Below are 63,124 nucleotides of genomic sequence, written 5' to 3'. Positions count from 1 at the left end.
TCACAGCCTCTCAGCTATGATCTTGCTAAATCAGACTGTTTCCTTGCCATTCCTTCTGGTCATTTTAGAGGACAACCCTTCTATTATGCTGTTTTATGCCAGTACATTTCATATTTCTCTTTTTCTTAGCTTTCAGCCTAATGGACACTACATATTATTGCAATATCATGTGAGTACTCAGTAGATCTGATTCACCATGCTGCTCTTCCTTTGGGAGAGCACTGGTCTCCACAGTCTTCTCACTGTTGAAGCACCCTGCAACACTTCCCACACCCGTGCCTGTCTCATCTTTGCCCACAATGGCATTCTGATGGATATGCCAAGGGACCCAATGACCTGCACAGAAACCAAGGATGGGACTGAGGAGATGAGGATGGCACATGAAGGAGACACTTTTTTTGGTGGGTGCACAGCCAAATGTGGAAACAGGGAAGTGATGTAGGGGCCAGTAAGACAGATGTGGCCGTGCCAGCCCTCAGACAGCCTTCTAAGATGTCTGTTATTTAGCCCTCATATTGAATATATCATGGACTAAAACAGCTTAAAAAGCAAATAAAATGGCATGGGCAATTTAACAGGGAATAAAAATGTAATAGGAACTTTCTCTGTTGGTTTTTTTTTTCCTGCAAGAACCTAAAAACTCTATTTTAGTTTGCTTCTCGGTCACTTCAGTGCCAAGAAACATGCTTCAGCCTGCCCTTCAAACGCTTTAATCTCCCAGCTACCACTTGCATGAATGTGATATTCCTGAAGAAATCTGCTTATCAAGTGGGGTGAGGTGAGGAAACAGGAATCTTGGCAGAAAAGTGAGTGTACAGCCAGCATATCAAAATCAGTGGCTCCTGGAGAAATGATGGCAGAAAGGTGTAGAGAAGAACTTGCTTCCTTTACTAAAGGCAGTGTTGCTAGTAAAAGGACAAAATATGCACAGTATATACAATGCAGTTTTTTTTATCTGGGTACAGTACTACGTTATTACAGACAGCTACCAATAAATCACAGGTCCTAAAATGTGAAATTCATATGGTTTCTAAAATGTAATATTAAACTGGGTCAGTGGGGTATGATGGGTGTTTTGGTATTTGCGAAACAGAATTATTTTTTTTTTTCAGTGGCCTTCTTGAAAAAAAACTCATAGTTCCTTAAAAACTGCTAAATGATGACCTTTTTTGACTAGATTGATGAGAAGTAACAAGATCTTTCTTTGGGACCCATTTTGTAAAAATGCTTTTGCTCACCTTTGATTCTGTTCTTTGACATTTGGGTTTCCTGTGCTGCAAAGAAATGTCGTGGTGCACTGCACCTGTGATATATCCACACTAAGAACAGATGAAGAGAGAAGGAACATTCATGACTTTGCAGTAATGAGACTGCTGATCCACAGCCTGCTGGTAATTCCTGCACAGTGGAAATAAAGGCAAAGAGAATTGCCAAGGATCTCATCTGCATGCTGACAACTACATGTCTCCTCAGATGCATCCATCCTTAGGTCACTTTTTTTGTTTTTTAACCTTGCTATGGTATGGCTAACAGAGTGGCAAGCAGTCTCTGCTCTTCGAGCAACGAGCTGTCTACAGACTCCAGAATTCCATTTATTTTGTCTGGTTTTATTCATTGCCAATTTATTCATTGCCAAGAGTCAATCAGATAGGAAATTCAAACTGATATAGCACCAGTTATATGAGAAGTTTTCCCCTGTTTACCTTGTTTTCTAAATGATACACATAACTATGTGGATGCTGCTTTATACCAGATTAGTCTCCAAAGATTAGAATCAGTTTATATTGAAGCTAATCTGCAACTGTCAAATTAAAATAGTGTTTATACAGTGCCTCACTGCAGTATATATTGGTTTAAAATTCAATTTAAGATAAAATGATGCATTTTCCTTAAGCAGATACAGCTTTATTTTAACAACACTTCAGAGGGTACACCTGATGTGCAAAACCAAGCACTGGCAGAGTGTTTGCATAGATGGCCAGTGGCTCACTGATTTTTGCTTGAGGTATCAAGGGTTAATCAAGGAATCACGAAGGAGAGTGAATCATGCAGGGACCAGAATGCCTTGTCAGCTGTGACCTGTTCAGCCCCTGAGACAGAGAAGAAATAAAGAAGTGATTTATAGGTTATAGCAGTTCAGGAGTTGCTGGAGTACAGTGTACACTGCTCATCTGTGTCCCGATATGCTCCTCATATGGGGGCTTTCTGCCAACAAACTCTTTCCCACTACCAGGGTACAAGTTTCCTACTACTTACTGAAAACAAAAACTTACATGTGTCCACACCAATTTCTGTAAATTAGACTGCTGCTAAGAACAGAAACATTTAACCCTAACAATTTGTAAGCATAGAGAGCTATTAAAACATCATTTATAGGCTGAGAAGGCCTGTCTGCTACTTTACACAAGTTTACCTTCCTCCCAACTTTAGTATTTAGCTCAAAGTAGGCAGGCTAAAGCAAAGCAGACACCAGTAAGTCATAAGTACTGTGCTTGATATGGAGGTCTGTGGCTCTGGGAAATGTTGTGATGGATGGTCACTTCTTTTATCTGTATTTTTTTAATGTTGTAACTGTCAGGTTTTCTTTTAAACATGTCTACCTTTCTTCAAGCACTACCAGGTACAGAGAATATCATTCAGTCACCTCACCCAAAGCTAGCATAATGTAAACTGAACTCTCTTTGCAAACAATGAAGGCTGTATATACCAGGCACTCTAGCAACCACCAAGAAACAGTATTTTAACTGCAAAAGCTAGTGACAGCCATCTAAGTTCTTATAAAGATAAATGCATACCATTTTCTTTAGGTCTAGCTAAGTTTGCAATACAAATAGGAAAGGCTAATTACAATATTCTCATTATATTATACCTAGCATTGCATTCTTCTTCCAATCCACCCTCCTACTCTTAACAACTTTTAAGAGTTTTTAAAATAAAATTTTAATGTTGATTACATGCTTTAAAAACATTAAACAGCCATTTTTTTGAAAAGACAAGCATTAGAGCTATTGCATTGTATCATGCCACTTTGCATAAAACTGCAGCTATGTTCACATGCTGTGTACCAAAAAAACCAAGACCTTTCCCAACTATCTGTCTGCCAGGCACACAACTATACAGGGAACCAGCTTCAGGCAATTACAAAAGAGATTGAATGGGCAGGTACAGCTGCACCAGGTAGAATATACTACTGATGTATTATGTTTACACACATCACGTAAAGATGAAGACCCTACACAGAGAAATGATAGGCATGTAAGAGAACATACTGGTGTACCACTCTAAACTGAAACCACCATTGTGTTTTACTAATGACATGAGCATCCAGGAGCTGAATAAGTTCCCTTAGCTTCAAGACCAACAGTAACAACTGTTGCAGAGCATCAATACAAAACCACTACGAGTCTTAGCACTTTCCTGCAACGATTAAGAATATTCAGCAGTCTACCCTCTTGAAATTCAAAAAGCAATTAGTAGGTAGCAGTATTACTAGTGCTTACTGCACAAATAAGGAAGGGGAAAAAATCTGAACCTCACAGTTAATCTTCTATTTAGCTTGCTTTATCTATTTGTTCTTTAATGATTTTAACATTCTGCATAAAGTGATTTCATTAGGAAGGTATCTGTATGATGAAACCTGTGTTTCCTTCTCAGGAAAAGAGCCCCAAAACTCTACTTACTTTTATGCTATCAAGAACTCTTATAAGGTCTATAAATATCTTTAGAAAACTACTTTTTTTCCATGTTAATGCTCTTCTGTGCAGTCAGGAGAGTGTTAGCCTTACCAGACAACAGGACAAGTCAATAGCATTGTATGTACTTCTACTCTTTACATTTATGTGTGTCTCTTTGTATTTATGTATGTGTAGTTACAAGTTTGCAGCTGTGAATGCTGCTAATAGGTAGCACCTGAAAATGATTAATTTTCACAGATAAAAAAGGAGAGGGAAAGAAAGTTGGGGGGTTGTACTTAATAGTATAGAGAATAGCTATTCTATGAGGTAAGTTAATGATTAGATTTTGTGTGTATCTCTAGGTTAAATTAGTTGGCTTCTTTTGAGTATATGGTCTGGATTGAGGTAGTTTAAAAGGCTTTTTCTGGCATTTGATAATGAGGAGGCTCATTAATTGTGAAGTGAATAATTTCCTTTGCTCTTTAAAGGCTTTTTTGTTGTTGTTGTTTTCATTTTTTCTGCGTTTGTTCTGTTGTTACTGGTTTCTGCTGAAGTGAACTGAGGTGGTTCTATGTATACGAGTGCACAGGGTTGCATAGTTTAGGTAAGTAATGAGTTAAGTGATGGCAAGCTTTCTAGCTGTATCCTTTTGCTGTTGGATTACACAAGAAGAGAGAAGTAAGGTGATCTGGTCATGATTTCTGTGGTATGAGTTGTGCCCCTCTTCTATAGCAGCTTCTAGGAATAAAAAGTAGTAAGTGCTATAGAGCATTTCAGTTTCTTTTGGTTCTTTTTTAAAAAAATCTTAGTCTGGCTTTTACTGGGTAGGGGGTGTCCTTTGCATTTGAGCATGCTATATTAATCACTTTCTGATAAGAAAACTAAAGTTTTAAACTTTTGCCTATAGAAAACGTCTCACTCGCTGTTCACGTAAGTATTCACTGAGCTCTCACATTAGATGTGCTTTAGGAGACATACATAAGATATAGTAATACTTCCTGCTGTAATGTTGAAGCTGGAAGTTATTCTTCTCTTTAAAAGATCCTTATTACTACTTTTTTAATGTCACTTACTAAATAAACACTCTCTAAGGTACAACAAAAGTGCTGTGTGAAAGAACAAGCTAATGCTAGTACAACGATGCAGAGAACGGGTGAAATAAAGTTAAGTGTCATCTGGTTACAGCACAAGCAATTACAGGAAGATATATCTCCATTATGTTGTAAAACTGTCTCTGTATGTACCTACATATTAAAATAGAATAGTCATCTTTCCTACTAGTGCTTTATTTATATATTCTTTTCTGTCTCAGAACAGCTAATGTTTGTGTGAGCTTACTGCTTTAGAGTTTTGTCTGTGGTTAGCTTTTGTGTAGCATGGCTGCCATACTGTTTCCTTAACAAGCAGGTTTGAATGCATCTGCAGAACTTGCATTTCTAGAAGCGAAACTAGGCTAAGTAATAACCCTTGTATACACACCTTTTGAAACTTGATGTTTAAGCTTTACTGACCTGTTAAATTTAAGTGTTCTTGCTGTAATACTGAATTATTGCAAATTAATTCTTATCTCTCAGGCTAAAGGGTAACTACTTATACCTGTTTGCACTTGCTTGATTCAGGAATGAGTTACTACTCTAGGAGCTTCTTTAAATGACAACTATACTTGCATAAATTCAGGTGTTAAAAGAACATGTATAGTCATTTTTGTCTTCAACTGGTCACTTCAGTTTCATTGAAACCAAATTAAGCTATTTTTATGTGAGGCTGAATACCCATCTCAAACTAATTGTATAACTTAATATATTTTTTTCTTTAGATAAAGTCCCTAAGAACTCTGACAAAACATCACTACTTGTATTGAGTTCCCTTCACAATACAAATAAGTGTGTTCCTCATATTGAGTTGGCTGACTTGTGCTACCATATTTTTTTGATACGCATGTTTATGGGGCAACTACAAAACATCGAGTGACTTCTCAAACACATTGAATTTCAATAGTCAAAGAAGTGTAAAATAAGCTATTTTGTATTAGGGCAGCATTAGGCAGGCTGCAACTGAAAGGAAGTTAGTAGTAAGTGAATAACACCATGTTTATTATAGCTTATATCATATAGGTATTTTGCAGCAACTTGCAGCAAGAAGCACTGTATGATAAGCTGTAGAAATCAACTTTCTATCTTATTTCTAAGAAAACCTTTCCAATGGAATATGGCAAATATCTTTTAAGTATGCTACACCACCTGGCTATGTGACAAAGTAGTGTCCTTTTGTTACAACATCAAGAGGTGGGGAAAAAATCCAGAACCCAGTTTTATTTCAGTGGGTCCTAGGTTTGTCCTCTGGGTGTTGTGTGTGTACATGTGGTAAACTCATTTTACATTGGTTCTCTCTAACAATATAAAGAATTCCTTATCACCTAGAAGGACCTGGCTTCCTGTTGGGTATCTCTGAGTGAAAATAACCTAATTCTGGGAACAAAGCGCTAACCTGTGTTTGGGCATGTACTAGTTTTGATGAGTGACACTGATAACAAGTAGGCCTTTATATAATCTAAAGGTGTACGTGGAAATGACCAGGGTGGGTTTCCAGGTACTTCTAGAGACTCCAACAAATTGAGGAACTGTGGCCAAGACTCCCACAATGACTGCAAGTCCCTAAATACTGGATTTTCATGTCAGCTGAACAAACAGTAATCTTTTGTGTAGCCGATACACATCCCCAGACTTAGATATACCAGACCTCAAGTTCTAACAAGTGTGAAACCCTGTATTTCTTCCTGTTTGTAGCTGAGCTGCGGCCAGCAGAGAAAACTGCTGGTAGATCTCGAACTGAAAGTTTATTTGGATGTTGAGCCCTTGATATAAAACCACAACTACCTTCACCTTCTGTAGCATGCCTTAATTTTGGAAGAAGTAATTCCTATGCACACTGTTAAGGATGCTTTGAACCCCTTCTATGATACAGATACTGAGCAGGAACTGCCAGCCCTGCATCTGCCTAAAGCCTGCTTCCAGCCACCTGTTGCCTCTGGTACCTGGTGGATGGGTGAGCAGCCGAGCTCCCCTCAGACAAGGGCAAAATGGCACCTCTACTGTAACTTTTCAAGATACTCGTTAATAAACAAACAAAAAAGTGTATGTACACCCAATACTCGGGGAAAAAAAACCCAACCAAACATCAAATGCGAAACACCCGCCAACAGAAACCGGTTTCGTGCTGGAAAACAGCTGATGCGTGACCTGTCGCTCAACGGCGGGGGCACACGCTACCGAGGCCGCGACACCGCGGCGTGCTCAGCCCCCGCGCCCCTCCCGGGAGGCGGCCCGAGGGGAAGTGCCGGCCCAGCCGCGGCGGGAAGCGGCCCCGGCCGGTCGCGGGGGGCGGCTGAGGGGAGTCGCCGCGACCCTCAGCGCGGAGCAGGGGAAGGGCCCGCTGGGTCCGGGCACGGCGGCCGGCCGGTGCTGAAGGGTTTCCCGCCCCCTGCCTGGGCCGCCATGCGGTGCCCTGCCGGCACGGCGCCGGACGGCCCCTCCGCGCATGCGCCACCACGGCTCCGCTTGAGGGGCGGGGAGAAAGCCGGACGCCCGCTGCCGGGCCGTACCACTGCCCGGCGAGCGGGTTGGCGATGGAGGCGCTTCCTCCCAGAATTCGCTTATGGGGACTCGTCGCTGGCTCCTTCCCTGACTTTATATGTGCTTAAGCAACAAGGGCGGGGACAATCAGGCGAGACCCCGCGCTCGCCCGCGCACGTCCTCTCCGGCACATTCTCTGCCTTGCCTCCCCCGGCGGCAGCGGATTGGGCGCGCCCCGGTTGCTCCCCCCTCCCACTGCCGATGGTTGGGCCCGCTCGCGCTGCCCGCGGCCCGGCGTCGCGAGTTCCCGCTCTCCCGCGTCCGCCTTCTCCCGCCCCCTCCCTCCCTCCGTGCCGGCTCGGCGCTCGCCTCGGCCTCCCGCTCCCTCCCCTCGGCCCCGGCGCGGCGGCCCTATGGCGTACAGTCAGGGCGGCGGCAAGAAGAAAGTCTGCTACTATTATGACGGTGAGCGCGGCCGGCGCGGGAGCGCGCGTGTGTGTGTGTGTGAGTGGGGGGAGCCCCTGGAACGGGCGCCTGGGGCGGCCTGACCCCGTCCCCCGCCATTGTGGGCGCCCCCTCCCCCGCGGAACGAGCCCCGCTCCCGGCTCCGTGATGGCCCCGACCGGGCGTCCCCGCCGCCTCCACCTGCGCCGCCGCGCCCCGCTCCCGCCATCGGCCCTGCGCAGTCGCCCCCCGCCGTGGGGCTGAGCCCCGCGGGCCGCCGGGCGAGCGGGAAGGGGCGGCGGGAGTTCGGGAGCCGGGGGCTGGAGCCGGGCGAGGTGCGTGAACTGCCTGGCCTGCCGCGGAGCGGCTGCCGGGCCTGGCGGTGAACGCTGGTCTATTGTTTCCCCCCTCTCAAAAAAAAAAAAAAAAAAAAAAAGAAAAAAGTTGAGACACTCCCCTTTATCCGCTAAGCGTAGAGGCGTTGGAGTCGCTGCCGTGTCTAGCTCCTCCCCTGCAAAAAAAGTCTAGGCCATGTGTAGCTTCGGCACCTGGTGATTCTTGCTCTGAGGCCTTCCCCTGCCTTTCCTGCGGAGACTGGGTGTGCGAAGGGGGCAGGGGACTCTGCCCCCCCCCAAGGGAACATGCATCAGGGCGGGGGTTTGGCTTCCGCGAGCCTCTCTTCTAGCAAAACACGAAAGTTGCCTGCGTGGGTGTTTAATAATAGTGAAATTCGAGTTGCTTGCAGGCCTTCTAAGTTTGCAGACTTCTCTGATGAGGACACGGTGACTTGTGATCTACATTGTCAGTCATGTCGAAAAAGTACATGAAGCTTGTGCTGGTTTCTGCTATTTGCAGTAACTTGTTTGTGGTTCTCTCTGGCCACAGCAGTGAGAACTTTTAATTTTCTTCTTGAGTTTGCATTTGTTTTTCCTTTCTTGTACTGAGAGGGTAAACTCGTTGGTCAGGTTAGTTAAGAGATTTTAATTTTTTTTATTTATTCCTTTTTAAAAATTGTCTCCTGTTACAACAATCCTTTAATTTGGTATCTGAGACTGGTATTGGTAGTAGCCAGGAGATGGAGGTTGAGGCTGTTCGGCCGTAGCGCTATGGTGTTTTCACCATTTTGAAAATGAAGACGAATGGCTAAACCCACTAAGATATCAAAGCTGTCTCTTGCTGTAACAAATCTACCATTCTTTAGAAATGGCAGATCTTGTGGGGCCTGTCTTGGTTTCTTTACCACACTAGAGGAGGCAGAGTGGTGGTTGCCGCCCCCTTCTCTTTGTTGCTAGCTCTGGTTCTTTGTTCAGCCTAAAGGGGAAAGGAGGCCCCTGTTAGGGATAATTTTGGTGAGGCTGGGATTTTACTCCTCCTAGGGAAGAGGAATCATTTTTCACCTTGTTGAAAGGAAGACTGCAGTGATAGTTTAGAAGCTTTTTCTCTGCAAACGTTTTCATGGTTTTGTTTCTTTTAATCAGTATGTTGGGTTTTTTGGTTTTTTTTTTAATAAAATCAAGTGGCTGTAGTTTACTAAACATAGATATCTTCAGTTTTTCTGTTATCCCTGCATTTTGGTACTTTTTGGTGCTAGTATCAGACTCCCTTGACAGCCAAAAAACTGCTAGTGAAGAGAGGGGAGAAGCTGGAGAAGGAGGAAGTTTGGAGGTGTCAGGATAATGGCGACTTAAAGCAGTTGTAGCTCATATCTTGCTTGAATATGTAGACTAGGATAAATGCAGTTAACAATAATGTAGAGAAAAAGAGTATCTGTGGTAAAAGTGTGTTTAGAAGAGTGCTTTCCATGTAACAAATTATTGGAATGTTTTTGATGTCTTATTTATTCTTTATTGCCAAAGCCAACAGTTGTTTTACACTTCTTTTGTAAATAGAGGAGTTAGAAGAAATTTTAGAGTTAATACCCCCAGTGAATATTTCTAATGCTAATGTGTGGTTCATCTGATAATTCTGAGTATTTTGTAACTATGTTGTACCAGCAAAGTCTTGAATCAAAGCAAAGGGAGTGTTCAAAGCCTTAAACAATCCAAAAACAACAAGTAGAGATACCTCAGGCACACAGCTGAGATAGCAGTATATCTCCAAGGATGTCATAACTGAAATAAATGACCATCTTTTAAAAAAGTATACATTAAAAATTGTGGAAAAGTACTAGAAGCATATATACACATCTTCTGAGACACAATAAATTCCCACATGCCTTTTGTGAAACTTGGTGTGATTGTGATCTAAAGTTGCCTTTTTAAATTAGCTTGTCACCCAGATTTCTCAGTATATGTTGTTGTTGTTTTCTGACAATTAACAGTTTTAATAGCCTTCACACTGTACCTGGAACCAATAAACATTGGGTAGATTTCTTTTTTTGTTTGTAATAGGCTGTCAGCTACATACAGTTTGCAGAATTTGCATTGCTTTTGAGCGTGCTCAGGTCAGGAATTTTGTTTAAATTTGAGCCAGTGTGACAAGGGAAAAATATAAAATGTACAAATTAAAATACTTTAGTTGTCCTATCTGAAATATATAAAGACTAGAAGCATTTATAAAAAATATGTATGGCCACAGCTTAGCGAAGTCTGTTCCTCACTGCTTAGAACCATGTATGGAAGGATATTGTAGCTTTTACTTTTAGCCTCTTGCCATGCATCTTCAGGTTGTTGCTACAGTCTTGCAGCATGTGGCTCAGGTAGTTCAGTGGCCTCTTTGATGTGTTGTAGTTACCCATAGTATGGAGGACAGCACCCATATAGTCTTTCCAGTTCTGTGTTCCTGTACAGCAAAGTACAGTTCTGGAGAATTACACGGCTAGCATGGTTACAATTCATAAGTGTATTTATTCCATGCCAGTGCACTAGCAGTATTGTTTAGATTGCTGCTTGTGCATAATTTAATGTGGGTGTTCAAAAGGCTCTACCTTCATCAAAAATTTGAGAGATCTGCATCAGAATGTGGTTGGTTACACCCGTAAAGATGAGACTAAACTTGTTTTGACGGACCAGTATGCTACTATATTCAAACATGGTTTAAGTACATGAGCACTTCTAGTTAAGGCTTACATCTGCAGGTAGAATGGACTTAAACTGTTTCACGGAAACGCCTCTATGCTTTGTGCAGTGGCTTCCAAACACAGTAGTGGTGTCCAACCTATGCTCAGGGCTCAAAAGTCAGACCTTTGCTAGTCTTCTGCTGCCTAATTTTAAAAACTAGACCAAAACCCCCAAGCCTTGAGATGCTAGTGCAGTAATTTTTGGCCTGTTTGAATAACTATTGGACTGTTCAGGCATTGTTCTTTTTTACGTTCACCTTTTACGTGAGTTGACTTGTTAGTATTGCAGAAGTCAATCCAAATGTAACTACTGCCCTTAAGATTTATTTATTTTAAAAAATGTGGTTTCCATTGTAGCGGTTAAGTTTCTGCACTTAGTGCAGTTCTGAAACACCTCATGATTTCATGATAACTGTACTTAAAGTAAGCGGAGATATTTAGTCAATTAACATAATTTATCTGTATCAAAATTACAAAGTAATGTAACTTACAAATTACGAAGTATCAAAAAAGGTAAGTGTCATATCTTGCTTCTTTGTTCAGGCTTTTAAGACTGTTTTGTAATGGGTTAATTTAAAGGTGTTATTTTTCTATGTATCTTAGTAACTAAAGAGATGCACTTTTTTGGAGACATAGCAGCTTTTGTTAGTTGGGTATGTTTGTTAGATGTAATTGAAGTTCCTTTAGGTCCTGTAGCCTCTTGTAATTTTCTGTATATTAGAATATTTAACATCTGTAGACCTTGCTGAAGTCTCAGATAGAGAAGTGTCTAAAACTTATATTCATCAAAGGAATCCTGTGGATTTATTTTTATTTGGTAGCTCTCTTCAGAATGTAGGTGAGTAACTTGTATGAATTAAGAAGTAATATTGTTCTTGTGTGAACCCAGAACATGACAGTGTAACAGCTTAATTTTCATGTAGGTCTTCTGGTCGTTTGTTGGTATTACCACATTTTGCATCACATGCTGAACAGTGCAGGACAGTAAACTAATGCTAGTATTAAATTGGCACTTGGTTCATCCCTTGTTATGTAAGGACTCAATTTTTTGGAGATTATGTTGTTACCTCTCAATGTGAGCTATAAAACACTAAATTTCAGTCTTTGAAGCCTTGCTGTGAACAATTCATAGATTTGCCAACTTTCTGCATATGCTACTTTGCATTTTTTTCCCTCTGCTTCATCTTTCAGTTATGTTTTTTTCTTTTGCACTTTCCATGTGCACCCACACTGGTAAGGGATACCAGATATGCTCGTAACACTTCTGTATGATTTTTGCATTTGTATTTAAAAGTTTAGCATGAAGTATTCATACTATCTGCAATACTAGTCTTGTACACTTGGCCTCGCTGTACCCACTCTGTATATACATGTGCTCTAGTCAGAGTTAGCCTGGCATTACATGCAGAGCTTTTTAGCTCCATCAGTGAGGGAGGTGTCCCATCCCTGCACACACTAGCTCTTGGTACACCTTGCTTTTCTCCCCAAAGTACTCCAGTAAGGCTGTGATATATGAAGGAGTGACACAGGTTTCAGGATCAGTGGTTGAAGTGTTTGTACCAAGAAGGGCACGTTTTCCTTCAGTGAATAAAGGAGGAGAGACAGAATTCTGACACTTTTGCCTTCACCACAGGATGATGTCTCCAAGGTGAGTCCCTTTTGTGATGTGATGTTGGCGGCAAATCAAGGTACTAATGAAGAAAGAGGAACCTCTTGTGTACCGTTTCCTTCCCTACCTCTGCCAACATACATATCACGACAGTCTCTTGAAACTTAATGGGCTTTTTGTCCCTTCATTTGAATTTTTTTTTTTGAGGCTAATGCCAAAACCCTTTTTTGTTGGTGATGCTAAGACCTGAAAGATGTAAATGGTATTGCCTGTTACTAAAGTATATTATATTGCTATCTATTGTTAGTCATTACTACTGACCTGTAATATGAAAGAATCAATATTCTTCTGCCAGATAGTCACCCACAGATCTTTTGTTGGATTAAATAAGCTTCCATCAAATTTACCAACTTGCCAATTCTTTTAAAAGTTCTCCTTTTTGGTAAAAACTAAAACGAAAGTTAAAAGTTATGTTTAATTTATTGATTGATTTATATTTTTAGTTTAAGTGTACACTGCAGTCTATGATATGTAGAATATGCTTCATTTTGAATGTTTAATTGATTAATTGCAGTATATCAAAGGATATGTTGCAAATATATTTTGAAAGCTTGTTAATGGTTGGTTTTTTTACATAAGGGAAAATAACAAATCTTACATTATACGTGCGATAGAAAATCATTCTTAATTGTCTGTTTCCTTGTTCATCAGTATTCTGAGTAAAGTGTCAGTGATGACTATACAAGCTGAGTAGTTTAACATTGAAATGACCTGTTTAAAAAGAAAGCATGAAATACATATTCTTTAAGCCACAAATGCATTTGAAATGAAGTTTCCTTAAAAGCATCACATTACTGAAAGTCACTGTTGTCTTAAAAATTGTAAAATGTTAAACTCTTACTAGCTTGAAGCTTTGTAAATCTGGGACTTAACAGTAACTTCATAAAGCAAATTAGGGCTAATAGATGGTTGGTTTCCATCTTCTGGTCATTATTTGTAAGGCACCATTCTGTAAAACACTTGGAAATGTTTTTGCTGGCAGAAAGGAGTGTGGTCATACTCTTAATAACTTTTGCTCTTGACCTGCATGTGACCAAAACTGCGGGCTTGCAGTAAGTATCTGTAAGTACTCCATAATGACTCCAAGTCTTAGTAACTGAAGGAAATGCTAATCTTCCACTTCAGTACCTAGGGTAGGAGTAGGTCCAAGTTCTTAACACTAAAACTTGGTATTTCAGTTGTTGTGGGACGGCTAAGAGCTAGGTGTTAAGCAATTTTTTTTTTCTTTTCCTAGATAACTCCCATCTTAAATTACATTATATCTGTTTTCCTAAGTGTCCTTACTCTCCTTGTCACTTTGAAAGCTGGATTTTAGAATGCTTTGAGACTTAGAATCTTAATGTAATGCTTGCTTTTCTTGGTGGTTTGCAATGCTACTGCAAGCTGACGTTTTCCCTTTCTCCTGAGCTGAAGCTCATATTAAAGAGATGAAACTAAAGCTGTTTTGTAGTGGTGCTCCTTGCCTCTGACTAACAACATTTGTAAAATAGTATGACATTGTGAAAATAGCATTTCTTTCATTCCCAGTGAACAAGGCAAAGCATGTTGGAGGATGTGAAAGAAAAGTAAAAAATTCAATAAGGTAAAGTTCACTAATCCTACCAGGAAATTTGGTCAAAAAGAAAAGAGGTGCTACTGCAGATAGTTGTTGTGGAGTTCTCCAGCTGAAAGCCATTGACAACTGGACATACATTATAGGCTTGTCTGTGTTTCCAGAAACACATGGACTGCTAGTTCCGTTTAAAATGGTTTGTGTCTCGGGAATGTCAGTGTTCAAAGTGGAGGCATGTATGTTCTAACAATACCTGAGCTGGGGACAAAGCTTATTAGCCCATGATAGCAGCCATTCTTTTTATGGAAATGACTGTCAAATTTGTTATCTTAGTTGTGTATCTAGTTGCTCTCCAATTTGACAGAGACGGGCTAGTCTGGATTACAGGGTTCTGTTAAGGTACTGTGGACCTCTAGCAGCAAGTGTCTGGGGAATTTTTATGACTGTTTGCAGCAATGGATTTGAAGCTAACTTCTGGAATGTTAACTGCTAGGGTTAGTAGTTAAGGGCAGGCTGAGGGCAGTATCTTAAAATCAGTTTCTGCAAAGCGTTAGGCTTTACTACAGTCTCTGTTGTGGTATAATGTGGCTGTGTCATCAGTAGTTTCTACTCCCTTCTTAATTCTGGTTCTGTTTCCCATTACTTTATTCTTCAGTTCTGGCCCACTGTTTTCTTCACTCTTGATTTGAAACCATGTCTTGTAGGCATCTTTGCTCCCCCACTACTGTCTGCTTGTAGTAAAGTTGTTAGATTCGGCCTCGGTTTTGTCCTTTGCTTTGACATACGTTTTATGGACAATTTGTTTTCCTCATGGCCTTTTTGAAATAAGACAGTAGTCCCTTTATCTGTTGGGGGTTTTTTGTTTTTTTGTTGTTTTGGTTTTTTTTTCTGGAATCATACCTGCTTGCTTACCTTCTCAGAATGATTCTTTTTAAGTAGCAATGAAAAGTTTTGCAATATGAATAGCTATTCATTTGTGCAACATTGACAGGTGATATCGGAAACTATTACTATGGACAAGGGCATCCAATGAAACCTCATAGGATCCGAATGACCCACAACTTGCTGCTAAATTATGGCTTATACAGAAAAATGGAAATTTATGTGAGTATAAGCAATGGAATGTCCACTGCAGTTATTTTTAAAGGGCTTCAAGTGTTGTCGCACAAATAAATGAGTAGAAGTGGAAATAGAAAATACTTAAACAGTGTATTCAGACCTCTCTTAGAAGTGAAGTAGTATTTTATGAGTGGTAAGGACTTCAAATTGCTGTCCATCTCTGGAACAAGTGAGGTAGAGCCCCAGCAGAGAATTTTCATCAGTATTGTTATGACTGGGAGGGTGGGGGTGTTGAGGGACCATCGGGGTGACACTGGAGTAACTGCACAAAAAATTAATCAAGTTGTAGACTAACAATAGAGTAGCTCTTACATTATGTAAAACACCTCTACTATCAGTTTAACTGTTCTCCCTTCGAAGTAGATGAGATTTCTTTAGTTGTCTGTTTTAGCAAATTGTTAGCTAACTTTGCAGAGCACTCTGATTATTTCTATAACTTGTTCTTGTTATCAGAGACCCCACAAAGCTACTGCTGAGGAAATGACCAAGTACCATAGTGATGAATACATCAAATTTCTCCGATCAATAAGGCCTGACAATATGTCTGAGTACAGCAAGCAAATGCAGAGATGTAAGTGTCAACATCAGGCTAAATCTATGTGTACATGCTTTGATGGTTATTAGCATTGTTTAAAGCTAAGTAATCACTAGTACAGAGGTATGAACATGGCTTAATGGTGTGAGTGCGTTAGAGACAGACTATAAAAGAGTAACACGCACCTGCCTTTAGCTACACTAATTTTGGGACTTTTCTATTAAAAGCAGCCATTTTGGCAATACTGTTCTTTAAGCTTATGGAAGGATTTTTGCCTTCCTTATCACAGGTTGTGTTCTAGGTGTGAAATAATACTTTCCGTAGACTTAGTGTATAGAATAAACTTTAGTTGTGAGCTGTTTGCAAAAGTATCTTAAAATCTCTCCTAGTGCAAAATCTTTCTGAAAAAGAGTGGCTTTTAGAAGAGTAGAGAAGTAAAAATCAATGTGTGAAAATGTGTTTAAGTCAAGAAAAGGAGTTACTCATGCCTCTTGGAGGGAGATAGTAAAAACTGTACATTATGCACTGTTTATCCTTTCTGTTAACTCATTTATTTAATTATAGGAATAGGCTCAAAGTACTGTTAGGAATGCAATTTGATAGCTATTATATCGATTGAAAAGGCAGTATTGTAACTTCCTTATTCTCAGCAAATTATTTTTTCAAGTAATTGTGCATTTCTTAACATGGCCTATGTTAATCAGCACTTCTTCAAAAATCTAAAAATGATCTAACTTCTTGTTAATGGGGAGACAAACTTCCCATGGAAACTTAAAAAAAAAATAAGTAGTTCAGAGTCATCTTAGATTATAAAGACTATTTTGTTTTTAGTATTTAAAACGTAGCCTGACAAAAATGAGGTGAGGGGTGAGGTGGGTAGTGGTTAAAATGCTGAATGAACTATGTATTGCATCTGTAAGTATTATCTGTTCATATAGCAATGCTGTTGGAATGGTGTTTTTGAAAAGTAATGCATTTCTCACACAGTTAATGTTGGAGAAGATTGTCCTGTATTTGATGGCCTGTTTGAGTTTTGTCAGCTGTCAACAGGAGGCTCTGTTGGTAAGTATAGGTTGTTTGCCAGCTATTGTGTAGTTTTATTATGTTTATGTCAGCAACTTAAAACTTAGATAGTATATGTAAAACTGAAGCAAATATAAGTTGTTTTTATTAAGAAATAAGAATCATATATCAGTTACAAGCTTGTCAAATATGAGATACATTTAGTATCTCAGTACTGGTAAGAGGTGAGATCCAGAATCAACTTATTTAAAAGTTAAGATACTATTTCACGGAACAGATTTAAAGGCTTATCTGACTGTATTTCCTTTCATTTTTGTCTGTGTCTTTTTACAGCTGGGGCAGTAAAATTGAACAGACAACAGACAGACATGGCTGTTAATTGGGCTGGAGGACTTCACCATGCTAAGAAATCGGAAGCATCTGGTTTCTGTTATGTCAATGATATTGTGCTTGCCATCCTTGAATTACTGAAGTAAGTTTATGATGGGAACAAGATAAAATTGTAGAAAGTGTCAAATTCACGTATTTAAATGTTTGGAGATATGGATTGTAATTATTATTTCAGTGAGTTTTCATAACCCTTGTTGAACTCGTACAGTTTCAATCAAGAAAGCACCAAGCTCTGCCCGGTTTGGCTTCAGCAAAAAGTTTAAACTAAAATGCAGGCAAGCTGAAAAGGTAACTAATAGCAGATCGGTTTAAAACAGTATTTAGAAGTACATCTTTGCACAGAGGATAGTGAACTTCTGGAACTTGCTACTACAGGAGGCTGAAGGAAGCAGATAGCAACAACAGATTCAGAAAAGAAATTAGACATAATCATGAACAAGAGGTCTGTAAATGGATGTTAAGGATCCAAGCAATGATGGCCCCTGTAAAAAGCCATATGCTGTAATTCTAGGTGGTGGGAAAGTGCTTGGGTAGCAAACTTCAGAAAATGTACAGGTTCACATGCTTTCTGTAAACGTTAATCTCCTCTCATGGGAATAGTGGGCTAGATGGAGCACTGCCCTGACCCTTGGGGCAGTCGTCATGCTCACAATAATAGTACACCAGTTTGGTTTCTCAGTATACCTGTTTGTTTCCTATCATTACTAAACCAAACAGGAATATTCAGGGAAGATCATGCACCAAGCTTCCTTGGATTGTTACATGAATAAATGTCACTGTTATGAATAAATAATGAAATAACAGCTGTGCTGCTGTGACTGCAAAATAAAAAATGAGAGGAGTAATGAAAAAGTGATAATATAATTAACTTCAAGCAGTAATGCTTCACTAAAATTTCAAATCCTGGCTGTTACTTGCACTGCTTCAGGGGAGTGTATCCCTTGTAATAACACATAAATCTCATTTATTACAAAAGTATTCTAGGTGTTTGACTCTTGTGAATGGAATAGCTGAGTCTGCTGGTGAGGGATGGGTGAAGCAGCTGTAATCTGGAAGTGTTTTTTAAAGATGGAAAAAGTTTCTAAAGACACTGACAAGTAGTTAATATTAACATATTGAGACATTCATTTTAATGTACACCATATATTCAGGATCTGACTCTGCAGTCTAAGAAAAGTAGTGTGGTTTACTGTGGTCTTGTCTTGAATTTTTTAGCTTAATGTGTGTGTGAAAGAAGGAGACTTTCAAATAGTTATAGAATATGTAACCATAAAAACATCCTATTCAGTGTCTTACTCAGTGAAAAATCCAAGTCCACCTGAAATTATGGCTGCTCAGACTCACATTCTGTAGCACTATGCAAAGCATGATGAAAATGTGTCTTCTGATGTTGATAAGACTTCGTTTCTTACTGAAGAACATAAGGGATACTTACTGTTGTTTCCAACACTCTTGATTCTTCAAACAACTAATTTCTTTATCCATCTCAAACTGAGCTGAAATTTGCAGTGTTTAAGGAAATGCTGAGCAGTAGTGTAATAATTTCTTGTTAATAGTGTGATACGCTTGGAGATAAGTGCCCATCTTGACAGGCTGCAGAAGTGAAGAAGAAAAGTCGATAGAAAAGAAGTGTGGGTTTTTTGCGGGCTTATGGAACGTGGGTTATTGCTGCTCCTGTGCACACTTCAAACAGCATAGTGCCTAAGAGATGTTTCAGTGCAGACTGTGTGGGGCAACTATTGAGAAGGCAGAAAGAAAAGCCCTGTTAAAGGGGCAAGTTCAACAGATGTGGAGAGCAGAAAGTGGTGTCAACAGAAACACAAGGTACAGCTTCTGTGAAGTGAGATAACTTGGAACAATTACTAAATAAATTACATACTTAAATGATGAAGATAAACATTTTCATTATTATCTAGACTGCTGAGAATTGTAAGAGCATATGATCACTTCGACCAAAATCATAAAAATTATCATAATCCTGGATTTTGGTGTTTGCTTGGGGTTTTTTCATTAGGTTTTTCCTTGTTAGGAGTCAGTATATTATGAACATAACAGATAATGGTTTCTCATATTTTTTTCCTAGGTACCACCAAAGAGTGTTGTATATTGATATTGATATCCATCATGGTGATGGTGTTGAAGAAGCATTTTATACCACAGACCGTGTCATGACAGTATCATTCCATAAGTATGGTGAATATTTTCCAGGCACAGGGGATCTTAGGGTAAGGTTGACCATGAAATTTCTTTAGGTGATAAATTGTCTCTTAATCTCTTCCTTGTAGGTAGTTAGTACTAGGTGACAATAACTATGTCCAGTAATAATATACAGCAGTAAGTTTTCAGGAAATACGTAGTCTAAAGTGATAGATTCATTGAAGAACCTTAGGGAAAAAATATAGGATGGTGAGGAAGTAGATTATTCACTTCTACATGAAATCAACGCCTTTACTTTTGGATATATTTTCCAAAATTTTAGTTTAAATGTGTAGTCATCTTAGTTCACTGAGATTTTTGGAAATGTCTCTAGGAAGACAGAGTGGTGTATTTATCAATTATCTGTACGTTTCAGTTCTGCGAATGTACGAGAAGTAGCTGTTTGGAGATCACATGGCTTCAAAACTTACTTCAGATCTTAGAGTAACTTTGTGCCAGTGTGTTAATAGTCACAAAGCCTCGGTTGCAACTTGAATTTACAGTTCTGTTCGCTAGTAATACAGTTGGATTGGTTTTGTAATATTTCTTATGTCATAAAGTGTGTTTTGAATTCTCATAATGCCTACTGCTGAAGAACTTTAGCATGCCCCACAGACAGTTGTGCACTGAGTCTTATAGCTAGCTTGAGGGAGGGAGCATTAGCCTGTGAAGAATTATCATTTAAGTTGTTGTAAGGTCTCTAGCAAAGCTGAGAATAGAAACCAATTTTCCTGGCCCTTCATACTGATTTTAAGTAAGTTAGCTGTTCCTTGTGTAATACTCTTGTCCATTAGAACAGGAGATTGTTCCATTTCACAATTTGAAAGAGTATTTCAAGTATTAAGTATTATATTCCTAGTTTCAAACTCTTGCATGAAACCTTTTTATCAGAGGCACTTCCAGGATAAGTCACTTCTCTGGTATTAGCAAGTTTGTACATTAGTACAGTTAGTAATTTTTTAAAAAATTGTAAACACTTCTAAAAAGTTGACCTACAAAAATGCTGCATTGGGGAAGAATACACACTTTTACTACTATCTTTAAATTGATTCAAGAGATGTGGATATTTGTGTTTCTACTAATGTTCCTGAAATGTGTGCTCCCCAGTGTGCTGATGATACCCAGAGGGCACAGGAGTAAATGAAAGTTGAGCTTTAAATCAGTGGAGTGCTAAGCATTCATTTCAGTTTAGTTGTTGGAGCTGAATGTTATTATGGTTATTAGATTCTGTTAGATTGCGTTCTAAATTGATTGAGGTAGAAATCGGATGAGGCAGTTTTTATCCATGTGATTTAACTTGAGTGGCCACAAGGTGGTAGTGCTGTTTCAAACAAAAAGCAGCTCAGATCAGGATGTTTATAATGACAAGCTGTTGTTACTGAATTTAGCTAGAAATTTTTTTTTGAAGGGTTAGATATCTTGGGGTTTTAGAAACGGCACGTCCCGTTGACAGGGAACTTTATGGACTCTTCACCTCACCACACCCAGGACAAAGAATTTAAAGATAACGCAGTTGAAATAAATAGAAGAATATTGTATGTTATTGCGATGTTTTTAACACAGTGTCAGTGACAAACAGTACCTCAGGCATGGTAACTTTTATTCTGTGCTGCTAGCTAGTATTTTGAAATGAGCATTGTCTGCATACAGCAGGCTTTATTGCAATTATGCCCCCATAGGAAAAAAAAATTAGCTTTTTCCTATCTCCAGAGCTTGCAAAGCTAATTGAACTAAAGGGAGAACTAATTCTCTGAAAAGTCAACATTCCTTCTGGAGACTGGTATTGTACTGCTGGCTTCTGTTCAACTTGATCTGCCTGCCATTACTGGTTACTTACATCAACTTTAACAGCCAAATCTTGTCTTTGTTTTTGTCAGTGGGCTCCATTCAAGCTTGTTTCTGTAATTCTTTAGTTAGCTGATCTAGTTTACTGATCAGGTTACCACTTATTTGATGCAGGAACAAATCATGCATCAGCTGATGATTTTGTGATTGCAGCTCCATCAGTGTAGTTGTGTCTGGTGGAGGTTGTCTAGTTCAGCTGCAGTCATCCATTTTCTACTGAAGGTATTGTGCAGTTTGAACTTTCAGTGTCCTTGGTAAGTTGACTTTCTACGCATCTTACGTGATAGCACTAATCTTGTCTTACATATGCGTAGATAGGTCAGTTGAGAGTAGTGCTACCTAGAGGCCCAGGTTCTGTGAGGAAATTTGATCTGTTGATGAATGGGCAGCTAGCAGAATGTTATATTGTTTCTTTAGTGTTTATAACCAGTGCAATTACCCAGTTTAGTTGGAAATTGTGTGAACGTTTGGCTTTACTGTGTTCTGAGATTGATTTAATGATTTTTTAAATTGTTTTTCAAAAAAAAATCTGGAAAACAAGGCTTTATCACCTGAGAAAAATCAGCATCTAAAAGTCTAGGGAGGGGAGATTTTGGGGATTTCTGGGTAATTGTCATCCCTCCAGTCAGCCAGAGCTGAGTTCAGCAGGGGTCTTCAGTGTCACTCATCTTGCAATACTATGACATTTTAATAATGTGCTGTAACAAAAAAAAAAAAAAGTCAGCTGTTAGCATGGTGTTTATGCTGCATTGGGCCATTTGTCCCATCTCCATGCCCATCTGTGTCTTTCCCCCACCCCACAATAAAAGTTTGTTACTGGAAGTGACACATTACTGTTGCATTCACTGCTAAGGAGGTTTTGTTCAGGAAGAGGAAAAAGTCTGCTCTTTCCAATAGGTAGTGTTGAGGAGTTCAGTCTTTGTATTCCTGGGCCATCCTACTGGTGACTTGCAGTTTTTCAACTACATTGGACCTGAAGTGTGCTCTTTCTGCAGAGCTGATGTTTGATAATAGTTTATAGTCAAACCCAAACAGGTTAAATCTTACTGTCTTCCCCACTGCACTTTTACTAGTGGCAGAGAACTGCTCTGTAAACTGGATCAGTTTCTGCCTGTCTTGGTGATGAGCTAAAGGGAAGAGATGGGAATGTGTGGCAGGCAGGGATCTTTAGGTTTTAAGCTGATCATCAGAACAGAAGTGGATGGATTCAGGGTTTATTAATTTGATTTCTTTGCAGAGTTTTTTCTTTTAATACATATGTTGTCTAGGAAAGCTGGTAAGATTGACTACTGTGCTTCCTGCCTTGTCACCTGATGGAACTGAGAATAATCTGCAAGTTACAGGGCTTTTTTTGTTTAAGTGTCTTGGGTTTTTTCAAGAGTGCCTGTAAGTGGCCTGTAGTTGATTTTCTTTTCCTTTTGCTGCAGCTAGTTCATCCTATGTTTGGAGTAAAGAAAAAGTTTTTAAAAACCTTCTTAAGTTCAAGTCTTCTGTACAGCACCAAAAAAAATGCCTATCACCTTGCTGCTCTTGGTTTTCTTGCTTGTTTTTGCTTAACTGCTTTTACCAGGTTAAACTGATCAGTTAGGTTTTGTCTTTTTGTCTTAAGTCTTTTAATTAAGAAAAAATCAAGTGTATTTACTGCGAATTTAGTCTTGGTACAGCTCCTACACTCAAATGATGTTTATGGGAGAGTGGGAATCAAATAAGGTAGTTCACCTCTTTTCCCTTGCAGACATGAATACTGGTACAAAATAGCTTAGCAGACTTGTGCGGGTTTTTTCCATGATACCATCATGTCTTCTGTATTGGTAATGAAGCATTTGTCATCTTTGCTTACAGGACATTGGTGCTGGAAAAGGCAAATACTATGCCGTCAACTTTCCAATGAGGGATGGTATAGATGATGAATCATATGGACAGATATTCAAACCAGTGAGTACTTTTTTTTTATTTTTTTTAAGCTCTCTGGAAAGATACTAGCTTCATTTTGTGGATTTCTTTTCATAATGTGAATTAACAACTTACTGTTTGATTATAGATTATATCCAAAGTAATGGAGATGTACCAGCCCAGTGCTGTGGTATTACAGTGTGGAGCAGATTCACTGTCTGGTGACAGGCTGGGGTGCTTTAATCTTACTGTTAAAGGTAAGCAGAAAAGTGTTTGTTTGTTGTCTAACTTTTTATTTAATAGAAACCTCTACCCTTCATACTATTTTTCAAGACACTTGCATGATGCGGACTGGAGGAACAAAGATTTTGTTCGTTACTATGATTAATCACCTCTTTGCTATGTCGGGGTGGCCAAAAGAAACCCAGAAGTTGCCTCTTTCTTTCTGTCCATCTAAAAAAGTTAAGCTTGGGTTTCCTAGCCCTAGGAAAGCCCTAGGTTCTTCCTAGCCACTCAAGTGATTCCCTTCCTTCTATGCACAGGCTTTCTGTAGCTTTAAAGCAATGTTTTGGAATGACAGGATGACAACAGTCATCCTACTGCAACACTTACTGTAATGGGCAAATAACAAAACCAGTGGTTCACGTGGTATGACTACAGATGCTAAACATCAAACTCCTTGTTGGGTGTAAAATAGGTATTACTGAAATGAAAATACTCACTGCATTGTTAAATTTTTAGTGGTGCTTGTTACTCTGAGCCTCATGGTAACATTCATTTTTATTTAACTTTTAAATAATTAATTTATTTTAGTATTGCTTACATTTCTACCCAAAAGTGTGATTCTTAAAATTGGGCTAATTCAGCAAGCAACATAAATATTGCTGCTATTAATTTTTAATTATTATTATTTATTTTTATTAAGTGTTATTATTATTAAGTGATGAAATGTGTGTTGACATTTTGCTAAGCCTTGAATTCAGCCTGTTTGAATCATTCATGTTCTGGGTTTTGTGTTTTCTTAATGAGGCAATTAGTTTTGTAGGTGACAAAATGCAGTATAGTATATGTTGGGTCTGCAGTGTTTCAGGGTTCTTTTCTTGATTTGCACCAGGTGGCAAAGCTACTTCAGTTGCCCATACAGCTCAGATTTTTTTCCATCTTACATATCTTGGAAACCAAGAGAGCTGCTACCTCCTACAGATGCCTTTCAGTATGCTGTATCTCCCTGGAGTGTGTACTGTCTTGGCACCAGTTCACTCTGTAAGCAAGACTTAGCAACCTTAAATACAGGTTCAAATTTAGAAATAGAAAGGACCGAGTACTGACTTGCTATTTTCCCTCCTTCCCCTGTTGTATTTGACTGAGAAATTGTCCCTGGATTTGTCACTATGTATTGACATCTGTTATGAAAAGACAAAACACTAAACATACCAAGATCGTTTCAGAACAGCAGCCATAGACCATCATGCAAAGCCTCTGAATACTGGGGTGGATAAGTTCAGTGTGTTTTGTACATTTCTAATCTGTAGGTCTTGACTTCTTGTGAGGTTGTGCTTAGCTCTAGGGGGAGGCAGTTCTGGTTTACGTGAAACAATTCAGTTTTACTTGATAAGTGTGACTGCGTATATCTGAATAAATAGTTCATTATATATTTTTCTGTTTTATAGATACTTTGCATATACTGTCAACTCTTTTTGTGTTTGACAGGTCATGCGAAATGTGTGGAAGTTGTAAAGACTTTTAACTTGCCATTGCTGATGTTAGGAGGAGGAGGATATACGATTCGTAATGTTGCTCGATGCTGGACATACGAAACTGCTGTTGCCTTAGACTGTGAAATTCCTAATGGTAAATGTTAATACCCAAATTAATATTCTTTTAAGAAGTAATCATGGGAGAGCTTAAGTGAACAGAGAGCAAATATTTCCATAGCTAACTGTAATGCATCGGTTTAGAATAAACTATGTAGAAAGTTACTGTTCTGATTTAACCAAGAAATTTTCAGTAGCTTATGCACTAAATAAACTTAAGCATTTGAAGTGCTTTTTTTTATGCCTTAGCAAAAGCTTTAAATGATTGGATCACTTTTTTGGAAAACTCAAAACATGTATAACTTGTGGAACCTTGCTTTTAACTATTTTTAATATGAATGTCATCAGTATGACAGTATATATACTGCATTTTGCTTGTAACAAAAGACCTGCTTTTTGTACATAGACCTGTGTAAGTTGGTCACCACGGAATGGCAGTAATAAGAAACAAATGAGCATGCAAGTGTCCAGTTTACATAGTAAAACTGTTTCTTCATTGTGTCTATGGCTTAAAAGTAACTGTGCAAGTATATGACTTTCACTCTTCCATTTCACTCAATTTTGGCTATACAAGCTATCTTAAAAAAACAAATTAAAAAAACCCAATGGTAGACTTCTTTTGAATAGTTGAATAGTGAAGTAATCTCTCTGAGGAACATCCCCAAAGATCCTGCACGTTACTTCTCTCCAAATATTCTTCTGGACATGTTTTTGGAATGCCTTCTTATAAAATTGGTATTTGGACTGATCTGTTGCACATCAGTCACTTTTGGTGATAACCTTTTGCTATTGGTGTATCTCTTGCTGGATTCAGTGTTTCTGTGTGACTACAGTGGAACGCTGCTGTCAGTTAGAAAAGAATAATTGCACAATACCTTTCAAGATGTATATTTTCCATCTTGCATGTCAATATATACTCTTTGTCAGCCAAAGCTTTTGAAGAGACAGTAATACTTCCTTATCTTGGGACCTTTTTTTCCATTAGCACGTCCAATTCAAGGGATATATATGAAGTTTGGGGGATTATTAATTTTTTAACATTCCTCTCAACTTTGTGGGTCATTGTCATCTTTAATCTGTTTCAAAAAATAACAGTGCATTTCTAAATGTTGAAATAGCAACTTAATCTTCCTGTCTCCTTTCTGTCCACTGAACAATTATCCTGTAATAATCATAAATGAAGAAACAAGACAAAGGGTTCCATTAGAAGTGGATTTCAGTGTCTTGTTTCTTAAGGGTTCTATGTGTTTTAGATTTCTGCTACTTTATCTGGGAAGATAGTGTCATATATGAGATTCAATATAAAGTGGTACTGTTTTCCTGGATATGAAGTCTCCATCAACTTCATTTTGGTGATTAGATGTCCCAGTCCAGTCACAGACCATTATCTGTGAAAATACAAATAGTGGAGGAAGGAGGGAACAGACAGATATGGGCATCAGTGAACTACTTCACAGCACTTGCCATGGGTATTGAACTAGCTGTGATCTTCAGCCTAGTAAAACGTATTATATGTTTTACTAAAGGAATATTTTGAATGGCTCACTTAAACCTTTCAAACTGGACTAACTTTGAAAACAGCTGTTAAGAAATTGTCAGTTGATCTTCTCTATTCTGCAGAAGTAGCATTTTTAATTATTTTGCCAGATTTATTAACTTATATTGTACCAGTGTGTGTTCTAACATGATTAAAGTAGAACTTGTTCCTGCTTTTTGTATTTTCCCAGCAAATTGTAAGTTCATCTGTTAAATAATTTAGAGGAAAAACAGACAGTTCAGGCAGTACTTAAGTATTGCTCACCTGAATGCTTCAGTTTTGGTAGTTCTGTAACTAAAATCTTATCAAAACTACTGTTGTATTTATAAAGTTTACAGTCTTTTCTGGGTGGGTCACGAAGTTGTCTTTTGTGTTTCAATTTATAGAGTTGCCATACAATGACTACTTTGAGTATTTCGGACCAGACTTCAAGCTTCATATTAGTCCTTCAAATATGACTAATCAGAATACACCAGAATATATGGAGAAGATCAAGTAAGTAGTGATTGCCTTATCTATCAAGTAGGTCATGTGGATCACATTCCTCCAGAGGCTTAATTGTATGCCTTTTTCTGTTATACATATATATTTTTATATATATATATATATATATAAAAAATAAGTACTGAATAAATTTGACATGGTTTTCATTTCTGAAAGTAAAAGGACTTTTTAGAAGTCTGTTTCTACAAACGGTATGTATGCATATGAAGTCCTGTGACTATAAATACGAAAATTAAGACCCAGCTTGGATTTTTACTTTTTCCAGCAACCAACGAGATGACTGTTTTACTTGGCTTCCCATTCTAATTTTGAAGAAAGTTTATCCCACCAGGAAATAAGCTGGTATGCTGTAATGATTAAGATTTCTAATTCTCAGCTCCGTGTCTAAACATGAACTGAGATTGTCATTCTTTGTGGCTGTCAGCTGTAAAAATAAAAAGTCACATGTGAGCTTGGACATCCAAAATTGTGGAAAGATAGTGAATATGTGTGCAGGCAATTGAGTGACTGCAGTTTGACAAATCCACATTTGAGAAGTGTTCATTGCCAAGCTATAAGTGGGTGTGTGTTTTTAATCTGCACTTTTGATGCTTAGTTTATTCCGCCTCACATCCTGAAGTTTTGATTGTAAACAAGTACTTTACTTCAGGGATGGAGTAATGGATGCATACAATCAATTCTGTACTCGACTGATAAGAGATAATTGGTTAGCCTGAAGTACACTCTGCTTACTCTGGCTTGTCCTTCTTCTGGGTTTAAAAGGATTAAACCCCCACTCCTGCCCCAAGTTTAACAGGCTGCTAACAGTGCACAGGAATTCATTTGGTTACTAAAAATAGCTGTGAAACTAGCTGTATAAGTTTGCCAGTACTGCTGTAACCTGTAAAACTGTCAAATTGCAAAATTCACCAGAGAAGTTAAAATACTAATTTTTGAAGTGGTTGTTGTATAGACTGTGATTGGTGTTCATAATACAAATATATAAAACGCAATCAAATCAAAGTGATTTAGTTTTTAATAATGTGTGACAGGGGAAAAAAAACCACCTATTTTGCATTGATTTAATTCTACAAAATTTCTCTGTAGTAACACAGTGCTCAAGCTGGTCATCTGCCAGGCTGATTGCTGTATATTTTGTATTGTTGAGCTTCTGTGGTACTATTAGGCTGCAAAACTTACTTGCTCTTTTAACACATCCCTGGGCACACAGATTGTGTGATTTCTGCTGACAGAGGTGCAGTCTCGCATCCCCATATTAGAACCCACAAGAAGACCAACGACCCATCATTTCAGAGGATCCTCCTTCAGTTAGTTGTATGCTTTCCTAGAGACCTAGCTTTAGGGGACTCCCTGGGCTGTCAAAACTGCTTTGCCAGATCATCTGGTTTGAACAGAGGCAAAGACTGTAAGGATTCCAAAAAAGCACCAGTTGCGCAGGAGGATACAAAGATAGTTGTTACAAATGCTGATGTTTGCTTGCCAAACCTTTCTCTCTGTTTGGACTTCTTTGAAACGATAGTTTTGAATCTCAAGAATAAGTGCAGTGTCCTTCCTGTTCCTGCATGTGGTGCTTTGGAGTGTGGAGTCCATTGCATCAGGTTACTTAAACAGGAGAGAACTTCTTAGTGGCTGTTTCGGGGAGAACAGAGAGGAATCTTAACCAGGTAGATCGCTTTTGACGCTGACAACATTGTTGCACGCAGTTGGGAAGTCTTCATGCTTTAGGTGTCTGACTTTATTTCTAAGAACCTAGAGGATAGTTTATTATCCAACTTGATACTCCCAACTTATTATAAACAGAGTAATACTGTCACTCCATTCAGCTCAAGTGGGCCATACTTGTGCTGACTCTGTGGGGACTTGAAGATTGAAGTTGATTGAAATAAGTGTTTAAAAATAAGTTCAAAGAAAATGATGGTCAGGTACAGTGTGGATACTAATGATCTGTTAGGGATGGAAAAGTTAACTTTGAATGCAGAATTTTCAGTATTTAATACAAAATCCAAGTAAATGCTACTTCTGTGTAGTAATAACTTCCCTGGTCTGTTACTTGCAGGCAACGCTTATTTGAAAACTTGCGCATGTTACCTCATGCACCTGGTGTACAGATGCAGGCCATTCCTGAAGATGCTGTTCATGAAGACAGTGGAGATGAGGATGGAGAAGATCCAGACAAACGGATTTCTAGTGAGAAATATCTGTTTAAGATAGAGCGTGTCCAAGTAGAGTCTTTTTAGATTCAGATGTTAGAACCTTAGTCCTAGCAGTGTAGTACTGGAAGACTGGTGAATTTGTTTCCAGAGTAAAAAAAAGTTGCTACTGGTCTGCCAGTTTTGCTGTTCTTAAGATGGTACCTGTGCGCAAATCTGAACCTATTAAAAGGGTCTAAAGAAGTGCTGAAAGACCACTCTAGCTATTTCAAATCTAAAACAGATACTCCAGGAGTCTCAGATGAATTCTAACTAAAGGAATACAGGACTTAACTTTTTTTTGTGAATAGCAGAAGACAGAAGCTATGTTCCCCCTTGACGTAAAGTGAGATACTGTGTTTTCAAAGACTCTTATTTGCTTTTTTATTGAGAGAGAGAGGTTTTCCATACTTGCAACACTACCCTTCACTTTATTACTGTTAGCCTTTGTATGGTCAATGAGTTGTTATAGCTAAGAGTTTCCTGCCACATTTAACCTTTTTTGATGGTGATTGGAATAATTCTATAATCTTTTATTGGTGCACTATTCATTTTTGAACTGTTGAAACCGTAATGTTTTCTCCTGTGATTTAGTTTCCGGTATTTGAAATTCATGTGACACATGTTAAAATAATCCCACCCTTCCCCTGTCTCTCTGTAAAGCTGTTTCCAGAAGTCATGGTGAGAGTCACAGAGTATCTTGGAAGATAGTATTTTTACCCATAATTTAGTTCATCAGCATTAAATAATTATAGTACATTACTACTCATGCTTAACTTAATAGTTCTTTTTTATTAGGCCTCTTTTAGTTGGACTTTATGCTCAGTTAATTTTATAACTCTGAATCCTAGTTCGAGCATCTGATAAGCGCATAGCCTGCGATGAAGAATTTTCAGATTCTGAAGATGAAGGGGAAGGTGGACGACGAAATGTTGCAGATCATAAGAAAGGAGCAAAGAAGGCTAGGATAGAGGAAGACAAAAAAGAGACTGAGGACAAAAAAGCAGGTAGGACTCTGGTGTGATTTCATCCTATATTTTAGAATGCAAATGTCAATTCTGCCAGGAGAAAAATGCATTTTCTGTTAACAGTTAATCAGTTGTTGAGATGATGGATTCCCCCCCCCCCCCCTTCATATTTAAAGCATCTATTTTAAATTAATCTGTTTCAAGATACAGCTGTTCACACTAGAATAGTATTTTCAGCCAAGGGTTATTGTTGCTTCCCCACAAGCTTGAAATCTTAGAGCCAGGGATTTGCATAGCTTAATGAAAACGGGGATGAAAAGGGGTTCTGGCTTTAAATATGTTAGACATTTGTTCTGTTTGCTTTTGTGGGGTGAGCCAACTAGTTTTCTCTGAAACAGAGCCTGGATAGAGTTCTGGGGTCCAAGCAGTCTTGACTTTTCCAAGACCAGGCTACGTCTTAGGGCTACAAGACTACTACAAGGAGCTCAGGGGAAATCCAGGTCTCATAACTTCATACCGTCATTATGGCCGGTCAGGAGAGACCTTGCCTTGAGGTATTTTGGATCACTGTGTTGTGCCCAGATCACTCCTCTGCATGGATGCATTCAACACTGTATGTTAATATGTAACCTGTCACTTATTTTAAAAGTTAGTTACCCCTGGTAAGTCTATATACAAAAAAATATAACTTGGTCATGCTTTTTTCTTCAGAGGTATTTTAAGGTTTTCATGCATCTTTTGATTTATTTAAAATCTTGTTAATTTTCAGATGTTAAGGAGGAGGATAAATCCAAGGACAGCAGTGGTGAAAAGACAGACACCAAAGGGTAAACTAATTAATAATGAATGTCACCTTTTTTAAGAGTATTTCTTAAATCAGTACTTTATAATATTTTAAATTCTTTAGAGATCACTTTCAATTCCTCATAATACTAAATATTTTAGACTTACGACAGTTGTAATTAAAAACTGCATTTCTACAACAGTTAATTGAAAAAATGAAACACCTTAATGTTTATTTTTGCCTTTTTACAGAGCAAAATCAGAACAGCTCAGCAATCCTTGAACAAAGATAGCCTCTCATCAGTTGCAGAACATAGTACTAGAGTTGGAGAATACCTAAAAGAAGAAAAGTTTTCGTATTGAGAGAGACTGCTGATTTCATTTTGTACTATTTGGCATGGACCGTATTTATTTTCAAACGGCTTTGTTCTGGTTTTTGGCAAGTTGTATTGTGAGTTTTCTAATTATGAGGCAGAAATTCCTTTCTTCACCATGCTTTATGTAATAGTATTTAAAAATGGATGTGAGTTATTATGTTAAATGTCTAAACTGATCTATTAAAGTAATTTGCCTTTCCTGAGCTGATTTTACCTTTTTTGTAATTTTATCTTTATTAAAAAAAAAAAAATTGTACTTGGTTGTCTTTTGTCCATCATTGATCTACAAAGAGGAAAAAACTCCATCTAAATCAAGCTGACTTACATATCTATGAATAGCTAGTGGATTTAATCAGGCAGCTGGCAAACACTCAAGTTGAACTGTGTTGCTTTCATCAACTCCACACATTTCAGTGGCTTCTGCGTGGGGTGCAAACAGGTGTATGGGAATAGGAATGTGACATTTGAACAGGCTGAATAAATGGGTGAAGAGATGTTGGGATACAGTGGTTTTATGAACTCATGTTTTAATGTAAAGGTTTAAAACTCTACAGTCACATGCCTTGTACTGTCCAAGAACCTTTTCCACCATCAGAATTACTCAAAAGACTAAGTCATTTGCTGTTCATGAAATCTGTGTATGGTCATCTTTTAAAGCTTGCAAGAGAGGAAGTGGTAGTTTGGATTTAGCTTACTACCCGTTCCAATTTTTTACAGCATTGAGCAACATAAAACTTCATCCCCCATAAAAAGAAAGGGGTTTGCTGCCTGCCAGTCTCTATGATTCATGACTTAGTTCTGGTGCCTGAGTTGAAACAGAGACCCGAGTGTACACATTCCTTTTTTTTTTTTTTTTTTTTTTTTCTTTCTCAACTGACAACAGATGTCTTACAGGTTGACATTTAATGAAATGCACAAGCTTTGGTGTCAAGATTTCAGAGCAGTGAGCACAGGATTTTGCAGAACTGCATTGCTACCCAATCTTTTTTTTTTTTTTTTTTTTTTGGGTGTAAATAAAGATCAATCTTGCTACTTCTAAAATCTGTTCTCCTTTCCATAAGATTCTGGGACTGCGGTCTATGACCTAATTGATTAATTCATGTTAAAATTTCAATGAACTATTTTGAATTATTTGTGCATGTGCTCTGTCTAAGTAGTATATTCACTGAAGGCTTTGCTGAAAGCATGTTGTGTTGACAAATTTGACTACTTTTGCAATGAGAGTAACTCACTAAACCAAGGAGTACTTGGATATGTAAGAAGCAAAAAGTTTTGTTGATGCCTTTTTAGTGTATGTTTGTTGGTTTGGGTTTTTTTGTTGTGGTTTGGTGGGGGTTTTTGTTTGTTTTTTTGGGGGTTTTTTGTTTGTTTGTTTCAATCTTGCTCCAGTCTTCCTGAACGTACCATTTTTGAGTCTTCTCTTCCATTTGGGCTCAGGTAAACTTAATAAGGGTTATATTCTTAAATGTGCAGGGAGAGGTACAGTGGGGTTTTTCAACACGCAGGTACTAGTGCTGTGTTCTTCCTTCCAGGCAAGTGGCTGTAGGACTTGCTAGGGTTTGTCTGACTTGAAAAATCAGATTTGGGGTTTTTGCTGTAGTTCAGTCAAGCTGATAACTTGAGTGCTCCCCTGATATTTGCATAATAATTATTTTAATAGTAAATTTGCCCAGTAGTTTCAATACTATGCTCACTTGTTTCTGTATATGACTACAGAAAAGCCTTACAATTCAGTTTTGCAAAGAGTAGTATGAAGTCTTAATTGCCTACTTCAAGTCTTTATTAATTTTTAGATTCTCAAGTTTAGCAAGAAGATGGTGATTCTCTGTAGTTTAAGATGCTAGTAATTTAAAATAGTCTGTGGATTAATTGCTGGTTCCATTGGGAATGAAGATTTACGTATGTGAGTAGAATCAGTGGCCGGAAATACAGTATTTAAGGGGATAAAGTAGTGGAGTTTTTTATCAATGAGACCGTTGCTGTCAGTAGACTCTGATATGTCCGTGTGTTTCTGCTAGACTGAGAACCTTTTCACTCCAGTAGTACCTGTGTGGTGAAGTGTTGCTTTTTTATTTTATTTGAGTGGAGACAGGTCTATCTAGAATGCTCTATCTAGGACCATGCTCTGGCCAAATTTGTCTGTTTCTCATGAGTTGCATGTTACCGCTCCCCAAATCGGATCAGCTCACTTTTTCTTCAAAACAAACAAAAAACCCACACAAGAAGAAAGCTGTTTCGTTTAATATTTCTAACAACAGCAGACAGCCCCTCTGCAGCCTTTGTGTGCTGTAAAAAGGCCTTGGTCTGCAGCTGCCTTCTGTGAGGGTGGGGTAGACTGTTTGGGCAGGGGTGCGGGGCTTCTGCTGTGAAAATTTGCTTACTTAATCTTCCAGTGGATCATACATGTTTCCTCGGGGCCTCTTAGAGCATCTGGAACTTTAGAGAAGCTTTTCGTGACCTGAACAGGCTTGGGGATGACTTCAGTGACACTGTTAAGTGCTCTGGTATTTGTAGAGTTTGGCACTCTAGATTTTGTTTTGGGAGTTTTCACTTTATGGAACTGAGGGTAACATGTATGTTTTATCTTTGTAGTGTATATACAACTTAGTATTCTTTTTTAAAGTTGTTATATACCATGCTCATGTCTATTACAAGGTTCTTTCTGAAGTAACTTGTAATCTCTGCCATCGTTACAAGTAGATCAAGAACTATTCTTCATTAGCTGGATTTCCCAGATAAAGGTGTTGAAAAGATCCAAGCTTGTGACTTTGGCTTACTTCAGCGCAAAGCAGCAAAATCAGAATGTTGAGACCTTGATACGTGAATTAAATCCTCTCTGGACATGAATATTTTATTTGCCCCACCCCCAAAAAGCTGTTGCTCACACTTGTACAACTCTTGCAGACTTAATCCACAAGATTTGAAGATCTCCAGTACCTTGGGTAAAGTTACCTTGTGCCTAGTGTTTATACCTGGAAGAAAGAAGTTTCTTTCCCTTGCCCTTAAAGAACTGTTCCATATTTCAAGCATAACTTGCTTTTAGCTTTACTTATCCAAGAAAAGGTGTTTTGCTTATTCCAAACACTGACAGTCACCATCCAACTCTTAAAAATGTGAAGGCTAAGAATAGCAACAGATTTTATTTTTTAAAAAAATGTTCATGCTGGCTATGAATGCTGAAGGGTTTTTTATTAATTTTTTTCTTATATTTAATTTGTTACTACCATCTCCATTCTTTCATGAGGGATCCTATAAAACATCTGGTATTGTTGTCACTTCATAAGGAGTTTGCGAATGATTTGTCTAAGGAAGAGCTTAGGATACTCAAGAGTATTTCCAAAGTGCAGTGTTCAGATATTTTGCAGGCTGTTTTTTGGTGTAAACAACTACTTTCTGCTTAGGCAGTAATGAGATGTTCCTTTTTCATGAGCTGCAGTACCTGTACCAAAGCATTCTTTGAAACGCTTGCTGTAGGTCTGCATACAGACGGAAACAGATTATTGCATTGTGGGTTTCTCTTTGTTCACCAGGAATATAAAAATGAATATCAATGGGGAGGGGAGGGAGAAGGATCAGGATTTCTTTCTTTTAATGTGGATTCCTTCTTTGGTCCTGTTCCCCAAGTGACTATGCAATGTTTGGCTGGTCTTTCAGGGAGGACAGAAGTAACCAGAAAGGCATAGCCCTTTCCTTTTAGCAGAAGAGCTACTTGAAAATGGACTTGAAATTGTGGCCAAAACCTTGAATTTATAACACAGTTTGCACGTATGTATTTGCAAGTCCCACTGAAAATACATTTAATGTACTCACAGCTTCTCATTCTTTGAGTAAGTAGTGTTTTGGGAACAGGGGGTTGGAGGGGGGGGGCGGGGGGAAGGAAAAAAAAATGAAAAGGAATTCAGAGTCCAGAATTTCTTTTGCCTAGAGCCTAGAATTGCCTACTTCTGTTCACATATGTGCTAGTGGTTTAAGATGGATGATGTGGCTCTTTTTAGCCACGTGGTCAGTGGGGTTTAGAAATCTGTAAATTGAGCCATATTAGAAATTACTATTATATACAGTTAATAAATGTTGCAAACATACAGTCTGTTAGATACTATTCAGAACATGGCAGCAAAAATAGTACCTATTATCAATACAGTAACCAACCAAAGGGTGTGTTGGTTTTGTAAAAATGTAATTATTTGTAATCATTACCTGTTTGTGAGGTGAGGACATCAAAAATGGAGACACATATATGACCATATTTTGTCATATTATAATTTGCTCCAAATGACTGAAAATTGACTTCAATAAATATAATTGTAAATGCAAATGTAAACACCTGTTCTTGGGTATAGTTGAAGTACTGGCAAGAGCAATGCATTTGTGGAGGGAGGGGATTAGGTAAACTACAGCCACCATCCTTGTTCCATTTGCTACTGTTTCCTAGAACCATTAAATAAGCTATTTGTTCCTCATCCCAAGGCAAGACAGTAGCTGCAATCTCTTCCCCCTACAGTTGTATCTTGATTTAATCGGCTCTCTCTTAGTCTTTTTTTTTTTTTTTTCCCCCAAGTGAGAGAGTTTTGCACCTGAAAATGGCTCTTTAGCTCATTGAAACCATGAATGGATGCAGCTATTTGACAACATTGTCTTTTAAGTGACAGGTTTGCTGCATTTTTGCTAGTAAAAGAATCCTTCAAAATCTTTACCTTTTTTCTGGCTCACTTGTATCATTCTGTTTAGTTATATCCTCTCTGTAAGAGGACGTGCACACGGAACAGGGAGTTATATGAGCGTATTTGAAAAGAGGTTGCATGCCACAGTTAGCAGGGAATTTAATGAAGTGTTCAGTGCTTTTCAACTGACTTTAGAGAATACAGTATCTTTTTGAAATGGCATTCGTTGTAAACAGATGACCTGACAAAACTACCTATTGAATCTGGATAGCAGCGGGCAGAAATAAAGACTAACTTCCTAGGTTAGAAACTTGTATTAATAATAGTCTAGGCCTAATGTTTTCCATGACCATGCTGCCAGTAGTGGGGGGCAGGGGGAAGAGAGAGAAAGAAAAAACCTCTGGGCAAGCTTTAAGTAGTTCCATGTTGCAGTTGCCAAACCAGCTCCATATGGATAATGCATATGCTGAATTGCTCTTTGTTTTTTAAATCTATTTTAAAAACTTTCATCATGTGATGCTGCTTTTAACAATATTTGATTCTATAAAATGCCCCAGAGACTTAGCTGGTGGAGGAAAAAATTCTCTATCATTGCAGATTTGCAGATTATATCATGCTGCTGTATTAAGCCTGGAATAAAATTGACTCGGTATTTTAAAAGCAGTTACTTTTTTTCTTTTCTTTTTCCTGCTAGCAAGCAATTGAAGACAGACAAATCGGCGTTTGGGCTTGAAGTGAAGGGAAGATCAGAGTGAGCAAGAAGGGTTATGAGTCAGAAAACCACACTGTTGTGTGGCTGACTGAGACCTCATTTGGTCGGGAAGGTTTTTAAACACAATAGCAACATTCTTTTAAAGTTTCTACTTAGTACCTTTCTGTGGAGACCAAAATTATGAGGGAGATTTCTGGCAGCTGAGATTGGAAGAAAAGGACTTGAACACCACAGATTTTTAAATGGAATCTTTTTCTGTGCTGACAGTCTTCATGTTAACCTTTTCATTATGCGAATGAAAGGGGCATGCTTCCCTACTTGCATCACTGTGCAGGGTTTTTTGGTTGTTTCCCTTCCTTCCCTTTTTTTTCTTATTTTTTGGCAGTGTTTTTTCATTCCATGGTCAGTGAGTGGTAACACACTAAAGGAATCTGTGAATAGACAGCGCTGCTGGAACTGCAGATACATACGTTTCCAATCTACAAAATTGTGCTGTGCACCTGAACATCAAAAACCTAGATACTCTCCTTTTTTTCTTTTCTTTCCTTTTTTTTTTTTTTTTTTTTTTTAAGAAAAGAAAAAAGCTGGCCACTGCTAGAACTGCCCTGCAGAATCTTACATGCTTCTTCCATCTAAAGGCAGACATTAAAACCAGTAATGGTGGCACATTCTCATCAGACCAGTTGCTAGTCCAAACCATTGGCAACATGGAACAGTAGGTAAATGCCTGTTCCCTCTACCCACAACCAGCAGGAGCCTGTGACTCCACATGCACACGGAGCATGGGAAAAACAGTGCCATGGTCACTGGTGCTGAGATCAAAACTTTGTGTTTTGCAGGAGTAAGAACCTGTGCCGTACGTGTGTGACTTACGGGGTGAAGAAGAAGCACCATTACAAGGCTGTGCTGCTCTGCAAACTCTAGTGAAGGTCTCTTGTATGTGGTACTTTTTAAAGAGCTTGCTCGGCTTTCAGCAGCAGTCTAAGGGGGACAATATGGGTCTCTGTTTAGCCTGATTTAAACTTCCTTTGTTTACCCCTCCCAGGCTGCTGTTTCTTAGCCTGTACTGTGTGCAGGGGATGGACCCCTCTAAAACTCCGATAAGCTCCTAAACTGATTCTGTTTGGAAACCGACTTCATTCTTCATGCCTCTGCCTAAAGCTACGTTTGCTGTATCAGAGGGAAGCAGCAGGTTTGGAGGAAGGAAAAAATATCCAACCCCTGGTATCGCATTTGACAGAAGCATTTTCTGTTCTGTTTACCTTACTAGATGTTACCTGTTCCCAGAGGGATGGTGCCTTAAGTCTTAAAACGATGGGTTAAATTTAAGATATAAACTACTTTGAGTACTTAATCTGAAAGAACCATTTGGGATTTGATGTTGAGGCAGATGAGCAGCAGTTCTGCAAATCAGTGCCTCCAAACAAAAGTTGCTATGGGGAGCCTGAACATCTTGTAGTTCCTAAATTGATGAGCTGAAATTGTGGAACGTGACAGCAGCAGTGATTAGTTACTGCACACATGGCTTTCCTGGTGTCCCTGTGCTACATGATGACATGAAAAGTTTCGTTACAAATTTCTATTTTTAATATTAAAAATATTTCCAGTACTGTTACAAATCCGCTCTGGTATGGGTTCATTGTTTGTTTTCTTTTCTCCGATTGCTATGTTGTCTTCTGAAAGCAGAATAGAAGAATTGTAATGGAAGTCTTGGCGCATCCCCGTGGCGTTCATTGCTAGCGTGTGGTGGGCATGTCTAGGCATGCCACAAAGGAGCAGCAGTGCGTGATACCGTGGCTGGTTTGGCTCTTTGAAGCCCAGAGTGATAGAAACCTTGAAAAATGGTTGGAGCAGCTCCTGCAGGGACAAGTGTTGAGACAGACCACAACTAAAGGCGTGCGTGTCTCTTACAACATGCTGGCTTGAAATGACCTTGCTCAGCTTTGAGTAGCAGTCTTGCCAGGACAGAGTTCAGCCCAGGTGCATTTAAAATGAGGTGTCCGGTAGGCTGAGCTTGTGTATAGATGAAACAATGCTTCTGAGGTGCTGCCTGAATGCATCCCAGCAACGGGGAGTTAAGCTCTAATGTTAAGGCTTGAAACTAAGGTATGTGATGGGAAGGAAACAGAAGGGAAATTTGTTGTTGCTGCTGGTCACATCGGAGGCTGCAACGACAGGCCTCTCACAGGTGCTGGAGACCTGGCTTCACCAGAGCCTCCTTCTCCGCCCCAGTGGTCTCATCTGTGCCTGTTTAAAACAAGCGGGTCCTGCCTGTGCAGTCCCAACCACGGCATTCCTACCTGAGCTCTTCTACAAGAGGATATGGGAGCTCCCAGGAGTACTGAACCCTGTGAGAAGGGCCTTTGGGTAAGGTATTACAGCCTTGCAGATGTTGCAGGGTTGGCTGGGGTGCACTGCTCTCTTCCCTTCCTTTCCGTGGATCGCTCCTGTTCATGGGGCGGCGTGCAGCTTATTACGGCGTGTGCTCCATGTCCTGCATGAACTGGTGGGACAGCCAGTTTTCTGCGCCTGACCAGAACCTGGAATAATTTCTGGGAAGCATGAATCTGTGCCTCTGAAGGGGTGGAAGCCAGCAAAAGAGGAATCGCGGGCTCCACCTCTTCCCTCCTCCCCGTGCAGGAAGTTGTGTGGGAGCGCTGGGCTGCCCCGCGGGCAGGGACACTGCCTCCCGGACAAACAGGGCCCGTATGACCTCACTCGGCTCTGCTCCTTCGCAATGAAATGCCGTAAACAAGGGCTGCCTGCACGTGATGGTTCTCATTAATCTAAACCAGCTAATACAAAAGATGTTCAAGGCCCTTAAGAAACCTTTCAGCCAAACATCAGTGCGAAAGCGTGGAAAGCGTCGTTAGCAAGCACTTAACTAACATGCTTCTGATTGCATTGAAAAGTTCACAAAATACCCTGCAGCCTTTTTCCTGAACCCCCGGAACAGTCATTAAAATCACTGTTTCCCTGTTTAAGGAATTTGAACTGTGTTTCTTAAAGCTAAAATGTGTTCGGAGTATCTGCATCCCGCCCCGGTGGAACAAGACAGTGCCAGAGACTGAGAGCTCTGGGTGAGCTTTGCTGTCCGCGGTGGCAGCTCAAGCACTGCTTCCTTTACTGCTCATTGTTCTCTTGCCCCCACACCTCCCCAGCCTGTGCCAGTACCCCAGCCAAGGGTGTGATCTAACAGGCTGGGTTGGGGAATCCGTCTGGGACTTGGAACAGCCTGGCTCGAAGGTTCTGCACTCTCCCCGCTGTGCGGCTCGTGCGCTGGTGACAGGAGGTGGGAAGAGACAGAGGTCACTTAATGTTGCACCAGTACTGAGACAAAGGCTTATCAAAGAAGGGGGTTTTGTGTTTGTTCTCCTTTTTACTTACAGGGCTTATTTTTCAGGGTACAAATGACATCAATTTAAAAGCAGTATTATTGAAGTATTCCATATTGAAGGTGCTCGGTCTTTTTGGTATTAATGTTCAAGCAGTGAGTAAACGAGTCCTTGCTTAATAAGACAGCTGGAAAATATCTGATTTTTAAAAGGAGAACAGTTCCCAATTTAAAGCAGCCTTGAGCATCTGATGCTTAATTCCTGTTGAGTTCCTAGACTGCTGCTCTAGCAAGGGCATCTTGGTGATAAAAGCTTGCCTACTTTTTCAGGGTAAAACGTTACAGACTAGGTTAAAAAAAACCCCAAAGTTAAGTATCTGCAAAATACTTTGTCTTGTTTGATCTTCTCACTGTTTCAGCTCTTTTTCCTCCTATCCACATTTTCCAGCCGCAGGTGGTGAGGCCAGTGAAATGCTGGGGCATGTTACCCGTGGTCACTTGGTGCACATTACCCATGAAGCACTGCAGAGCTGTTACAAGCTGTTGATGTGGTCCTGATACTGTGCGTAGTCTGCTTATAGTTTCACTTATGCCTTAAGTTTTGTTATGGATGGAGGGTTTGTTTGTGAATTTCTTTGGAATTTCTCAGCTTAATGAGGTCAGTAGGGAGTGCGTGTTCAGTGTGTTATTTCTCTGCCAAAAATACTTGGATGCACCCTTCAAATGTTCTATTGTCCTAGGTTTCTTGCAGCTGCTCTATTATTATTATTATTATTACTACTACTACTACTTTCACTACTGAGGTGTTTTTTCTGATTCATCATGAAACCCCAATTTAATGGTCATGGAGACTGTGCAGAATTATTTACTTACTGAGGTGAAGTCCCTTCTTAAACAAGTTGTTGCTTTATAAAACTTGATGCGGTGACCTGGCACTTCATGTACTTCTGAGAGAGCGCTTGTGAGTTAGATGAGCTTTGTTGCTTCCTTCTATTGATAGGATCAGGGAGGTAACAGTTAGCAAGTCCTAACCCACTGCAAATTAGAGGTAGTCTTTTATTGATTTTTGGTTTGTGTCTTTTCTTTTTTTTTTTCTTCCCCATCCCCTCCCATCTCAAGTTTTCATATCACCACTGAGTCTCCTCTTCATGGTCTGAAGCAGACAATAGGTAAAGAACCTAGTGAAAATAGCTGCAGACATGACAAATGCCAAATATTGAAAAAGCATGTGTAGCACAGGGTGAAACACCAGCAACTCATACATTCATGTTGACCTTTGTCCTTCAGTGCCAGAATGCTTGTGCTACTTGAAAGCAGCATATTGAGAAATAAATCACTCCTCATTAACCCCACTCATGCCAAACAACTAAGTCACCTGTAGCACACTGTCACTGTCCTGAAATGGAAGAAAAAGCCCTTGTTATACACATGGGTAGGAAAACACTTTGGAGATGATAGAAGGCCAGGTTTAGGCAATCTGAACCCCTCTCCCCAAGACCCTAAGATCACTAGTCTTTTGGAAAAGTCCTGTTGAAATACCCAGCCAAGTAATCTGAAGTGGAATGACGATTTATTTCTGTGATTTGGATCAATCATTTGGAATGCTCTAGTGAAGAAGTAACTCCCTTAAAACTGTACTGATGCTATAAAAAAGCGTTAGAAAGATTTTACTCTTTTAACTATGTAAACTTTTATCAGGTAAACTTTTCCTTTCTGCTCAGCAGCCAAGAAACTGCTCTGCACAGGGAAGCTGAGGGTTACACAGGTAAATTGTATCTAAGCGTTGTGAAATTTAGCATCACTATACCTAAATTTTGACTGCCTGGAAGAATGCAGATTCTTTAGTGTTGTTCCTAAATTTCCTGTGACATAAGTGCAGCAATTACAGTGGAAGTCTACTGAAAAGATAGCTTCTTAAAGTAGGCCTTATTAAAAGCTGATATATAGTTTTAAACTAGCCCTCAAGCACTCCTTGGCAGACACACACTGAGAAGTGCTCCATTTCCCTCCAGTTTCTCTGCTCTGGACCTCCCAAAAGTAGGTATCTGAGTCTTGAATTTTATAAAAAAGCAAAAAATATTTTTTTTTTTTACTTCTTCCCTCTCTGCAAATCACAGTTGGTCAAAGGCTAATGCTCCCACTTGCACAAGTCATTTTGGCTTTGGAGCCGTAAATAAACCATGCTTTCTTTGAGGCTAGCTCTTCTGCAAGTCAGAAATGGCGTGGGGTTGAATTCTCTCAGGAAGAAGATGAAGATCTAAAGTTTCTTGCAGCTTGGGTGATGAGCATTCCTAACTGCTGGTCCGTGAAAGGAGAAATACTCTGTATGTGTCCTCATGGGATGCAGAAGGCTCGAGGCTCTTGCATAAAAGCAGATGAATGCCAGGCAGGCTCCCGGGTGTTCACCTTCCCTGGACATGCTCCACAGATCCAAATCCTGAAACCCAGTGTGCTTCTGCTTCTGTGTTTTCAAGACTGAATAGCGTGTTAGCACTGGCTTGGGTGATCATAGGATTCTTAAATTCCTACACTGATATATTTTCATTCTCCAGTGTATAGGATAGCAAGAGACTATATGACAAAACACTTTATTCCATATATTTGTGTCTATGTTATTCCTCTACCTCCCTCCTGAGCCCACTACATTCTTTCTCATCATGGAGCTTCTCAGATGAAGCCCCTACAGTAGTGGTGTATTGGCAGTGCAGAGGCTGGATAGGCACTCACGGTGTTCTCCAGCATCTTCAGGCATTGCATGTAAAGCGAACATGCTGGCTGTGCTGCATGTCAGAAAATAAATCTGTCTGGAAGTTGAGAAGGGATAAGACTGGAAACCCAGAAATTCTTCAAGGGTCTCTAGTTCAAGAAAAAAGTTTAGGGTATATCAGCATATCATCCCGGAGTGATGAGGACATTCCTGAGCTGTCTTTAGAACTAGATGCAGCATAACCACATTGGATAGTGCTCCCCTGAATTAAGGACAGGTCTTGTTCAGTACAGAACTATATGGACATGGCTGATCTGTATTTAGCTGAAAAAACACTGTATGCAGTGCTGTAGCTGCACATCTCTGTTGGCACTCCATTGCACAGCTGATATGATCTTTCAGTTTGTTTTAGACCAGAAAGATAAGTCTTAAATGCTTAATGTGTTTAAACAGACACTTTTAAAAATCAGTTTCTGAAAATCATTGTAGTAATTCTGCTGATAAATTCCATAATCCCCTTTTCCCATCCCAGGAATAGCCATGCTGAAGAAAACAGGTGGTTGTGGATTTTTTTGTTGTTGTTTGTTTTTTACATTTCTAAAACTCATGTAGGATCAAGACAGAGAAACTGGTTAATTGAATCATCTATGCCAATTTTATGCTCAAGTTAAAATCACCTGAAGGGCACATGTATTATTTTAGCAAACAGGATACTCTGCATTAACTGATCACACTGGTTCCAGGTAACTATCCATTAAAAAAAAGACAAACAATTCAAAATTAAGTAGTTTGGTAATACGGAAACTACAGCAAAACATCTTTTTAAAAGGTCAACCACAGACAACGAGGAAGTACCTCGCTCAGGAGGAAGAGGTACAAGTGCATTGAACAAAAGACATTTTGGAAAATTCTAAGCTGATGTATATAACGTTGGCATCAAGCCTGTTGAATCCTTGGTATTGCTATACAGAGTTCACAAAACAAGAAAGCATAGTGACACATTTGCTCAATAAATAGTTATTTACAGCCTTCGAATATGCAGGCCTTCACCACTTGGATAGCAGATTTTCGATGCATTGTTCTCCACAGAAGTCAGCAAAGCTGCATTGTTAAGATCGTGAATAGGCAGAGAATATTCTGCCACACGCGGCCAAAGTCGGGTTGAATGGGTGTTTTGGTTGGTTTATTCCCCCCTCCTCCCCCAGATGCATTATGCACTAGTTCTGCTCCATTAGTGGCCTGATGCATTTGATTCTAGGTATCAGCTCTGGTCTCTGTGTATTAGCTCAGGATTATTTTATTAAGACTTTTTCCTCCATGTGAAAAGTATGTGGGTGTCTGAGTCTGCTTGATCTTGAATTTAGTGTGAATGCTTGTGCTCACTGTTTCTTTGAACCTACTGAAGGTTAGGGTTTTAAAGGCCTGGATAAAAACATTAATTACCTTATCAATCCATCCACCAATGGTCAGGTTTAGCAGAATTCACAACAAGCTGCAGTTTTTATGGCATGTTTGACTTACATTTTTTCTTTTTTCTTTGCAAGGCCATAGCAGACCATTAATTTGGGGGAAAAAAAATGCTTTTCCTTAACACAAGTCTGCATTTGGATGCACATATCTTTTGAGATGCTCTCATGGGACTGAAGTTTTTTCCAATAAATGCTCAGTACCTGGAATGGCTTGTATGTATAGAAAAGGTTTTCCTGTTGTACCAAAATAAGGCCATGAGGCTGCATGTGTGTGTGCTGGTGACGAAGAGTACCTCATAATTCTCTTCAGTCTGTTTGACACACAAGCTTGATGTAGATAGGTCCTGAAGAAATACTGATCAGTCCAGAGAACAAGCATACTCTCTTTTTCATGGAAAAATGATCTATATATGATTTTAGGTTAGTGGTGAACATTGAAATCACTGTATCTGTGGACAGCATCATTCTTTCCATCACTGGCATTGCTGGTGAGTTACCTTCTCACTCTGGGAGTCTTTGCAAATAACTCAAGGTTTGACAATGCTAAAGTCCTACTTCTAGCCTTCCCTTCCATTTGCAAAATGTGTTTCTCCCTCTTCAAAACCAACTTACGTTAACAAATCTTAAGGCCCTGACACAATCCTGAAAAGCATCACTTTCCTTCTTAACTTTTTTTTTTCTCCTTTGGCTGGAGGTTGTAATTCTTTAAACTTTTGGCATTTGGTGCTTTGGCAATCTATCTGAGGTTCGCTGTTGTTCACTGCCAAACAAAACACAATATCTCTTTATAGCCTGGCAACTTAGCACATGCTGTATATTACCTTCTGCAGCCTTGCATGGGAAATGAGGATTTGTACATTTTTGGAAGACCCAAAGTTTTCTGTAACTTTATCTATATGCACACATACACATATGTATATCTCTGACCTGATAACCATGCTGTGGCATTACTGAAACAGCACATCCTTAATCAAGTTCATTAATTGAACTTGAAATTAAAAAGTTAGTGAAGTTACACAGTTCTCTATCAATTAATCTGTATAAGCAGGAGGAAGTTTGTTTCTATAAAATTTTCAGGTAGGGGCCTTAAAATGATAGTTTTACTTTTGGGGCCAACTGAACGCCTTCATAATTTTGTTTCTTGCTGTTATACTGTGTGTTCTTGAAAGAAAAAGCATTAGTGCTGTGAAATTGACATATTAAAACGTGACCTGTGTGTGTTTTTTATGTCTGATATTTGATTTATTTACAGAGCACATCACATGCTGCAATTGCAGCTTTCCAATATCTGTGTTTATAATCTCCACTTAAGTAGCAGAGCCCAGAATTCTGTGTTATGAAAGGTTTTCTGTTCTCTTTTATTTTTCTTTTAAAAAATCAAAAATGTTTTGCTCTCCCTTCCTGCTTTGGAGCCAATTCTTTTCAGGCTTTCCGCAACCTCAGCAAACCTTCTGCTTGCTATTTCAAGTGGACCGGTTAGACAGGCAACAAGTTACAGATTTCAGAACTCTGTATACAGCAAAGCTGTTCCCTTTTTCTCATTGCAGATACCATGACCTGCTAGACTTATCCAGTCTCCCAGTCCTCACTTAGACTTGTGAACTGTTTCCAGATTTTTTTATTTTTTTTTAAATCCTGGTTCTAGCTGTAAAGTAGGCCATTCAGAGTTAGAATAAGATTAGGTTTTTCAGATCTTATTCCCAAAATATGTCACTTAGAATCAACTGAAACCATTTTGACTGTTTCCAAAAGCTAAAACTATGCAGAATAGTCAAGTATTTCATTTAAAAATGTTTCCTTTTATTTTCTAAAATCTTCCTCCTAACAAGCTAACTACCTTTAAGTACATTTTGAATCTAGAAGTAAACGTGAGTTAGTGGTCTGTATTGTCTTTATAACTTCCTATTGTCAAGATAAAGCAGTCTTCTTTGGATATTTTCTAAGGTTTGCAAAAAAAAAAAAAAAAAGGCCAAAACCCCAAAAATCCAAAGAAACCCCCATGCCAGCAAATATTCACCTTCATTAGCGAATGGAAAAGCAAACCCAGCAACCCTCAGCACCGCTCTGCTGCCAGGTCTGGTGCCTGAGGCTGTAGACTTGTCTCCCCTTTCCCTGCAGTGCTGGGGTCACTCCTGATTCTGTTCTCTCAGTGAAGATTTGAATGCATTAGGTGTATGGAGATAGAAGGGCAAATATAATGCAATATCTTAGGCAAGATGTGAGTATACAGGCAGCGAGTATATGGGAATACTGACACAGCTGCACCTGGGTGCCAGGTTGCTGTGGTTTTTGACTGCGTGCAAGTACACTAGCCCTCCAGATGATGTTGAACTGGCCCGCCTCTTGTGTGGAAGGCAGAGACATGAATAAATATTACATGGTTTCTATATACTATGTAATCTGTTGATTTGACAGCTGAAAATCTCTGCCAATGTCTGTAATGGGATTTTTCCTTGAGGAGGGAAAGGAATGTTTTCATGGATAGCTACATACCTTTACGGTTACATTTATGATTAGCCACCTTGAGGGAGAAGATACGAATCCCAGGGGAAGGGCAAAACTCATTTGAAATTAGCTCTGTAGGAGAATCCTGAATAGTCTTCTGAGATCTGCTTAAAGCATGTTCATTTATCCTAATGATAATTTATTGGATGGATTTAATATTTCTAAGTGTAATGGGACTTTGGGTTTTATAGCGCTGAAATAGGTCATATTTCTCTTCTAGCAAAAGAAGGGAAGAGGCTGAATGTAAATCTCATCGTTCTCTTGAACATTAAAAAGCATGTTGGAAAACAGTCAATACAGAAGAAATATTGTATTCGTTATTAGGCTTTCCAAGGGAGAGTAGTAGTAGAGGTGTACTTCTGGAAGTATGCTAACTCTTGGGGATGGGAGGGTAAATGATGCTTAGAGTAAGGGATGCTTCAGTAATACAAGTATCCAAAATAGTACAGGCAGCAATGTGAACACCCATTCTTATTGAAAATACCAACAGAGCACCACCCTACCAAAAAGTGAAAATACTTTAACTGTTTCAAGGAAGTAGTGAGAAAGATGGATTTGACCAGATGCCAGGAAATGTGTAAATCATGACTATGATTACAGTGGCTTTCCTGCATGATTAAGGCCAAATTAAAAACATGCTCTACCAATCTGTTCTGAGGATTTAACCCCTGAATGTGTAGTGGTGTAGCCCTGTCAATTCAGGCACCCATGTTGGCCATCTTCTTCATGACATGTGCTGAAGGGTACTGGAGATGGCTTTCACCAGCAAACCAGGCATCTCTTCACTGAGTCCCAAAATGTTTCATGCTGCTGCCGCAGGTCCAGAGGCAGGTATGAGGCTTGGTGTTATCACAATATGCTTTGCGAGATCAGATGTGATGAAAGTAGTTCTGGATCTTTCAGTTTCAAGCTGACTCCTGTGGATGCCAGTAAGTGCAGTAGCTGGATCTGCAATTTCATGAAATCATCAAATCATTTAGGTTGGAAAAGGCCTTTGAGATCATCAGGTACAACTGTTAAGCCAGGACTGTGAGTTCACCACTAAACCATATCCCAAAGCACCACATCTGTGCTCTTTTTAAACACTTCCAGGGATGCTGGTTCCACCACCTCCCTGGGCAGCCTGTGCCAATGCTTGACCACCCTTTTTTGGGAAGACATTTTTACTAATATTCAATCTAAACCTTCCCTGGTGCAAGTTGAGACCATTTCCTCTTGTTCTGTCACTTGTTATTGCGGAGAAGAGACCTATCCCCACCTGCCTACAACCTCCTTTCAGGTAGGTGCAGAAAGCAATAAGGTTCTCCTTGAGGGTCCTTTTCTCCAGGCTAAAAACCCCCAGTTCCTTTAGCTGCTCCTCACAAGACTTGTGCTTCAGACCACTCACCATCTTCGTTGCCTTTCTTTGGACATGCTCCAGCACCTGAATGTCTTTCTTGTAGTGAGGGTCCCAAAACTGAACGCAGTATTCAAGGTGCAGTCTCACCAGTCCTACCTGATCAATGGTTTGTTCTCTTCTTCCTGGTGTAGAGCCATCCTAGGTATACCGATTAATATCACTGTCTTCACTTGGAGATACAGACAGATCAGTAACATTATTCTTGGAAGAGCTATACATGTGTTATGTCCCAGTTGCTGGCATACTGTTATATGAAAAAGCAACAACTTTCTGAATTTGATCTGTTTCTGTCATTTAAAATAATAACAAATTTGTACATAAGTTCTCTCTTACACACTGACGTGAGAGAACACATGGGAACGTGCTTCTCATTAATTAAAAAATGCCCCAAACTCCAGAAAACAATAAACTAATAAAAATCAAGTAACAGTGTGATAGTCCTTTACAATCAAATCATATGGGTAAAATCTGAAAAGTAAAAATTGAATTTCTTAAAAAAAGTCATTATTTTCAACCTGACCTATGCCTGTGGAAAAAGACTTATACTACATACAGAATTCTGGTAAAATGCTGAATACATTTATTTCTGCTGCTTCTTTCACTGGACCAAATCTACTGCAGAGATATCTTTGTCTAGCTGACCATCATTCGGATTAAGAATTGTGAGACAAGCACTGCTAAGCTCAAGTATGAATCTGTCCAACAAGAGTGATTTAATCAGGACTTTACTGATTACTTAGTTTCTCACCTCTGTCTGATCCTTTACATCAGGTTGTCATTCCACTTTACTCTTTCTCAAGTAGCAAAAGTGTTTCCCACTGTCCTTCAGTTCTCACTTTCCTCTAAAACTTACTTCTATCCCCAAACAACGTTTTACTGTCCCTTCATCTGTGGCACATTCCAGGGCTACGCTGACAGGATGTCCTATGAAATAATCTGAGTTAATTTTTATATTTTATTTAAGCATCCACAGAGGTTGGTTTTGTTGCCGTGGTTGTTCTGTTCTGTTCCTTTGTCAATCAAACCACTTTCATTAAGAGAGTCCCACTTTCCCCTGTCCTTCAGCGAAGCAGTTGTTTGTTTGCTTCTGTATAAACGGGATCCTTTCACTAATGCGAGTTATTGCACTGCCCTATACACAGAACAGTAACAGCAATAAAGAGCAGGTTGAAAACAGGAATAAGCAGTTAGGGCTGGGGAGTTCTTATGTCTAGGAATTTCTTATATTTGCTCTGTTGCGTGACAGAATGTTTCATGGAACAACTTCCTTGCTTTCTTATATTCTTTGCAGCTGAGCTGATCATGAAAGTAAACTTCAGCCCTGGATGTGTCTGAACTTTGTGAAAAGCTGCACTCAGATCTGTATCTCCAGCAAGTTTAACCTGGATGGTTCTTCAAGTGCTAGGAGTCTTGCTCTGGCAGGAGTTTCGAGCTACTCCCTTGGCATATGTTCTGTTCAGGTCACTGGAGGCTGCAATTTCAAAAGTGAATTGCAAATAGGGCTTACAATTTGGGCTGAAGTTCCAGAAACACTCTGAAGTCAGAATAAGTGGTCACAGTCCCCAAAACTGCATGTTTACAGCCTAGTTGAGCTGATCCCACTGCTGTGGTTGAGCAGGGGTCATGCGCATATCGCTGCTCTGCTGCCCTGCTTGGAGACCTGGTCCTGCTCCTTCACGCGCACCAGCGCTGGCACACATCTGACCCTACGGTAAGCCCACACTTGAGGGACGGAAGCACAGAGTAACCTCTTTGCTCTCCCACCACGTAGGTCAGCTTTTGGTAGATTTAGGTTTCTAAACTGACTCACTGTAGAGTCACGTGAGTGATGCCAAAGCCCTTGTGAGTCTTCCAGAGAGACCTCCAGGCTTGACTGGGAGACATCACAAAGTAGCGAGCCGTCGTCTCTTTGACTATCCCTTCCGGTGGTCGATGGCCCTACCTGAAGAAGAATTCTGCCATATTTCCAGTCTCCCCTATCCAGCCTACCTCATGGCCATCAATTTGCACTGTGATATAGATTAGGGGAGGATAAGAGACAAGCAAGATTTTTTTGTGTAAAAGTCCCCAAAATACATACAAAAAAAGTAGAAAAGCGTGGCAGCATGGCCCTTTCTCGCCTCCTCCCATTACATTTTGTTTCCTTCCCTCAGGACAGAGTCTGGCACAGTGACTCTGAACGCCTGACAGTATGTTCTGCAGGAATACAGCTAATTACTCAGACGTGAGCAGCCTCCTTTTTGAGGCTGAGCAGGGAACACTTCTGGGTCCATGTGCATTAATACTGCTGCACGTATTTCTGCAAGACAGGAAGCTGAGGTGAACATTTGCAAAAAATGACCATTCTGCTCCTTTGTATATAAACGGTTGGTTTAAGTCTCTCAATTCCTGAATTCCTTCCAGAAAAAATCCTAGCTGCCCCATTTCTGCTGGAGGCAAAATTGCCCCGCATTCAGTAGTGCTCAGTAGCTTAATGATAACCATAAACCTATACTTTAAATAAGGAATTATGCTATCTGGCGTCCAGTTTCTAGGGGTGCTCAGAGTAAAAGATATTCCACACAAAGGACTGAGAAACGAGTAGCGTCTTGCTTCATTCTGCCAATATTTAGATTTTCAAACCTTTAAATTGGGCAGCCTGTCCCAGGGCTCTGTCATTCTCAAGCTAAAGCAGTTCTTCCTCGTGTTCAGATGGAACTTTCTGTGCTGCAGTTTGTGCCTGTTGCCCCTTGCCCTGTCACTGGGCACCACTGAAAAGAGTCTGGGTCCGTCCTCTTGACACTTGCCCTTAAGGTGTTTATAGACATTGATAAGATCCCCTCCCAGTATTCTCTTCTCCAGGCTAAACAGCTCCAGCTCTCTCAGCCTTTCCTCATAAAGGAGGAAAGTCCTCTCATCATCTTCATAGCCCTTCACTGGACCTCTCCAGTAGTTCCCTGTCTCTCATGAACTGGGGAGCCCAGAACTGGACACAGTTCTCCAGATGTGGCCTCACCAGGGTAGAGTAGTGGGCTATGATAATGTCCCTTGACCTGCTGGCCACGCTCCTCCTAATGCTCCCCAGGATCCCATTGGCCTTCTTGGCCACCAGGACACACTGCTGGCTCATGGTCAGCTTGTTGTCCACCAAAACTCCCAGGTCCTTCTCCACAGAGCTGCCTCCCAGCAGGTCAGCCCCCCATCTGTACTGGTGCAAGGGGTTATTCCTCCCCAGATACAGGACCCTACACTTGCCTTGGTTGATCTTCATTAGGTTCCTCCCCACCCAACTCTCCAGCCTGGCCAGCTCCGGCTGAATGGCAGCGCAGCCTTCTGGGGTGTCAGCCACTCCTCCCAGTTCTGTATCATCAGTGAACTTGCTGAGGGTACACTGTCCCTTCATCCAGGTCACTGATGAGTAAGTTGAACAGGACAGGACCCAGTACCGACCCCTGGGGAACACGGTGAGCTACAGGTCTCCAGCTGGACTCTGCCACTGATCACAGCCCTCCGAGCTCTGCCATTCAGCCAGCTCTCAGCCCACCTCACTGTCCACTCATCTAACTCACACTTCCTGAGCTTACCTGTGAGGATGTAATGGGAGACAGTGTCAAAAGCCTTGCTGAGGTCAAGGTAGACAATATCCACCACTCTCCCCTCTTCTACCCGGCCAGTCATTCCATCCTAGAAGGCTGTTAGGTTGGCCAGTCATGATTTCCCTGGGGTGAATCCATGTTGGCTACTCCTGATAACCTTCTTTTCCCCCACGTGTTTCGAGATGACCTCCAGGATGAGCTGGCTGTTCCATCACCTTTCCAGGGGCGGAGGTGAGGCTGACCAGCTTGTAGTTTCCTGGGTCCTCCTTCCTGCCCTTTTTGAAGACTGGAGTGACATTGGGTTTCCTCCAGGCCTCAAGCACCTCTTCTGTCCTCCATGACCTTTCAAAGATGATGGAGAGTGGCTTAGCAATAACCTCTGCCAGCTCACTCATCACTTCGGGGCGCATCTCATTAGGGTCCATGGATCTGTAGGGGTCAGGTTCACCTAAATGATCTCTAACATGACCCTCCTCAACCAAGGGAAAGTCTTCCTCCAGGCTTTCTCTCTTCCTCCAGGCTCTGGGATTCGTGAGAGCCAGTCTTGGCAGTAAGCACTGAAGCAAAGGTGGCATTCAGGAACTCCACCTTCTCTGTGTCCTTTGTCACCAGCTCACCCACCTCATTCAGCAGTGGGCCCACATTTTCCCTGGTCATCCCTTTTCTACTGATGTACTTGAAGATGCCCTTCTTGTTGTTCTTGACATCCCTTGCATTTAATTCAAATGGACCTTAGCCTTCATCGTCGCATCCCTGCATGTTCTGGCATTGTTCCTGTATTCCTCCCAAGTGGCCTGTGCCTTTTTCACACCCCATAAACATCCTTCCTCTGAATTTTGCCAGAAAAGGCAAAACTCAAACAGAAAACTCAGGTTAAAGAGTTTCCTCATCCAATATGCTTGAAATTGTAACTTCTTTATGATACCAGTTCTTCGCATATTAGGGACCAAAATCTCACATTCCTGCCTTTTGATATGGGGGGAGCGTCTCTGGAGTCTTGTACAGAATATGCAGATTTTTCTGTGCCAGAATGATTCCTGGGCTGTTAACATAGTCCTGAAAAGGAGGGGGTGCTCTTCCCAGCTACTTCTTCAAGTACAAGGATAGGGAAGAAGGTCACAGCAGGGTGCTGTGTGTCTGCCTCTGCTCCCCTTATGTGCAATGTCTAATTGCTCAGATTTTGCACAGGTATTGAAGTCCATGGTCTGTTTTAAAAAGATGTTTTAATAAAAGAGCAAGAATACTGCAAGCTGTTAGCAATAGAGAACTCTTCCCTTCTACAGGAAGGACAGCAAATACTGATACTCCGCCTGACGCAGGCACCAGATGTAAGTCCCTGGCATTTAGCAGAACTTCTCCTCTGTCTGCATGTTCTGACCACATCCCTATATTCCTCCCAAGGGGTCTGTCCCTTTTTCAACATTCCATAAACTATTTTCTTCTGTTTGACTTTTTCCAGAAGCTCCTTGGTCATCAATGCAGGTCTCCTGCCTCCTTTGCCTGATTACCTGCTCATAGGGATGCACCTGTCTTGAGCTTGGAGGGAGTAATGCTTTAATGTCAGCCAGCTCTCTTGGACCTGCCTACCTTCTAGAGCCCTAACCCACGGGATATCTCTAAGCAGGTCCTTGAAGAGGCCAAAGTTAGCTCTCCTGAAGTCCAGGGTTGCAATCCTGCTTCTCTGCATGTGTTAAATTTAAAAGAAGGCTTTCACAGCTCTTATTTGCTAAAGCTTTATTCAAACTATCTGCAGAGAGCTTTAAGCATAAAACAAGAGTATATGTATGACACTGAATAGGGAGTTACATATAAATTGGTATTAAAAATAATAAGCCTGATTATTTTCTTATTAAAATCTAGAAAAACAACTTCAAAATCCAGTGACTATTGTTTGACATTATAATGTGCCAGGGCACATAACTGCAAGGACACTGACCCAATGGTGTGGCGAAATTGATTCATTTCCTTTCCAAAAGCATAAAACAGATTATCAGAGCTTCCCACCTCAAGGACCAGAATGTCATCCTCAGTCTTTATGAAATAATACTGAGCTTAGAGAAAAGCTTACAGCTCTAATAGGTCTTTACAATATCCAAGAAGTATACAGTATTCACACTTTAAAGAACTTGTCACAGTTCTCCTTTTACTTATGTAAACAGAAACAAGCATTTCAACTGTAGGCACAGACTGTTGTAAGCAGATCCCAACAGAGGATTTATTTTTATTGCTTCTTTCTTTCTTTCTTTCTTTCTTTTTTTTTTTTTTTTTATATAAAGGCTGTCTACACATTGGTGACAAGAAATGCTCCCTATTTCTACAAAGACATGAGATGAGGATTTCCAAGATTTCAGTAACTATGAAGCTTTACTTACTTTGGCCTTTCAATCTGTGTGTGCCCATGATTTATCTGATCCTCCATTAAAGAGTCCTCATTCTGTTTTTCATGTGGAAATAGAGAAAGGTCATGTTACCCTGAAATATGCCTTTCTGGATCAAAGCCCTGTTGCTTCTGAGCCCCGGGAACTGCATATTGCAGTTGACCAGCCCCCCAAGTGCCAAGGCTTTTTCCTTCAATCCCAGCCATACCCACACCGCAGACAAAGCCTGCCCTATAAATTGAAGATACTCCCTTGTTCAAGAATCACCATTAGCATAACAGACTTAGAGAGCACCTATTCGCTATGAAAAACTGCAGTTACGTACGTGGCAGCCCATTTTTACATCTTCCTGCTTTTGGTTTCATAAGGGGATGGATATTACCCATGGCAGACACATCTGCAGAAAGTTCTGGTGCCACTCTTGTCCCTGAGGTGTCCCCCAGCATGCCCCAGCCAGGCAGCAACCCCTTCTGCAAAGCCACACAGGTGTGTTGAGCTGGATTTCTCCCCAGTAGAGTGTCAGGAACTCAGGGAGAACTCAAGGCAACTAAATTGGTGTCAGCTTTCCAAAGCACTCTCCTTACTGAAACAAGAAACCTGAGTGAGTACATTTTCATTTCACTGAAGAAGCTCTGCTGTGGACAAGCCTGGCCCCATGCACAGCCAAAGCCATCCCCTGGTGCAGGTGGGACCCCACGTGCTGGGACCCTCCCACACGCTGCCAGGCACCTCCGGGTGCCCTCAGACACACCTGGGCAGCCCTGTTGGAGGCAGCTTTCAGGCTGCCAGCAAGGCATGTGGGTGGTCAGGAGACCTCAGAGCACCCTGGGCTCCATCCTGCTCGTGTTCTCGCCCTTAGCTGTGGCAATGCTATAACCTGAGTGCTAGTATAGGGAGGGTAAAAGCATGCAGCAGAGCTTTTGACTTTTATAGGAGTGTTTCAGTGTGGTTTGATCACACTGGTAGCTTCTGGTTCAGTTTAGCAGAGCAGAATGGAGAAGCTAACCATAAATGGGTTAAAAACAAAATGCCCCTTTATAACTCTTGTGTTCTTCCAGTTTCCTCTAGGGCTGTATCCCCAGGGGAAAAAACCCCAAACATTGCAACCAGCCTTGCGAGCTTGTGGCCTTCTCATGATGGGACCCAAGTGTCCTCGATGCCATTACAGGAGCCTTTGTTCAGAGGATGGTGCACTATCACCATAACCTCCATGATAGCACTCTGTGCAGTTGCCCAAAGCTGCTGCTTGTGCATTGCCTCACATATGCCCAATGGCCCCAAAAACTGCTCTGTGCTGCTTGCAACTTCAGGCTAGTTTTGATTTGAGAGAACTGACTCCACTAGGTGGGCAGCACCAGCATATGGGTACTCTAGCAAAGAAAATCATCTACGGTCATTATGGTGGATCCTGTGGATGCAAAGTGGTTCAGTTAAAGAAATTCACTCCTGTACCCACAGCTATGAAAATAAATGACAATTCCTATACTGTGTAGTGACAAGGCCTTGAGGTAACAAATATTAACCCTACGAAATACAATTTAGCTCCATTCAGTTTTGCTGTAGGAGCATTTAGTGACCTAGAGGACTTGTAAACCCCACAAACGTTCTTATAGTCTGAGGTAATAGAGTTTCTTTGCAATGCGTAAGTTGAAAGCCCTGTAGTGGCAGAGACCTAAATTATGAGCATCAGGAAACACACAAAAAAATCACAAATTTATGTATGTACAAACAAAAAACCATAAAAGTAATGATCATTCAATCACAGGAGCTTGGGTTTCAGGGTAAAAATGTCCGTGTCAGTGCTGAAGAAGGGATGGAAACACAAGCAGCTGAGGTGGACAGAAGTAGAAGAATTAATTTAGCCAAACCTAGTTATGCTGGAAGGCAAGATAGTTACCTCTGATGATATCTATCTTCCTGAGAAAAACAGCTCCAAAACTTCCACCCTGAGAGAAATTTAAATTCCGTCCACCCTGAGAGAAAGTGGTAGGTGTTTCCCTGCTGAGGACAAACCACATTTGCAGGCAAGGATGGAGAGACTGAACAAAAACACCACATTACTACATTTACCTTATTTAATGATCTAGAGGGAAGTTGAAGGTTTCTACTATTCCCATCACACCAATAGAAAAAACACAGTATTATGGATGGCATTTTAATCATCTGTGTATGTGTGTGCGTGTGTGCACATGTTACTCTCCCAGCACAATCAAATTGGAAATTGTTATTTCAGCCAGGGCTGTATTGTTATAAGAAAGCCTTTTAAGCGGACAAGTTTACAGTTTAAATTCCTGTAAGCCTAGTAAAAAGAACTGAGAGAGAAAGTACAAATCTGAAAAAAGAAAACTGAAATGGAATAAGCTCGTCTATCTGGATCTTTTCAGCAGCACCCAGATTGACAAGAAAATCACTTATGTGATTGACAGTTTAACAGGTATGAGCCGTCCCAACATTGTCAGCACTGGCATTTTATCCAGGTATATAACAGTAATCATAATAGTGAAGCTGGAACTTGGGGAATACAATATTTCTTGCAAATGGTGTGAAACTGTATTTATACATGGTGTGAGGCTAGTAAGTCTGTGCCACTAGGACTGATATTTGTGCCTGCATTTACCCATTTCAATGAACAACTTGATTTTAATGTTTATGAAATGGCAGTTTCTGTTCTCCACCTAACCTACAGCACTAGGAGGTATTTGAAAGAAAACAATAGGTATAAATCCATATTGTACCATCAGTATACCCATGTTCTGCTTTGAACAGACTGTGCTCAACACCAGGTATTTTGAGCTGTTTCAACTTATTTCATGAAACTTCTGCTCTCCTCCAAGAGTTTGCATGTGAGCAACCAGTCCCTAGGCAGCCCGAGAACAGGATCACCCACCCATCAAACCCCTGTACAGAGATCACAGCTGGAAGTAAAATCTTACAGCCCCCCGTCCCAGGGAGCTGCCCATCTGTGTTGAGGGAGGGAGTGAAAAGGAGCATGTGTTTCTCAGATAGATGTATTACCCCTGGGAGTTAGGCTAAGCACATCCCACATATTTCACATAAGCTACTGAAGAGCTCTCACTTCGTTAAAATCTCTGAGTGGTTTGCTGGAGGGGTCGGATCTAACAAGCCTGAGTGTAGGAATGTGTCACAGCCCATGCCTACCTCCCTAATCTTCCCCAGTCATTCAGACATTCACTTTTTCATGTGTGTAAAGCGGTAAGCAAAACTGGATTCAGGGGGTCTATCTTAAGAGGGTAACATATAAAGTTCAAAAGCCAAAAGAAGAGAAGGAGCCTCCTAAGCCTCCCATCCAACCCTAAGAACCTCCTCCAGGCTCACCAACTGCAGCCTTCACAAAAGCACAAACCCAGAACTAAGCACTGATCACAATTATGTTTTGTGCTTGAAAAAGCAATTAGGTAAGTGATACTTCTAAGAAAGTAAACTTCTTGCTACAGACCTAAACACTCTCTGAAATACAGCAGCTTGCAGCTGAAGAAAGAGAATGCCACAACATTTATGTGTAATCATTAAGAATTATGTTAAACAGTTTAATCGGGAGAAAGTGCAGTTTTCCTGAATAAAAATTTCTAAAGAACAAACTTGCAACTTTTGGAAACAAGACCCAGTGTACCAGATGTCTCTGATAAGACTAATGTGAAATGTTCTTGCTATTGCTTGATCACAAATCCACTGAAATCAAGAGAGCCTCTCCTCATTTTCAAGCAGGTCTGAGTTGGACGGAATATTTTGTGCCAAGAATAAAGCAAAGCATTATTGATTATTTCTTAGGAACCAACTCGAGACACCATACAGGGTTGACTCCTCATCATTAAGAGTCATCATGTTTTAGAAATCCAGGATGCACTTTTTCTTAACCTGCTATAACATTAACTACTCCAAGTTCTCCCTCGGATGTTGCTACCCAGCCCAGTCCTTGGAGTGATGCTATCATGTTCCCTTTTAGCTTCATTTCCCTTGCAAGGGACAGAGGAAAGAGGTCAGAGATAGCAACAGAGAGTAAATAACATAAAAGGATACTAGCAAATATATTTGTTTCCTGTCAATCTCAATACAAACTGGAGAGAGGCGATAAGAAGAACCACTGCTTCTGTCTCCAGCCAAGGCCCTTGCTTCCAGTTGAGGCACACAGAGGGAAAGAGCAGATGCCTCCATGGGTACAGCAGAGACAGGACAACCGACAATTGCTCCTTCTTATGATGCACTTCAGTGCAAACAGAAGTTATTTTCTTTTACAAAACATTTTGTTTTCTGACATAAGAGCATCCTGCTTCGCCATGAAGTTGGCTGTACTTCACTCTTCCGAGACTGGTAGCTACAGCCAAAGACCCCCGTCAACAGGTTTAAGGCAGACTGATTCCAGATCCTACAGATCCTATTAGTGAATCCTGTAAGGAACCAGAGAAAACTTCCTTTGACCAAGCCCCTGTTTGCTGACTGAGCACATTGTGTTCACTCCCTCCCTGCACGAACTGCCGCACTGCTCTCTGGAAAAAACACAGGACAGGCAGACATTTGAATAGATGCTTCTGTCCCAATGCCTTTAAGACGCCTGAGTTTAGTCCTTGGATTGCTCAGCCACAACTGTCCCTTGAAAAGAAAAAAAGAAAAATTTGAGAAAAAAGGTTCCTTGAAAAAGAAATCGTATTCAAGAAAGGATTTTATTCTGCATTTAGTACAGAGCAGAGTCTGACATGCAGAACCTCAGTTACTAAAACGGTCAAAGTGTAGGCTGGTCAAGGCAAAAATAAAGATGGGTTATGTACATATTTCAAAGACATAGTCAAATTACGTGGCATATCCTTTCAAAGGAAAAGACTGCCAGGCTGTGATGGATAGATCAGCTGCATTAGATTTTCTGTTACCAAAATTTAGCAGTGAAATAGTTAACAAGTCTGGCTTTTACATTGTCATAAGCAGACTTGGTTGCTAGCATCCCACTGAGATGAATGAAGGCAGCTTATGTCTAGTGTTATTGTTTCCATGTGTTTGGCTCCAGACTCAAGCCAGCATTCCCCTCAGTTTATACTTGAAAGGTTATCTTCACAACCAGAAGAGACAGAAACTTTCTGTAAATATATGTATGTGTAAGGAGAAGGGCAAATACAGGTTAACTCCACTTACTCAGTTCCAGCTTTCCTGAATTAATGTTTTGATAGTTATAGCGAAAAGAATTTTGTTTACAGAAGCTTCTGATTATCTGAGTGACTGAGAGGTCCTTTACAGCACATTTGCTCTGTTTTAAATATACAGGGCAATCTGATCGATACTAACATAATTTTATCTTGTGGTTGATACTTTTTAGTCTTTTAGGCATAGCAGTGAAGTACTAATGAACAAAGCACACAGTAAAGTATGCAATAAGGGACAGCAAATGGAAGAAACAAAATCTGAGTGTAGTTTTGAAAGTGAAAGGCAAACAATCTGCATTTAGGTAAATGAAAATACCCTGCTTGTAACAATAGTGCTCCAGAAGGAAAATGTCTGTAAAGCGTGGAAGTATTTCAGCTGGCTTGAGTTTCGCCATGTGATTGTCTCTAAAGCCTGGGTTTGCTTCCCTTTCGCCGTTAGTAATCCACCACTGAATTTCTGCAGAGAAGAGTACATGTATTTATGCATTACCTGTGCTTCCCTGGAGACAGGGATTCAGAAACAGCTTATGCAGATCATTATTTTTACCCTGCCTTGGAAATCATCCTTCTCTGAATGACAGGATTCAGATAAAGGATAATTATTGAAGTATTTATCTTAGGCAACAATAAAAGTGCTAAGTACAGTGTCTCCAGCAATATCTATTTTTGTTTTTTGCTGAATCCAGAATTCTTCTGATACAGAGTCTCATACATACTCCCTAGCTATAAGACTGTGGTTCTTATTTTCTGTAATACTACCTAATAGTCTGGTTTTTTTCCTCTTTAGAACATGAGATTTTTATTTTATTTTAAAACTGATCTAAGAGTATATCATTCCACAGACTATTTGACTTGACATCTGGCAAGGAAGGGGGTAATACATTGACAAGGGTGCTGTAGGAATTGCATTGCAGTGCCTAACTTCTAGGCGCTCCTCCCTTCCCTTAAGGTAGTCGGAGCCTCACACACAGAGCCATCGGTCGTACTCCAGTGGCCTCAATTCCAGCCTCGTCCTGGGCCCACAGTTTCTTGTCAGCAAGAGGCCTCTGAGAGCTCAGCACTGCTATGGGGAACACAGGGACTTAGGTGCAATTTAGGATGTCTGAATATGGTCCCTGGGAGCACAGAAAATCAGACCTGCAGAGCCAGTCTGCAGACTGGGATGCAGGCCTGTAAGCCAGCTAGAAATGGGAAAGAGGGGGTTATGCCTTAAGCTTGGTCCTGTTCAGGAACAGATTTAGAACAGGATTTTAACACTTCTATTCTTTGGGACACCTTTCCTTAGGCACCTTAGTCCAAAGCTGAGATCAAGACATCACTTGTGTGATATACGTGTGGCCAGCAGAAAAAGCATAGGCTGCCTGAGGGGCTCTATTGCAAAAAAATATGAGTTACTCAGACAAGTTAGGACCGGGTAGATAATCTGAGAATTACAGCTCTTGCTGTAGGCACCAAATGTTCAAAAAGGAAGGACTAAATATATTAAATATATAAAATACATTAAAATATAAAGCCCATACTATTAATTATGGTTGGGTTTTTTTCTGTAAGATTCTCTTTTTAATGGATTACTAGTTTCCACGACTGAATTTGCTAAACAGCCAGAGACAAGGTAAATTTTTAGATGTACAAATGTTCTAATAAGCTTTTGCTAAAGGAAGCCTCTGGCCACCTCAGAATTGAAAGCAGCAGGCCCATTTCACATCCAGCCTAACGTAACACGAGTGCTACAGTGATCTACACCGGAATGCAAGAACCTGTTGTACAAAGAGCTGTTTCTCTATTCAGCTTAATCTCATGGAATTTTACTAGCACTAACCAACATAGCTACTCAGGTCCATCAGTGTTGTCAGTCTTGTGGCACTGGTATGACAGGCTTTAGCTACAGTTGCATTTAATTGTGTTCAACACATCTCAAAGTTGTGCACGACACTCAAAACTTCACCAGCTCGTCATTACAGTTTTCTGAGAGTCATGATGCAAAGTTTGAAAGGTCTTGCAGAAAGCCCGCAAGGTCTGAGCAATGGATGCAGGTGAGGCATTCCAGAGAAGACAAGCCAAAAACGATGAGGACAGGGTGACCTGGAAAGATCCGTCCTTTCAATTGCTGCTATGGTGGCATATTGCCTAAGCAACCTTCATTGTCTGTTAATTAAGGTTTATTTTGATGGGGAAAGCAGGAGAGAACAAGACTGCTGATTTTTTTTTAAAGAGATACTAAAAGAAGAGACTACAATCAAATTCCTATCATTAGTTAATGGCAACAGAACAGAATTAATGAGGTTAAAGCAACAGCACAGAAAAAATAGCCTAAATGGAGAACTCTTCATCTGTAGAGTTACACAGAGATGGGTTTTGTCACAGCAAGTTGTGTAAACATTTTCATAAAAGATATAAAGGCTTAGATTAGATACCTTTCCAATGAAGATGGTTCCCAGGGTAATGGGTTCAAGATGCAGGGTGGACTAAATGCCCTCCTTTCAGCTAGGTCTCAGTCCATTCTTCTTTATGTACATCATCCTTCTGTCCTTGAATGACTCAAGAAAAACTACAAAAATTCTTTGGGCTGTTTTATGACCCAGCTTTTACTCTTTTGTCTCCATGATCATCCCTTCTCAATCCTCTGGGACCACAATCTCTGTCTCTCTTGGCTGCAGAAATTTAATACTAACCAAATTTTGTTCTTAGTTGTATCTATTCAGCTGCAGTCTAACAAATAGCATTATGCGAGTGAAATGGTAATTAGAAAACACAGCTAAGGTTAAGTGTGAGGGGAATCTTTCAGACTCCCTCACACCCCTAGGGGTCAGGTTGTCCTTTATGGCTACATGCCAAACAATATTATGTTCCCAATGAGAAGGCAGTAATCTTCTCTGGGACACAGGCTTGGAGCTCTTTTGTCTGCTGGGTGGGGAATGCAGTGGCTTGGCAGCACAGAGCCCGCTCAGCAACAGTTTCAGCCTCATGAGTTCCATGAGTATCAGCAAATTTAGCCCTTCATCTCCCAGATTTGAACAGAACTATTTCAGCAGAAACAAATTCACAACAGAAGTGCGTGCAGGAATGAAAATAATATCTGGAGGGATGAGAAGGGATTATGAGCAGGTAACATCACCTGAATATGTGAAAGTCTCTATTATGCTTTTGCTCGTATTTGCATCTGATACTGACATTGAATGGCATAACTGTTTTCATCCTGCGCAGGCTCACCTGAGAGGTGAAGCACAGTCACTGAAATCAAGGGAATTAAGCTGCACCTTAGCACTACCTCCTGATGGACATCCACATCTGTGAAGTAAACTGTAACAAAAGGCAGAAAAACAGCCTCAGTGGAATGAGGAAAGGTGTACTGCCCATAGTGGCTTACACAGACGTGGGCTTTCCTTGTGCACAGGACAATGACCAAGGCAGGTTCTGTTCTGTTTTGCAGTGTTAGGCAGTAGAAAACAATGAAAACATCATTTCCATCCTGCTAGCATTGCACAGGGAACACAGTGGAGGGCGTTCCTAGCCTTTAGCATTGTGTTAAAGCCATCAGTGCAACAGCTGCAGGGGACACACATGAAGGACAACCTCAAGCCATTGCTGCAGGCAGACACCCCAGCCAACATGCTGCATTCACAAAGCTACCAGCAGGAAACCAGCCCAGCAAACACTCCACCTTGGGGAAAGGAGATCCCTTCCAGCTTCCAGGGAGGGGACAGGCAACAGGGACATCGTGTTGCACCCATGTATGACAGTAGGCTATGCAGAAATGTCCAAAACCCAGTTCCCCTTGAGCGTGGAAAATTGCGACAAGAAAGTTACATCTGTGTTTTCTTCTTTAGCCATACAAATTGTAGGGTGTTACAGCTGGTCTTTAAAATCTCTCACAGACGCATCTCCATGTGAGAAAGCTTGCCCAGGGACCACAGGCACTTGGTACCAGCTGTACTACGGACCTACCAGTTCTTATATTACAAATGAACACCCACATGAAACCTGATCTTTTAGGTCTTCTTATCACTTACAAAGGCTTTGAGCAGTTGTCATAAAAGTCTAGTCTTCTTCCTCCTGGAGAAATGGATTTAATTTATGGCTGTTTCCCTTCAG

General features: G+C 40.3%; 1 protein-coding gene across 2 annotated transcripts; it reads left to right on the top strand.

Annotated features, from left to right (window-relative positions):
• The first annotated feature begins 7,515 nt into the window (after positions 1–7,515).
• HDAC2 (histone deacetylase 2) lies at positions 7,516–31,398 on the top strand. 2 transcript variants are annotated; one of them, XM_037392000.1, is made up of 14 exons: positions 7,516–7,711; positions 14,961–15,073; positions 15,542–15,659; positions 16,611–16,685; positions 16,980–17,118; positions 19,120–19,261; positions 22,920–23,012; positions 23,119–23,227; positions 24,681–24,821; positions 26,708–26,816; positions 28,882–29,012; positions 29,866–30,021; positions 30,752–30,809; positions 31,018–31,398. In XM_037392000.1, the coding sequence occupies exons 1-14, from the start codon at positions 7,660–7,662 to the stop codon at positions 31,046–31,048; spliced, it is 1,467 nt and encodes a 488-aa protein (XP_037247897.1). In that variant the 5' UTR covers positions 7,516–7,659; the 3' UTR covers positions 31,049–31,398. The 2 variants fall into 2 exon arrangements, with proteins under 2 accessions (XP_037247897.1, XP_037247898.1); XM_037392001.1 differs by lacking the exon at positions 7,516–7,711 and adding an exon at positions 13,975–13,999.
• Positions 31,399–63,124: the final 31,726 nt, after the last annotated feature.

The sequence above is a fragment of the Falco rusticolus genome, chromosome 6 (assembly GCF_015220075.1).
Source record: "Falco rusticolus isolate bFalRus1 chromosome 6, bFalRus1.pri, whole genome shotgun sequence".
In the NCBI taxonomy this organism is placed as follows: domain Eukaryota; kingdom Metazoa; phylum Chordata; class Aves; order Falconiformes; family Falconidae; genus Falco; species Falco rusticolus.
The sequence above is the reverse complement of the archived record's forward strand: the minus strand, read 5'-3'. Positions and strand labels throughout refer to the sequence as shown.

Coding starts and splice junctions, on each gene's coding strand:
- HDAC2 (XM_037392000.1), top strand. CDS start 7,660: ATGGCGTACAGTCAGGGCGGCGGCAAGAAGAAAGTCTGCTACTATTAT. Junction 26,817..28,881: donor GAATATATGGAGAAGATCAA/GTAAGTAGTGAT, acceptor TGTTACTTGCAG/GCAACGCTTATTTGAAAACT. Junction 30,022..30,751: donor GACTGAGGACAAAAAAGCAG/GTAGGACTCTGG, acceptor GTTAATTTTCAG/ATGTTAAGGAGGAGGATAAA.